The sequence below is a fragment of the Salvelinus alpinus genome, chromosome 17 (assembly GCF_045679555.1).
Source record: "Salvelinus alpinus chromosome 17, SLU_Salpinus.1, whole genome shotgun sequence".
NCBI lineage: Eukaryota > Metazoa > Chordata > Actinopteri > Salmoniformes > Salmonidae > Salvelinus > Salvelinus alpinus.
Genome location: NC_092102.1, coordinates 4,511,864 through 4,583,952, shown reverse-complemented (window position 1 = coordinate 4,583,952; position 72,089 = coordinate 4,511,864). Strand labels below are relative to the sequence as shown.

Below are 72,089 nucleotides of genomic sequence, written 5' to 3'. Positions count from 1 at the left end.
CGCCAGCTGGACAAGGTATTGAATGAGAAAATAAAAAACATGATACAAAATAAGACACGTCAACTAACAAAACCAATCCCAATTCTTCAATCACAGTCCACTCCAAAATACATCCCTACACAGGCTCAGGGGCCTGTGATGGCGGGTCATTCACAGACAGGATTTCTTGCACGTCCTAAGCTGTGAAATCACAAAGACCCCAAAAAACGTTCAGCTGCATTCACAATGATTCAAATTTTCTTAGACTTCTTCTCTGCTTGTGCTGTACAGTTAATGATCATTGCATTAAATAATACAAAGTCCACCTTTTAAACATGTAGCATTTCACTATCCCTCGGATGATGATGAGAAACCTTCACTAGTCGTGGTGGCTCTACTACCATTGTTTCTTCCCCGCTACTCGTTCCTTCCCATCTTCTCACAGCCACCAGATAGGAGACATGCTGGACATTCCTTGCCCTTGCCACCTCGGTCTCCTTCACCTCGGTCTAACATTGCACTCCGGGAATTCAGGCGCATGTTCGCTTCCACAATTGGAGCATTTCACTTGATCTGGCATATGATACTCTTCCCTCCTGCACACACTTGACACATGACCAAATATTTTATATTTATGACACTGAAGGGGCTTTGTGCACAAAAACTCTGACAGGGTATCTCATGAATCCTAACTTTATATGAGAAGAGAGAGACTCTTCATAAAAGAACAGTAGCATGGATCCAGTAAAATAATTTTCTCCATCCACCATACAGGTCAGTCTAGGTGCCCTGACCACTCCATCTGTCTTCAGTTATATCCTCTGCCTTTACTTCTAGTGCCACCCCAGAAATAACCCCCTTTATAGGCGCCCTGCTAAAAAAATCCATACAGGAAACATTCCACTTCGATATCTTTTTTAGTCTTAATACACGCTTCTTCTCCTCTGCAGAAGGACAAAAAAAATCTATATAAGACCACTTCTTGTGACTATCGCCGATTTCACACTTTCCTCCAACACATTCCAGATTTTCCTCGAGACGTTAAACGGATTTCCCAGGTAGCATTAATCCAAAACCAACTACAAAGCAAACTAAAAATGAATCTAGTGGTTTCCTATTTTCCACCACAGCTTTACTTCTCTTGTTTCCCTTTTTCTTTGCCACTGTCACCCACTCATTCTCACTCTCCGTGTTACTATCTTCACCCGACTCACTAGCAGTTTGAAACAAAACCTCAGTTTCCGCCATCTTCCCGTTCCTCTCAGGACACAAAAACTTCCCCTTTCAGGTCTCTGATGGCTCGGAGCGGAAAGATGACGGTAGGTGAACATGCTCGGACTTGAGGTTTGCGTGAGCAGAGCCTCGGAGTGCGTCCAAGCGCCCTGATTGGTTGGAATTGAGATAGGCGATTGACAGGTCTGGTCAGGTTAAGAGGGTCTGCCTTTTAAAAAAAGAAGATAAATCATTATTTAAATAAGTAATCCCACTTTCATTCATGTACAATTTCTTAATTTCTTTCTTTCTGTATTTCATCCTCCAATATGATAATGAGGGTTGTCAAGCAAACGTATGTGGGTAACACACATACGTTTGGTAACACACCATTGGTTGATAAATGTCACGGCACGTTGCTCAATTTAATTTGCCTGGGCTGCATTCAGTACGACAGAACTGTGTTCAACGTTTAATTAAACAGAAACGGTAATATACTGAACGAACAGTTGAAAAACTGTGCGATTATGGTTACCAGAGGGCAATTGTCTATGGTGTGCTGCACTAGGACTCTCTTATCACCTGCACTCTGGTGAAGTCGGAGGGCAAATTTCTTGAAATTGTTAAGAACTAACCGGGTCCACTTCTGTGTTCGTTGTAGCAGCTAGCTGACCCACATTTTTGATAAATGGATCCACATGGAAAAGCAGGTAATCTGGAGAGGCATCATTTTCAGCAGCATTAGCCAGCACTGCCAAGTCTCCGGCAACCGTTCACCTGATTACAGCCATACTACTTGCCATAATAACTGGGCTAATATAGCTATTTACTGGTTATAAATCTCTCAAGTGTATGTAGTTTGATTGTTTACTTTTCAGGCCATCAAAGCCAGGCAAAAAGCAACGCAGTGACATTCAAATCAAATGTATTTGCCACATGATTCATAAACAACAGGTGTAGACTAACAGTTAAACACTTTCATTGATCAACCAATGGTGTGTTAGATACCACATTGATTGACAACCCCCTCATTATCATATTAAGGAAATATAGAAATAAATAAATGCATAAATATACTGAACAAAAACATAAGCACAGTGTTGGTCCCATGTTTCATGAGCTGAAATAAAAGATCCCAGAAATGTTCCATACATTTTTTACATTTGAGTCATTTAGCAGACGTTGTTATCCAGAGTGACTTCCAGGAGCAATTAGGGTTACGTGCCTTGCTCAAGGGCACATTGACAGATCTTTCACCTAGTCGGCTTGAGGATTCAAAACAGCAACCTTTTGGTTACTCGCCCAATGCTCTTAACTAGGCTGCCACAAAAAGCTGACTTCTCAAACATGTTGTGCACAAATTTGATTACGTCCCTGTTAGTGAGCATTTCTCCTTTGCCAAGATAATCCATCCACCTGACAGGTGTGGCATATCAAGAAGCTGATTAAACAGCATGATCATTATACTGGGGACAATAAAAGGCCACTAAAATGTGCAGTTTTGTCACAACACAATACCACAGATGTCTCAAGTTTTGAGGGAGCGTGCAATTAGCATACCAGAGCTGTTGTGAGAGAATTGAATGTTAATTTCTCTACCATAAGCCGCCTCCAACGTCATTTTAGAAAATTTGGCGGTACGTTCTACCGGCCTCACAACCGCAGACCACGTGTAACCACGCCAGCCCAGGACCTCCACATCCGCTTTCTTCACCTGTGGGATCGTCTGAGACCAGCCACCTGAACAGCTGATGAAACTGTGGGTTTACACAACCAAAGAATTTCTGCACAAACTGTCAGAAACCGTCTCAAGGAAGCTTATCTGCGTGCTTGTGATCCTAACCAGGGTCTTGACCTGACTGCAGTTCGGCGTCGTAACCGACTTCAGTGGGCAAATGCTCACCTTCTATGGCCACTGGCTCGCTGGAGAAGTGTGCTCTTCACAGATGAATCCCAGTTTTATCTGTACTGGGCAGATGGCAGATAGTGTGTATGGCGTTGTGTGGGCGAGCGGATACTGGTGTCAACACTGTTAACAGAGTGCCCTAGGGTAGCGGTAGGGTTATGGTATGGGCAGGCATAAGCTACGGACAACAAACACAATGCATTTTATTGATGGCAATTTGAATGCACAGATATCGTGACGAGGTCCTGAGGCCCATTGTTGTGCAATTCATCCACCGCCATCACCTCATGTTTCAGCATGATAATTCACAGCCCCATGTCGCAAGGATCTGTACACCATTTCTGGAAGCTGAAAATGGCCCAGTTCTTCCATGGCCTACATACTCACCAGACATGTCACCCATTGAGCACGTTTACGACGTCTACGACACCGTGTTCCAGTTCCCGCCAATATCCAGCAAGTTTGCACAGCCATTGAAGAGGAGTGGGAAAACATTTCAGAGGCCACAATCATCAGCCAAATCAACTCTATGCGAAGGAGATGTGTCGCGCAACATGAGGCAAATGGTGGTCACACCAGATACTGACTGGTTTTCTGATCCACGCCCCTACCTTTTTAAGGTACCTTAACTTTTTTTGTGACCAACATACGCATATCTGAATTCCCAGTCATGTGAAATCCATAGATTACGGCCTAATGAATTTATTTAAATTGACTGATTTCCTTATATGAACTGCTACTCAGTAAAATCTCTGAAATTGTTGCATGTTGCATTTATATTTTTGTTCAGTGTATATAAATGAATAAAATGGACGAAATTGTGAATAATTAGATAAATAATTGAATACATACAGTCATGGCCAAAAGTTTTGAGAATGACACAAATATTATTTTTCACAAAGTCTGCTGCCTCAGTGTCTTTAGATATTTTTGTCAGATGTTACTATGGAATACTTAAGTATAATTACAAGCATTTCATAAGTGTCAAAGGCTTTTATTGACAATTACATGAAGTTGATGCAAAGAGACAATATTTGCAGTGTTGACGCTTCTTTTTCAAGACCTCTGCAATCCGCCCTGGCATACTGTCAATTAACCTCTGGGCCACATCCTGACTGATGGCAGCCCATTCTTGCATAATCAATGCTTGGAGTTTGTCAGAATTTGTGGGTTTTTGTTTGTCCACCCACCTCTTGAGGATTGACCACAAGTTCTCAATGGGATTAAGGTCTGAGGAGTTTCCTGGCCATGGACCCAAAATATCGATGTTTTGTTCCCCGAGCCACTTAGTTATCACTTTTGCCTTATTGCAAGGTGCTCCATCATGCTGGAAATTGCATTGTTCGTCACCAAACTGTTCCTGGATGGTTGGGAGAAGTTGCTCTCGGAGGATGTGTGGGTTGACCATTGCATGAGTCAGGTCGGGGACCTGAGCCAACTCCTCGTGCTTACTGTGGGGAGCGTGTTACTGGTCAGGCACCGTGTTATGCGGTGGAGCGCACGGTGTCTCCAGTGCGCAATTCTAGCCCGGTGCGCTCTATTCCAGCTCCTCGCATTGGCCGGGCTAGAATGGGCATCCAGCCAGGAAGGAGGGTGCCGGCTCAGCGCTACTGGTCTCCAGTGTACCTCCTTGGACCAGGATACCCTGCATTTGCAGGGCGAAAATAAACATCCAGCCAGGACGGGTTGTGTCAGCTCTACACTCCAGACCTCCAGTACGCCTCCACAGTCCAGTACGTCCTGATCCTGCTCCCCGCACTCGCCCTGAGGTGTGTGTCACCAGCCCAGTACCACCAGTGCCGACACCACGCACCAGGCTTCCAGTGCGCCACCAGAGTCCAGTACGTCCTATTCCTGCTCCTCACACTGAGGTGCGTGTCCTCAGCCCGGTACCACCAGTTCCGGCACCACGCACCAGGCCTACAGTGCGCCTCGGCAGTCCAGAGCGTCCGGTGACAGTACCCAGTCCAGAGCGTCCGGCGACAGTACCCAGTCCAGAGTGTACGGCGACAGTACCCAGTCCAGAGCTTCCGGCGACAGTTCACAGACCGGAACCTCCAACGACGGGCCACAGACCGGAACCTCCAACGACGGGCCACATTCCGGAACCTCCAACGACGGGCCACAGTCCGGAACCTCCAACGACGGGCCACAGTCCGGAACCTCCAACGACGGGCCACAGTCCGGAGCCTCCAGCGACGATCCCCAGTCCGGAGCATCCAGCGACGATCCCCAGTCCGGAGCCTCCAGCGACGATCCCCAGTCCGGAGCCTCCAGCGACGATCCCCAGTACGGGGTCTCCAGCGACGGTCCCCAGCCCGGGGTCTTCAGCGACGGTCCCCAGTCCGGAGCCTCCAGCGAAGGTCCCCAGCCCGGGGCCTCCAGCGAAGGTCCCCAGCCCGGGGTCTCCAGCGACGGTCCCCAGCCCGGGGTCTCCAGCGAAGGTCTCCAGCCCGGGGTCTCCAGCGACGATCCCCAGTCCGGAGCCTCCAGCGACGATCCCCAGTCCGGAGCCTCCAGCGACGATCCCCAGTCCGGGGTCTCCAGCGACGGTCCCCAGCCCGGGGTCTTCAGCGACGGTCCCCAGTCCGGAGCCTCCAGCGAAGGTCCCCAGCCCGGGGCCTCCAGCGACGGTCCCCAGCCCGGGGTCTCCAGCGGCGGTCCCCAGCCCAGGGTCTCCAGCGACGGTCCCCAGCCCGGGGTCTCCAGCGACGGTCCCCAGCCCGGGGTCTCCAGCGACGGTCCCCAGCCCGGGGTCTCCGGCGACGGTCCCTAGCCCGGGTCTCCGGCGATGATCCACAGTCCAGAGCCTCCGGCAATGAGCCACGGTTCAGCTCAACAAAGGCGGAGGGTCCAGGGTAAAGATGGGGGGCGGCGTCCAGAACCAGAGCCGCCACCGAGGTTAGATGCCCACCCAGACCCTCCCATATAGGTTTAGGTGTGCGGCCGGGAGTCCGCTCCTTTGGGGGGGGGTGGGGGTACTGTCACGCCCTGACCTTAGTTATCTTTGTTTTCTTTATAATTTGGTTAGGTCAGGTTGTGACAAGGGTGGTTTGTTTAGTTTTTGTATTGTCTAGGGGGTTTTGTATGTCTCAGTGTTTTTCTAGTCTAGGTGTTTATATGTCTATGGTTGCCTAGATTGGTTCTTAATCAGAGGCAGCTGTTTATCGTTGTCTCTGATTGGGGACCATATTTAGGTAGCCATATTCCTTGGGTATTTTGTGGGTTGTTATTCTACGTTTAGTTGCCTGTTCTGCACTAGCCATATAGCTTCACGTTCGTTTTGTTGTTTTGTTAGTTTGTTTAGTGTTTATTTCGTTTATTAAAGAAGAATGTATTCAAATCACGCTGCGCCTTGGTCATCGTTATGACGAATGTGACACATGGGCAGCGTCCCATGTCTCCTCCGAGTGCCGAAACCATTCATCCACCGCAGGAGCCTCAATCTGGCTCTGATGCCATGGTGCCAGGACCGGCTGATAAGGTAGCACACACTGAAAAGGTGATAGGTTAGTGGAAGAGTGGCGGAGGGAGTTTTGGACCACCTCCGCCCAGGGGATGAACACCGCCCACTCCCCCGGCCGGTCCTGGCAATAGGACCGCAGAAACCTACCCACATCCTGGTTAACTCTCTCCACCTGCCCGTTACTCTCGGGGTGAAAACCTGAGGTGAGGCTGACCGAGACCCCCAGGCGTTCCATAAACACCCTGGGGACCCCGATCAGAAACTATATCCTCAGGCACCTCGTAGTGCCGGAAGACGTGGGTGAACAGGGCCTCCGCAGTCTGTAGAGCCGTAGGGAGACCGGGCAAAAGAAGGAGACGGCAGGACTTAGAAAACCAATCCACAACAACCAGGATCGTGGTGTTACCCCGTGACGGGGAAGATCTGTCACGAAATCCACCGATAGGTGTGACCACGGCCGTTGTGGAACGGAAAGGGGTTGTAATTTCCCTCTGGGCAGGTGTCTGGGTGCCTTGCACTGGGCGCACACCGAGCAGGAGGAAACATAAACCCTCATGTCCTTAGCTAACGTGGGCCATCAGTACTTCCCAGTAAGACAGCGCACTGTCCGACTGATGCCAGGATGACCAGAGGAGGGTGATGTGTGGGCCCAACAGATCAAACGACATCAGACGGAACGTACAGACGCCCAACTGGACACTGTGCGGGAGTCGGCTCTGTGAAGTCCGCTCGATGTCCGCGTCCACCTCCATACCACCGGTGCCACCAGGCAAGAAACCGGAATTATGGGAGTGGGATCCGCGAACCGCTCCTCTGTGTCATACATCTGGAACAGCGCGTCTGCCTTCACGTTCTGGGAACCTGGTCTGTATGATAGGGTGAAAACCAAGCGGGTGAAAAACATGGCCCACCTCGCCTGGCGAGGGTTCAGTCTCCCCGCCGCCCAGATGTACTCCAGATTGCGTTGGCCCATTCCAGTGCTTTACCCGTCAGACAGCAGATGAGGGCGTTCACACTCTCGCGTCCCGAAGGAGCCGGCTGAACGGTTGCCAGGTAGAGCTCCAGCTGGAGAAGAAACCCCTGGCACCCGGCAGCCGTTCCGTCATATACCCCCGGGAGCGCTAGCCGAATTCCACTGGATGCTGGTGAAGGAGGGGTGGACGTCGAGAGAGGTTGTTGTGGGAGCGGGGTTGATGATGATGGGGTTGCCGGAAAACCCCCTCTCTCCCATCTCTCCATAGTTTACAGCACCCGATCCATGGCAGTACAGAGACTCTGCAACATAGTCGCATGCTGCTGGACGCGCTCCACACCTGACTCCATTCTTTTGGTGCGTGATTCTGTCAGTGTTCCAGGTGAATTCAATGAAGCGGAGTCAGGCGCAGGACACAGGTATGAGTAAAGCCACGATCTTTACTCAATATCAACAATAATCCAACAAGGATAAACATAAACAATCCAGAACACGTACACGGAACCACTTGACAAACACAATCACGCACAAAACAAAAGGGGAAGCCAGAGGGTTAAATAAGGAACATGATTATGGAATGGAAACCAGATGTGTACAATGCAGACAAAACAAAACGAAAATGAAACATGGATCGGTGGTGACTAGAAAGCCGGTGACGGCGACCGCCGAACGCCGAACAAGGAGAGGGACCAACTTCGGCGGAAGTCGTGACAGGGAAAGGTTGGAAAGTATTTTGTTTTATTGTCAGGTAGGGTGTGTGTGTGTAACAGGTAATAATGATTATTAATAATACACAGTCTAGTTATATTGCCACCTATGTAGATAAACATATATCATTTAAAAAAAACTTGTGTGAACCTTTTAAAAGGTCTGACCCCACTAAAAAAGGAATGTGACATATCCAAATGAAGCATCATTGGTTCACACGAACATTATTAATCCTTCTGGATTGCAATTGTCATCTTGAAAATAACACTATTGTTTATGTTTATTTGTTGGATTTTTAAATGAAAACGTTAGGTGAATTTTCTAGGGATTTCAAGATGATGATTTTTGCTACTGAGCCCTCACACACTCTAGCATGAAGAACAAAATGAAGTTCAAATCTTAGATGACATTCTCACAGTGCATTCCCATCATTGCAAGGTGCGAGCCACTTGTCAGTGAATTTGTGGTGCAAGTTGAGCTAGGTTTTAAGGCCAAGGGATGGCAACCATTTGTTGCGTAGGCCTCCACTCACAAGGCCCTTATTCATTAGAGGTCACCTTAGCAAAACCTTTTAGTATTTGGTATTCAGATTTACCATATGCAGGTGCATAATGATCTCTTTGGGTGTGGCTCCCTTCTGTGCACAGAAAACATTTCATTCAACTGTGGAAAACCCTGTTGGTCAACAGATTTTGTCATGGAGTTTTCATTTAATAGAGGTTTCAATCCATTTATCTCAAGCCATCTTTTTAAATACTGTGTAACTTTAATAAAGAAATTCTCGACAGACTCACTAATATATCAAGAGGATGATTTTGAATATTAGGGATCAATGAAAGAAAGACATTAAAATATACATTTGTCTTTGTTTGGTAGATTGAAAAACAGTCTGATCTTGTATATTATTGTTTCGCAAAGTATTTATGAATCTACCTACTTCATAAAAAAATAGGTTTGGAGAGCAATTAGGCACAAAATATATTGGTGAATCAAAAATACAGTGGTTTGATTCATCCTGAAAGTTGCCATATTCAGTTGTTCAATCTATGAAATCCTGGAGGTGTAGAAAAGTGTACTATAGTGTTTGAACAATTGTCCTGTAACCTAATCTGATCATGGAACTATGATGACAACGGTCCAGTCGTCATGAACCGTGCGCCTGGCTCCAGGTTTAAATTACCGTAATGATTCATATAGGCTACATGTCCCAAATTATTGCACAACTTGTAATTAAATATTATCCGCTATTGCTAGCGACCCTCAGAAACAAACACACGGACATGAAACTAACGATATATTGGAGTGATGCCAAATGTAGGCTACAAAATGAAGGGAACTAACACGTCAAAAATCTGAGGGAGAACAAAGTATGTGAGGATGGCTGGGGCGTGGCCTGGAGGGGACTAGGTCCCCGGTCTTTAAGTGGAGAATTTTTACTTTTTTTAAACACCTGAAACAGCATTTTCCTTGCGATCTAGAGCCATAATCATTTAGCTTATTCTATGTTTAAAAAAAAGCTATCTGTTTCCTCCTGACTGGTGGTTCTTTTTTTGAAGAAACAACATATGCTTATCTGCATCTCTGCTAAAATCTGGGCAAAATATTTAAATTAATGTGGGTCTTATTCAGTAAATGTAGTTATTGCTTGCTTTTCTAAAGTCTATCAACCTTGCTAGCAGGCATGCCAGCTAAGATAGTTAGAAAAGCTAGCTACTCTAACTTGATTGATAGCCTGAAATGGCTTCTTGGTAGCTATTTATGAGGTTGGGAGCTGAGTTAGCAACTTAATAAAGTTGGCTTTAGCTAAGTGGCTAGTAGTGTTACAGCAACAAAACAATTACATAATATTATTTTTTTTTAAGTTGTAAAAAGAACAGGACAAATCTGCCCTTGTATCCCCTATGTGTTGGTATTACTGACAGTGGCTACTAATAGTAGGTAATATTTAACATAATACAAATTGTCTGGGCTGAAATTATAACATGGTAGAGCTCACAAAGGTTACATTTTGCCTGACTGTCACTCTGCATGGATTTGACTTGTCATCTTATTGAATGTCTCCAACATTCATCTCTGCAAGGTAGGCCATACAATAAAAATTCTGCATAATGGCACAGCATTTCACAATACTTCCCGGTAGGAAAAGGGGTACACATAGCCTACTTTCATGTTGATACGCTTCAGTTTGCTGCCATATGACTGGTTTCATATTTGTCTCCACCGATCATAAGGTAACATAGATCTAAAACAATTGTATTTTGTATTTACAATCCCCTCATCCAACTAGATTACTCTTTTACCTATCTCTTATCAATGGTAAATTACAGTGCATGGAGAATGGTGTTATTTCTATCGGGAAAAACTCAATTAAATGTTTTCCACTTGGCACCAACAGGCTCCACCTGATTCATTGTTTCCTTGCGTGTAAAGGTGATGGAATTATGAGGGGAATCAAGTCTAGGTTAGAGTAAGGCTTAAGACACACGTCCGCCACACCTCCATTCTTTGATCTCCACCCCAAATGCTTACCTTGCTGGCACGGGCTTCTCCCCATGTTTGAGTTCAAGGTCAGAATAGGCGGAGAGAAGAGTGTATAAAAAGGGAATGTAGTTCCATTTACGTGCTTTTAACTCAGGTCTGAATTCCCCCTAGTGAATATGACCCATGGCTGGTAACTCAGCAGGTTCCAGACAATAAAGACAAATCAGAATTTCATGTGAGTAGTGTCACGTTTGAGGACCAGACAGGACTGGCAAAAAGTGCTCTTCACTGACGAGTCGCGGTTTTGTCTCACCAGGGGTGATGGTCAGATTTACGTTTATCGTCGAAGGAATGAGCGTTACACCGAGGCCTGTACTCTGGAGCGGGATCGATTTGGAGGTGGAGGGTCCATCATGGTCTGGGGCGGTGTGTCACAGCGTCGTCGGACTGAGCTTGTTGTCATTGCAGGCAATCTCAACGCTGTGCGCTACAGGGAAGACATCCTCCTCCCTCATGTGGTACCCTTCCTGCAGGCTCATCCTGACATGACAATGCCACCAGCCATACTGCTTAGTCTGTGCATGATTTCCTGCAAGACAGGAATGTCAGTGTTCTGCCATGGCCAGCAAAGAGCCTTGATCTTAATCCCATTGAGCAGGTCTGCGACCTGTTGGATTGGAGGGTGAGGGCTAGGGCCATTCCCCCCAGAAACTTGCAGGTGCCTTGGTGGAAGAGTGGGGTAACATCTCACAGCAAGAACTGGCTAATCTGGTGCGGTCCATGAGGAGGAGATGCACTGCAGTACTTAATGCAGCTGGTGGCCACACCAGATACTTTTACTTTTGATTTTATTTTGACCCCCCCTTTGTTCAGGGACACATTTTTCCATTTCTGTTAGTCACATGTCTGTGGAACTTGTTCAGTTTATGTCTCAGTTGTTGAATCTTTTGTTCATACAAATATTTACACACGTTAAGTTTGCTGAAAATAAACACAGTTGACAATGAGAGGACGTTTCTTTTTTTGCTGAGTTTACATTCCGTTAAAGTCACCATCACCAAAACGTGAGGGTAGTGCTGTGGAACAGGGTAGAAAAATATAGTAATCTGCATTGTACCAGGTAGGAAGGTAAGACCCAGATGCAGACCACGTAGAATAAACAATAGTTTAATATTCCAACAGGGTCAGGCAATAGACAGGTCAAGGCAGGCAGGGGTCAGTAACCAGAGGTGGGGCAACGGTACCGGACGGCACGCAGGGTCAGGCAATAGACAGGTCAAGGCAGGCAGGGGTCAGTAAACCAGAGGTGGGGCAACGGTACCGGGTGGCAGGCAGGCTCAGGGTCAGGGTAAGGGAGAGATCGGTAATCCAGAGGGGGACAAAGGTACAGTTCGGCAGGCAGGCTCAGGAGCAGGCAGAGTGGTCAGGCAGGTGGGCTCGGAGTCATTACAGGCAAGGGTCAAAACCAGGAGTGAGAAAGAGACTGAAAAAGCAGGAGCTGAGACACAAATCGCTGGTTGACTTGAACAAACAAGACAAACTGGCAACAGACAAACAGAAAACACAGGTATAAATACACAGGGGATAATGGGGAAGATGGGCGACACCTGGAGAAGGGTGGAGACAATCACAAAGACCGGTGAAACAGATCAGGGTGTGACAATTGTACTTGCTCAAGCTCCTTCTCTAGCTCTTTGGTGCAGCTGACAAGTTGAACATTCACCATACTCCAGCACAGCATACTAGAATACATGAGCCCTTGTAATATTGTTATATTATTCTTATAATCCATATACTGTATATCAGCACCAGGTCAAATTCCTGGTACATGTAAATGTTCTTGGTGAAGTTTATTCTGAAAAAGTAAAGTCACCATGTCAATAACAACATAACACAGTAACATAACAATAGTGTACCGCATCAGCCAACATTTCATGGAAACAACCTCACTACTAAGTCCTAGCAATAATCAGTGGAGTAGGTTTTTAGTGTAAAGGGGGTATAAAGGGGGTACCGGTACCGAGTCAATGTGCACCCCCGCACATTGACTCGGTACCGGTACCCCCTTTATATAGCCTCGTTATCGTTTTTTAATTGTTACTTTTTTTAAACTTTATTTAGTAAATGCATTTTCTTAACTCTATTTTCTTAACTGCATTGTTGTATAAGGGCTTGTAAGTAAGTATTTCATGGGCAAGTTTACACCTGTTGTATTCGGCGCATGTGACAAATACAATTTGATTTGACTCTACAATGTGTCGAAGCGTTCCACAGTGATGCTGGCCCAGGTTGACTCCAATGCTTCCCACAGTTGAGTGAAGTTGTACAGGTCCATTACCCGACGATTTGAGGCTGTTCTGAGGGCAAAAGGGGGGCTGGGGGGGGGGTGCAACTCAATATTAGGAAGGTGTTCCTAATGTTAGAAATACTCAGTGTATAGTTTGCCCTATAAAACTCACGCATAGACAGACATTCATTCCTCAACCACTTTCATCCTCTGAATCACTGTCCTCCGATTCACTGTCCTCTTTTACATCTGAGCTGACTAAGCCATCAACAGCCAACCTTGAAAATGCTTGCTAGAGCTTTAATATGTTCTGCATTTAATATGTTCTGCATCTTTAAAAAGCCCCAGCTCTTGCTGGCAATACAAAAAGCCCATTGTGTAGGTCTGCCTGTATTGTGTGCGTCTCCTAAGGCACATGTTATGCAGCATCACTGCACGCTGCTTTGCCCGGAGCAGACTGTCCCCCAAGCTGTTGGACACCTGGGACCAGACTGGATGGTCTTGCTGGAGAACATCCACGTACTCCAGTTCCTCCCATTGTCTGCCGTTTAATTCTCTCCGATGTCCGCTCGATTCTTCTGGAGAGCCGCACAGCAATGGTTTGTCCATCTAAAGATCTATTTTTAGAAATGGTAATGAAAATCTTGAAGTTTGAAATCTTTCATATAGTTCAAAACACCTGGGTGAATGAGACGTAGATAACAACAGCAGTGATATGCCAGGGTTTGATGCAGTGTTCAACAACACTGAATTGGCTGCAGTACCTGGCCACAATAGAAAGAGCGCTACAGGACCAGCCTATGGATTGTAGCCAGCAGACAGTGAGTCTTCTTAGTCTGCAGGCTTTCCAAAATTGCTGCACAGTGTTGAAGAGACCAGCTTCTCTTCTCCATGGCCTTCAACCTTTTCTCCAGGCTGAAACGTGAACATTTATGTTAAAAGGTTTAAAACCTATGTCGACTAGCCCCAATACAGTGGGACAAATATGAAGACAACATCCTAAAGAAGCAGTTGACTTCTTAAGCCGAGTAGTCAACTGAGCGTTCCTTTCATCGGTGATTGCCGGGGACATCATGTCAGACCTTGAAAATATTATACAGATATACAAGTGAAAATATAAACAGTATGAAAGCATCTCAACATAAAACTAACCAGTTAGGAAGGCAAAATCCATTTGGAGTGCAGAGTGGATTATGCAGAGTGAAGTGTTGGTATTTCATGTACAATAGATTAAAGCAGGGGGGTACTCATGTTTCTGGGATATGTAGTGGAAAGGGTGAAAGCAGGAGGTGGTTATAAGAGTATAAAGAGTATAAAGTAACAGGAAGTAGCTATGCAGATCCAAGAGATGGGGAGACTAGGACACAGAACATGGCAGTCATGACTGGTAGGGCTAAGCCAGACAGAAAGGGGTGTTTAGAGATGGGATAAAACCTTAGGTCAGAGATGTAGCAACTGCTTACGCGACTTACTCTTGTTCTGCCAGAGTTTCCACGCATCTCTCCTGCCAGGTAAGGAACAACGTCCTCTTGTCCGTGAGGGTCTCCTTTATCTGACGGGTCCCAAACTTCCACGTCCAACTGGGTGCTGCCTACAACATAATCAAGGGCTTAATTAAATCTATTGCAGAACATAATAAACCACACTGGCATTTGTGCTGAGTTCTACATTTGCAATGCTCACAGGTTAGAGAGAAATATCTTATGGACAATGTTAGGAATTTTACTAAAATATCAAATTGTCAGTGAAACCACAGCAAGGATTTCATCATCAAATCAAATGTATTTTATAAAGCCCTTTTTACATCAGCAATTGTAAAACAGCATCACATGGTGCTTTACATATACCCTGCCTGAAAACACCAAAGAGCAAGCAATGCAGAGTCAGAAGCACAACACAAGCAGTTCTTGGTGTGCATGCTTGTCAGACAGATGGATAATCAGAACGGCATAGGGCACACAAAAACACGCTCAAACGTTCATACTGTAGATGACCGGCAGGGTCAGGCAAAGACCGCAATGGCTATAGAGGGTGCAAAACACTCTAGGGTCAGATGGCTTTCATGTTTTAGGATCTCGAGGTTCATGGGTGGGGTGGGTTGTGGGGGCTAGTACCTTTCCGTTCACCTTCCCACCCACGGGCCAGACTACACTCGATCATAGGACTGACAGAAGAGAGAGAGGTCTTTAGTCTAGACTTGAAGGTTGAGACCGAGTCAGATTCTTTCACATCGGCAAACCATTCCATAAAGAGGAGCTCTGAAGGAGAAAGCCTCCAGCTACTGAAGCCCTGCTTCCAATTCATCTGATTGAGTTTGCAGAAAAGGATCATTGAATATAAATAAAAGTTATGAACAAAACACATGGAATTTAACCTAGAATGCTGTTTAGCAGCACCACCAACTCCTCCTTTGCCTCGGCTTCCTCCTTCAGGACCTTCTGCCGACAGAGTTGTATTGCCGGTGCTGTAACATCTGCGTTTTTTTTGTTGCAAAATGATATCAACACAATCCTGAACAATGGGTCATCTCAATACTTAACTGATTTCCAGTTATACATCTACAATGAAATAAGTCGATAACTACAGTAAATTAAGTACAGTAGTTGCCATAGCAGCAAAGAGTCAGTTCAGTTTTCATCAACAGTCTTATGGCTTGGCGGGAGAAACTGTCTCTGAGCATGGTGCTGCTACAGTTGATGCTCAGAGACACTTTGCAAAATGGTGAAGGACGCAGATGTCTTAGTTTCCAAATGTAATATAAGTCCTACCTCTAATGTTAACAGTCAGAATACAGTTGTACTGGCTGTGACAGTCATGGTCATCTTGTCTCCTCCACTCCCATCGTAGGGCCACAGGAACACATGGGATGAACTGCCCTGACTAAGACAGACAGGCAGACACAAAGTTGTTGTAGAACAGACTACAGTAGCTGCAGATTTGAAACTCCACTATCAGGGGGATATTTCATTGCACAAGTTATTAGAAAACTCTAAATCAACTCTGTGCTTGGCACGAGAGATTTTGTCACATTTACCTTACCACTGCAGAGAACTGTAACTTTTATAGAAAATGAACTGTATGTACTCTTCACCAGAGCCTGCTGATACTGAATCAGACTGAGGGATAGTTCTCCTCACCAGGGCCTGGGCCTGCTGATACTGAATCAGACTGAGGGAGAATTCTCCTCACCAGGGCCTGGGCCTGCTGATACGGAATCAGACTGAGGGATAGTTCTCCTCACCAGGGCCTGGGCCTGCTTATACTGAATCAGACTGAGGGATAGTTCTCCTCACCAGAGCCTGGGCCTGCTGATACTGAATCAGACTCACGGATAGTTATCCTCACCAGAGCCTGGGCCTGTTTATACTGAATCAGACTGACAGATAGTTCTCCTCACCAGAGCCTGGGCCTGCTGATACTGAATCAGACTGACAGATAGTTCTCCTCACCAGGGCCTGCTGATACTGAATCAGATGTTGGAAGTTATGCATCCTTTTCAGTACTCTAAATGTCCTGTTTCTACTCCTCACAGCTGCCACACACTCCTCCGTCCACCATGGGACTTCTTTCCTCCTCCTCCCTGAACTCTTAGGTATATCCTCAGTAGCTGCCCCCACTAACTCTGTTCTCATCCAGTTATTCATACTATCCACATCCCCTCTCATATCCACCCGAGCCATCACCTGCTCACTCAGCTCCTGAAACTGATCCCACTTTGCCCTTCCAAACACCCACCTGCCTACTCCATCCACTGACACCTCCTCCTCCCTCCGGCCTACTGTGCATAGTAGTGATCACTCCCTACTGTCGACTCCTCGCATACCTGTGGGCATACCTCCCACTCACAGATTCCTGCCATCGCACTAGATACCAGAGTGAGGTCCAAGGCAGACTCTTTTCCTGGTCCCTCTGCCATCATTCAGGCACACCAGATCTGTCATTTCTATCGGATTGTCCATCACTTGGCCATTTCCCCCCTCAGAGTGTGTTATGGGCATTCAAATCCCCACACCACATTACCTTACTTCTATCCTGGCCCTCCACCCTCTCCAGCACTTCCAGGTCCAATATCTGACACAGATTATAGTAGTTCACTACCATTAACACCCCTCCTCTCAACCACACCTCCACCACTACATATTCCTGTTCAATACCTTTGCCTAGCATCCTATAAGAAAGTCCTTGCTTTATGAAGGTGCCCCCTGTCCCTACGAACCACTACATATTCCTGTATGATAAACTCCACAGTTGATTTGAGCCATGTTCCCTGCACACAAATCACATCAGGCTTAGGAGCCTAATTGCTATTATAAACTGGTTACCAGTGTAATTAGAGCAGTAAAACGAAATGTTTTGTCATACCAGTGGTATACGGTCTGATATATGGCCTTCAGCCAATCAGAATTCAGGGCTCAAACCACAGTTCATAATAACTAATTTATCCTATGGTTACTTTATTTGGCAGTACCCGGTCCTTGAAGTGTAACAGAATAAACGGGCTATCCACCCTAACACCACCCCTTGTTGCTTGCACTCTTTGAACATTCACTAGAACGCCTCCTCTCAAGTTGTCTTAAATGTTGTCGCTTTCTTGTTTATTGCTAACACTCACAGGCACTCCTGTTATCACCCCTTTAATCCACTGTTTTCCTGCTTGATCAGTCCAGCTGCTCGACACCACCTTACATTTCCCTATTTGCTTCACTCAGAGCTTTTTCCCTCTGCGCATTGTCCTTGCAGAACACCAACAAGCTCCCATCTCGTAACACTTTAGCGTTGACTATTTCCCCAATCAACTCTTTTATCACAGTCGTCAACCTTATCGGACTCGTCGCCTAACTCCCCCTTCCTCCCTAAAGTTCATAATCACGTTACGCTCCTCCTCACCTCCATGCTCCCCTCGCGATGTATCTTTGCCCTTCCTCTGCACTTTCTACTCCCGAACTGCCGCTGGCGTTGGAAACTATGTTGCTCTCTTCAAACTTCCTTTTCTGCCTCCATACCTCTGGCTCCCCTTCAAACCCCTACTCACATTCTCTACCCCTTTATTTGTACCACTATGCTCCATACTTGCTTCACTTTCTTCTCCACCACCTAACATCTCTGACTCAGTCACAGCAAAGCACAGCCGTTCTGAAACGAGTCAAGTTGTTTGTTTATCAACGATTGATCGCGCCTCTCCCTCACTTCTGTCATGACACCATGCCACGGCTCCCCGGAAATTTAAGCTGAAAAGACTGCTAATGCAAAATTGCACATCTTTTTAAAATTGATTATATATTCTAATCGAATTGTACTAAAGAAATGTTCTTCTCTACTTATATATTCAGATCGAATTGTTCTCAAGAAATGTCCTTCCCTACTATGGGTCATATTAGCGGGCTATCACGGGGTAAAATCACTTTTTAAAATCCATTACATTAGCTTTGTAAATCACAGTAAAAAAAAAAACGCTAATACGTACCTTTGACGAAGGGAAAGGACGTCAGATCTCCTAGTTTTAGTTACAGCACAATAAAAATGGTCATTACCGCCACCAACGTAAACGGGGTGTAATAACAGTTGTGGTTGACGCTGTTTGCCTTCTTGGAAATTATGACATAAATCGCTGATTTGACCCTTCTGACCAACGAGTCGGACAGGCACCGCCCCACTGTCTGACTCACATCGCGTGATTTCTGATGATACTTGTACATTATATCGACTGATTGGTTCTGTATGGAGTGTTTTGTAAGAGCCCAAAGCAATATATATATATATATGTTAAACACTATCATTCTACTATACTGCAGATATATTATAATGCAACAATTCGACATAATGCTTCTTTAACACAGGTTTAGGAGATCTTATATGTTGTGTTCTATGAGATAATAGCAGTCAGTTTACATTAACTTTATGAGATGTATGTGGTTTTTATTATTACCAAAAAACGTCCAACGTAAACTAAAAATGACGTTAGCTAATGAAGTTGATCTAATAGAACAAATATGATATCCTATATCTGTGTTTCCCACAGACCTTATTTTCGGCGTTTATCCAAAACCCTACAAATACGCCATTCATTTTCCTCATAGGCTTTGTCCAACGAACATGGCGGAGTTAGGGCCTACAAAAAGACTCCATTAATATTTCTCTCTTTAGCAACGGCCGAGATCTATTTATGATGGTCTGAAAAATACTGTAGTGCAATATCTGTCGGCCGAAATCCCGAGTAGGAGGGGGCAGAAAGGATATGCTCCAATGAGGGAGAGGGGAATTAAAGAGGGCGCCCAACGAATATAAATTATATCCCTTTAAGAGCAACTGGGACATAGCGGCGCAAGAAAAGGAGAGGAGGGGGAGAAGAAAGAGGATTTAAAAAGAAAAGGAAGAAAGATACATGGAGGGAGGAGGGAGAGCGAGCAATAAAAAAAGAAAGATGACATCCTCGCAATTGAACAGCCGAGGTGGAGCGATAGGCTGCGTCCCGGCGCGATCGCTCTTAGCTAGGGTCAGGGCTTGAATCCAACAGCGAGGCTTCGACAAACAAGCGATTGGCCTGTTGGGGGAAATCGGAAGAATAGATTCATAAATTAAATAATGAACTGCTACTCTTTCAAATGCATTTATTGTAACACTGATAGTAGTTGTCATTGTGCGTAATGCATTACTTTTAATTTTAAGATCGAGCTATTACTATATGACTACGGCTATATAAATAACATTGATTTTGTGCGCACAGATATTTGGTTTCAAAGTCATCAATGCCAAGAGATATGCGTTCCTTATGCTTTGATAAAATTAAAGTTAGAAACCAAAGAAAGATAAATAGGCCACTATTGGAGCTGGCAATTCTACTCAGGCAGTCAGCCTAGTCGAAACGCCTGTGTGAATTTGAATAGCTTGAATACTCCTGTTAGATAAATATTTTGACAAAGTACATTTTTGATAGTTGCATGTCCCTTTCGGATGATCAATAGCATAATTTTCTTCCTGCATTTGAATACTGTCAACATAGATCTTCTCGCCACAATCATTAACAGTGCGATTAAATATTATGCCAACGGTTTAGTCGAATCGCCATCAGGATTACTTAGCTGATTTTATACTCTTCATCGCTTTGGTGCAAAATGGATGCTGCTTGGAGCAATTTTCTCTTCCAGGTAAGTTTTAATTGACCTTCTTTCTAGTCGTGTGTGCGCTTTTCTGATGAATGGCTGTTGAATATTTTTTTGTCTGCAGCCCCAGGGGCCTGGCCATTTAGGTAAACGAAGTAGCATTTACTCTAAACCAGTGGTTCCCAAACTTTTTATCGTCCCGTTACCCCTTCAAACATTCAACCTCCAGCTGTGTACCCCGTCTAGCACCAGGGTCAGCGCACTCTCAAATGTTGTTTTTTGCACTCCTTGTAAGCCTGCCACACACACTACGTGTAAAAACGTATTTCTTTTCCCAACGCAGTTAAGCCAAAACCACGCCCCGTTATTCAGAGAGGCGTTCCTACAACGCTTTGAGTGATCTCCAAGTCCGGAAGTGAATATCACTTAGCGCGAAATTTCAGTCACTGATTAATAACGTTTGCCCTTGTATTTCAAGATTGAAAAATATAATAACATAATGTGGACAGAGCTATCCATTAACGTCCTTTAACGCGCAAATACAGATTCAATGCCTGTAGCATAGCGTAATTCGACTGAATGATTAGCTAAAATATTTGAGAAATTATGAATAATAAGCATATGCTTTTACCTGATAATAGACTACTAATGATAATATAACAACTTCAAATACCAACCTAGTAACGTTAAGTAGCCTAGGTAAACTTAGCTGACCTTCAATTGAGGGAATTCAGCAGAGTTCTGAGCTATTTTTTACAAGTCATTGAAACTAAAAATAAATACATGGGCAAATGTTACCAAACATGATAATAATAGGCCTGCATTGTGGTAGGCAGCTAATTGTTAAATTACACTTTCCATCCTTACCTTGAAAGGTCACTGTCTCTGCGCTGAACGCCTGTGAGTGAGACAACGTTAGCTGGCCAATGGGAGCGTAGTAGAACGCCCCTCTAAATAATGGAGCGTAGTTTTGGCTTAACTGCATTGGGAAAAGAATGACACATACGATACATTTATTAAACATAAGAATTAGTGTGAGTTTTTGTCACAACCCGGCTTGTGGGAAGTGACAAAGAGCTCTTATAGGACCAGGGCACAAATAATAATATTATAATAATCAATAATTTTTCTCTTTATTTAGCCATCTTACATATACAACTTTTTGTTCCTTGAAAATTGTGAATAATTCACCACAGGTTAATGAGAAGGGTGTGTTTGAAAGGTTGCACATAACTCTGCAATGTTGGGTTGTATTGGAGAGAGTCTCAGTCTTAAATAATTTTCCACACACAGTCTGTGCCTGTATTTAGTTTTCATGCTAGTGAGGGCCGAGAATCCACTCTCACATAGGTCTGTGGTTGGAAAGGGCGTCAGTGTCTTAACAGCGCGATTTGCCAAGGTAAGAAACTCTGAGCGCAGCCCAATCCAGAGATCTGGCACTGGCTTCTGATTAAATTAAATTTTCACAGAACCGCTTGTTGCAATTTCGATGAGGCTCTCTTGTTCAGATATCGGTAAGTGGACTGGAGACAGGGCATGAAATGGATAACGAATCCAGTTGTTTGTGCCATCTGTTTCGGGAAAGTACCTGCGTAATTGCGCACCCAGCTCACTCAGGTTCTTCGCTATATCACATATGACATTGTCCGTAAGCTTGAGTTCATTTGCACACAAAAAATCCTACAATGATGGAAAGACCTGTGTGTTGACCTTTTAATGCAGACATTTACATTTACATTGACATTTTAGTCATTTAGCAGACGCTCTTATCCAGAGCGACTTACAGTAGAGTGCATACATTTTATTACATTTTTTACATACTGAGACAAGGATATCCCTACCGGCCAAACCCTCCCTACCGGCCAAACCCTCCCTAACCCGGACGACGCTATGCCAATTGTGCGTCGCCCCACGGATCTCCCGGTTGCCGCCGGCTGCGACAGAGCCTGGGCGCGAACCCAGAGACTCTGGTGGCGCAGCTAGCACTGCGATGCAGTGCCCTAGACCACTGCGCCACCCGGGAGACAAAGAAGAGCTCCAACTTCTTAATCATAGCCTCTATTTTGTCCCGCACATTGAATATAGTTGCGGAGAGTCCCTGTAATCCTAGATTCAGATCATTCAGGTGAGAAAAACATCACCCAGGTAGGCCAGTCTTGTGAGGAACTCGTCATCATGCAAGCGGTCAGACAAGGGAAAATTATGGTCAGTGAAGAAAACAAAGCTCTTCTCTCAATAAAAAAAAACCACGTGTCAATACTTTGCCCCTTGATAACCAGTGCACTTCTGTATGTTGTAAAAGCGTAACATTCCCATATCATTGCATAGTGCAGAAAATACACAAGAGTTCAGGGACTTTGCTTTAACAAAGTTAACCATTTTCACTGTAGTGTCCAAAACGTCTTTCAAGCTGTCAGGCATTCCTTTGGCAGCAAGAGTCTCTTGGTGGATGCTGCAGTGTACCCAAGTGGCGTCAGGAGCAACTGCTTGCACGTACGTTACCACTCCACTATGTCTCCCTGTCATGGCTTTTGCGCCATCAGTACAGTTACCAACACATCTTGACCACCAAAGTCCATTTGATGTCACAAAGCTGTCCAGTACTTAAAAAAGATCCTCTCCTGTTGTTCTGGTTTCCTGTGGTTTGCAGAAGAGGATGTCTTCCTTAATTGACCCCCCATAAACGTGACGGACATATACCAGGAGCTGTGCCAGGCCCGCCACGTCTGTTGACTCATCCAGCTGTAACGCATAGAATTCACTGGCTTGTATGCGAAGCAGTAATTGTTTCAAAACATCTGCCATGTCACTGATGCATCGTGAAACAGTGTTGTTTGATGGAGATATTGTCTGTATAGTTTTTTTTGCCTTTTCCCCCAGCACCGTCCCAGCCATATCCGCAGTAGCGGGAATAATTAAGTCCTCCACAATAGTATGGGGCTTGCCTGTCCTAGCCACTTGGTAGCTCACCATATAAGATGCTTCTAGCTCCTTATTAATGGTATCTGTTGCTTTTATACATGTCTTACTACTCGAAAGTTGTCTTAATTCTCGCTCAAAAAACTCCTGTGGCTTATTTTTCATATTGGTCTGTTTTGTTTCTAAATGTCTGCTTAAGAGTGAAGGTTTCATTGAGTTGTGACATAGTACTTTTGCACATATAACACACTGTGGCTGAGGAAAGGTACTACTCCCAATATAAGTGAACCATAAATCAATGTAGTTCTCATCATATTTGTGCCTCTTCGATGGTCCAACGTCCCTGTCTGTTGTTTGGTGCTTTCCCGGGTAAGGGGGCAGTAGCTCTTCGGTTGCATCAGATTCACAACTGTCAGTGTCCATGCTAGTTGGGCTAACAACAAATGTAGAATTACTGATGCTAGCATTGGATGTGCTCGTGGAAGCAGAACAACTTGTGTTGTCGACAGGTACAGGTGTAGTACTGCTGGTAGTAGCAGTACTACCAGTAGAGCTGGTATGTGTTTCTATGGCCTTACTTGTTTTAACCATTTATCAATTTTCGAGCAAACGGAATGAGCAGCAGCTACGTACTGACCGTTAGTGGAATTCCCACAAGAGTAACGGTTAATGTGATTGGATGTTAATTATTTGACTAGGCTACCTGTATTTGACATTGTGTTGTGTTTCGCTGAACACTATATGGTTTAATTTGATTTTTGCAGTGAAACGAGGCTACTCAGGCGAGGGAAAAAAACTCACCCAAATGTATAGCCCCGTTGGAAAATATAAATGTTTTGAAAATGTGAAGAATGTTTTTTTTAATATATATATATATTTTTTAATATATATATATTTTAAAATTATTTTTCTTTTTTAAAATGTGAATCACATTTTTATTTGGTGTACCCCGACGGCATTGCGCGTACCCAGTTTGGGAATAGCTGCCCTAGACAATGCAGTGACTTTTTGCTGATGGCTATGTTTATTTCTCCAGACTACTCCCACCCAAAACCAAGTGGAGGGGACCCTCCAATCCGAACTCTTACCAGTCCATATGGCCTCTCCTCAGACCCCTCCCACAGAGCACATAATCCATCCTCCTTCCACGGTGGACACTGCTGCCCTCAATGAAGAACCCTTACCTGGTGAGAGAATCATGGGTTGTGAAATACCATTGCTTCTTCAGCCGTTATCAGCAATTAAGTTGAAAAGGAAGTAATGTAGATTGTCAAACAAGTGGTCTGTTATCCTGTTATAAGCATAACGTGTTAGTCTTCATACTATTATATTTAGAATTGATAGGGATATTATTATTAATGTGCATTTCCTCTCCCTGTCTTCCTCTCTCATTCCCTCTCTTCTTCCTGTCTTCCGTCCTGCAGTGAAGACGGTGTCCCGGCCTGCCCGTGTGCCCCACATCTGTGCCATATGCAGCAAGCAGTTCAAGAACAACTACAACCTGCGGCGGCACCAGTCGGTCCACACCGGGGTACGCATGAAGCGAGCAGGGGAGCAGGAGGAGGGGGCAAAGGAGGGTGGCAATGGTGCCGGCCCAGCGCAGGTGGTGTCGGGAGGTAGGACGGAGAGGTACACGGTCCCCCTCACCCTGCTCCACCTCTCCGTTCCTCCCCCTCTCCCCCCTCCCAGACTGCTGGCGTCCCAGCAGCCAACTGTGGGTAGTCAGGATGGCGAAGAGGTTGCCATGGCAAGCGTAGTGGCTAGCGTTAACCCCCATGCTCCTCCTGCAGCTGTTGACATGGGGGCGGGGGCGACAGTACAGGTGGGTCAGGGTGCTTCTGGAGGTTGTTGTTGTCGTCGTCCGTGAAAAGGAAAACTAGACTTTAGGTTTCTCTTGCATGGTCTTTATGGAGATTGTGGAAAAGCCTTATTTTCAATAGAGGGAATTCAGCGTTTTATGCAAACGGTCCAGAGAAATGATCTAGGTGTAGCGAGCCATGTGTGTGCGTGGTTCGGAAAGACACAGAGAATCGACAATATGATATGTAAATAATCAACAAGGCATGTGTAATAGTCATGTCCGACAATACATAAAAAATTATGTTTGTACTCCTCACAAACAATGTTTGTTCTCCTCACCCCCCCCCCCCCCCCCCCAGAGGCCATCGAACCCAAACCCTGTGCGGAAGAATCACGCTTGTGAAACGTGCGGGAAGGCCTTCCGAGATGTGTATCACCTTAACCGACACCGTCTCTCCCACTCGGATGAGAAACCCTTCTCCTGCCCCATCTGCCAGCAGAGGTTCAAGAGGAAGGACCGCATGAGCCACCACGTGCGCTCTCACCAAGGTGGTGTGGAGAAACCCTACGTGTGCCCCCACTGTGCCAAGGCTTTCTCCAGGTGAGAATGGCACGCTATAGGCCAGAGAGCAGTGTTGTGTTCATTAGGGCAGGCAACAGAGTTTTTTTTCATATATTGCCTCTCCCTCTGTCTGTATTTCAAGCCGCTTTCTTACGCTTTGTGTCTGTGGTACACTCCAAAGAGTTTGTCAGATGTTTTAGACCTCAAAAGTAGTCAAGAAGAGTCCACATCCCATGCCATTAGTTGTGTAGATGCAGCTGTAAGGCTCAACCCAAAATGAATGGAAGATTTAAGCACCACAAATCTTTTATCTTTTTCATTCATATTGGTTTGTGGCATTTAGCTGTATCTACACAACACACGCCCTGGGACTTGAACTTATCTCAAAAGACATCTGACAAAGTTTGAATTTGGAAGTTCACATTTTCAGCTGGAGAAAGTGTATAACAAGGTATTGTGGTCTCAACCCTTCCTTTCTCACTTCTTTCAGGCCCGACCATCTCAACAGTCACGTCAGACAAGTCCACTCTTCTGAACGACCCTTCAAGTGTCCGGTACTTGATGTTTGTGCTACTTTATATATTTTTTACACCTCTCAAATCTCAATACAGTCATTGTTAACCATGATTTTGCTTCTCTGTACCTTAAATCCTTTGTACCATAATTATCCATTGTAATAAAATTGGGGTTGGGATCGATTCCATTTAAATTCAGTCAATTCAGGAAGTGAACTGAAATTCCAATTTTCTTTGGAGTTGGAATTTGAGTTTACTTCCTTAATTGACTGAATTGAAATGGAATTGATCCCAACCCCAATTAACCCTGAAAACTTCCCTGTGGAAATCTAATTATCACAATACAAAAATCCCCATCAAAATCCATCTGTTTGAGCTAAAGATTTTTTTTTGCATGGGCCGTGCATCCGCTGATTATCGCCCTTCTGCATCTGCGGTGGTGGCAGAGCTAGAGCGGTGTTTGTCAGACCATGAGACATCCCGAAAATGGCTGTTCTCATAAAAACGGCTGTAGCGTCCGACTGGTTTGGCCTACAAAGTATTAAGACCAATCTGTTGAAAGATGACTCTCACGAACGTGGTGGTGTTCTCCGTCATTATGGGGTATTGTGTATAGATTGATGATGATTTTTTTGTTATTGTATACATTTTAGAATAAGGCTGTAACGTAACAAAATGTGGGAAAAGTGGAGGGGTCTGAATACTTTCTTAATGCACTGTATATATTGAGATAGTTTAGTGCCTAAAATAAGGGGTTAAATACATGTCTAAAAATTAAAAAGTTTCCTGATCTTCCTTATCTCTCAGATATAGGAGAGACACTTCAGAACAAACTTCCTTTAGATTTTTTTGTGAGGACTATCTGTTGATTCCAGTGAATCTGTTATTCAATGCTAATAGCAGTAATGCCAAATGAATCCAATAATGTTTTTATACATTTCTTGGATACATTAAGCGGTCTTAAAATAAAAAATGTAGTAAAAACCGGCTGAGACAGAGCTTGAACTCTAGAGGGTTAAACTACTGCTTTCTCTGTATCTTTAATGATAACCTCATAACTCTCGATGTGTTTAGACGTGTGAATCCAGCTTCGCCACGAGGGACCGGCTACGTGCCCATATGATCCGCCACGAGGAGAAGGTCCCGTGCCACATCTGCGGCAAGCTCCTGTCTGCTGCCTACATCACCGATCACATGAGGGTGCACAACCAATCGCAGCACCACGCCTGCCATCTCTGTAACCGCAGTGAGTGTCTGTCAACACCCCAGATTGTTTGATGGGTTCACGAAAAGTGACGATGACAGTTTTGCACACTCTTGGCATTCTCTCAACCAGCCTCATGAGGTAGTCACCTGGAATACCTTTAAATGAACAGGTGTGTCTTAAGTTAATTTTGGGAATTTCTTTCCTTCATAATGCCTTTGAGCCAATCAATGACAAGGTAGGGGTGGTGTACAGAAGATGGCTCCATTTGGTAAAAGACCAAGGCCATATTATGGCAATTACAGGTCAAACAAGCAAAGATAAATTTAAGACATGAAGGTCAGTCAATCTGGAACAAGTGCAGTCACAATTAACATCAAGCACTATGATGAAACTGACTCTCATAAGGACCACAACAGGAAAGGAAGACCCAGAGTTACCTCTGCTGCAGAGGATAAGTTCATTAGAATTACCAGCCTCAGACATTGCAGCCCAAATAAATGCTTCACAGAGTTCAAATAACAGACACATCTCAACATCAACTGTTCAGAGGAGACTGTGTGAATCAGGCCTTCATGGTCAAATTGCTGCAAAGAAACCATTACTTAAGGACACCAATAAGAAGAAATGACATGCTTGGGCCAAGAAACTCGAGCAATGGACATTAGACCGGTGGAAATCTGTCCTTTGGTCTGACGAGTCCAAATTTGAGATTTTCCAACCGCCGTGTCTTTGTGAGACGCAGAGTAGGTGAACCGATGATCTCTGCTTGTGTGTTTCCCACTGTGAAGCATGGAGGAGGAGGTGTGATGGTGTGGGGGTGCTTTGCTGGTGACACTGTCAGTGATTTATTTAGAATTCAAGGCACACTTAACCAGCATGGCTACCACAGCATTCTTCAGCGATACGCCATCCCATCTAGTTTGCGTTTAGTGGGACTATCATTTGTTTTTCAACTGGACAGTGACCCAACACACCTCCAGGCTGTGTAAGGGCTATTTTTACCAAGGAGAGTGATGCAGTGCTGCATCAGATGACCTATTATCCACAATCACCTAACCTCAACCCAATTGAGATGGGTTGGGATGAGTTGGACCGCAGAGTGAAGGAAAAGCAGTCAACATGTGCTCGGCATATGTGGGAACTCCTTCAAGACTGTTGGAAAAGCATTCCAGGTGAAGCTGGTTGAGAGAATGCCAAAAGTGTGCAAAGCCGTCATTAAGGCAAAGGGTGGCTACTTTGAAGAATCTAAAATATATTTTGATTTATTTAACACTTTTTTGGTTACTACATGATTCCATATGTGTTATTTCATAGTTTTGATGTCTTCAATATTATTCTACAGTGTAGAAAATAGTAAAAAAATAAAGAAAAACCCTTGAATGAGTAGGTGTGTCCAAACCTTTGACTGTACTGTATATCTCTTTATCATGCGTGGGAATCATTTGGAACAGATTTCTAAAATCAAAATCCCTTGGAGCAGATTTGCTGTTGTTTTTACAGTCTTAGTCCAACAATGTTTATTTTTTTGCTCAGAAAACTTGGGGGGCCAAATAAAATCACCTGCCTTTTGGGGACCCGCGCTATAAAGCATTACTTGTAAAGCCTTGAAATGATACTAACTGCTAACTCTCTGCGTCTCCTCCAGGCTTCACCACTCTGACCTACCTGCGCGTCCACGCCCAGAAGCACCATGGCCAGGAGTGGAAGGAGAGCGCTGGCGTCTTCGGCGGCACGAGCTCCGGCGGTGTCCTTGTGTGCCAGCTGTGCGGGGTGCACTGCAAGACCCCCACCCAGCTGCAGGGCCACATGGGCACCCACAGCACAGGGGGCCAAGGGGGATCTCCCGGCCCTGTCACCTCTAGTGGGGCATCCAGCTCCTCCGTGTCCCTTGGCAACATGGTGTCCGCCCCAAACTTCTACGTCAGCGGCAACACGGTGGTGGACCTGCTAGTGTCGGATTGCTCCAGCATCCAGCCTCAGTCCCACAGTTAGCAGAGTGGAGCCTCATTTGAACCACAGCCCCTTGAGTCCCTAAGTCCTATAGTGAGAGGTTAGGAGGACAAAGGGGGCTTGCTTAGGGGAGAGCCACAGTAAAGAATGTAGCTACTCGAAATCCCATAGCTAGTGGAAAAGGTCGAAAGGGACAGAGCGGGCTGGCTAAGGGGAGAGAAAGAGGCAGAGAGAAAGTATGCGAGAACAGTGAGGAGAATGTGGCGAGAGGGGGGGGGGGCATATGTCCTGTACGCTGCTGATTCGATGACGCTAGATAACGACAAATACGAAAGTGAGTGTCCCCAACGTGGCTGAACTTTCTTGCACTTTCAGGACTCCTGTGACACTGTGGTCTTGTGTGCATCTACTCTATCCCTCTCCCTCCCTCCTTCCACCCTTTGCCTCCCACGGGCCCAGCAACTACTCCCCTCTGCTAGTAATGTACCGTCTTTTGTAACTGTATGTCAGAAACACTTTCCTTTTGCCTCCATTTTGTCGCTCTCTTTTCCCGAGCCTTCAAAAGAAAGGCTTGTAGTAAGAAGTTGGGGGATGATATAAAAGAGTAACAGGGAAATTATATTATAAAAGGGTGCGTGTAAGAGGATATTCTGAAAGAGAATGAAAGGTTGAGGGGGAGAATAGCACATAAGTCAGGGGCTGCTACCTTCCAGAAATGGAGTGGAGTAGACACTGTGTATAAATTGTGTTATCATAGAGTATATGGATGTAGTCTGTTTTAAATAGGGCCAACACTGTATCTGGAGGTTAGCCCATACTGTAATGGTGATTATGAACAGTGTACTTTATCTATTTGTTTCAAGTACAGTAGAGAGAAAAAAAAACATTGGCAAAGTTGAGTTAAGGAGTATCAAGCACCTTACAAATGTTGACGTTTTAATTTCGCCGAAGGTTCAGACAGGTATTTGCTCTGCGTCCTCCTCTCTGGGACGGCCACATTTTTAATACACAATGGAGATGCTCATGACTGCTACTGTACAGCCAGGCTCATGACACAGTTCACTTGCACCTAAAACACAATTTGCATGAAAGTGAAACTAAGACAACTTTACTTTTCCTAAAAGCAAAAAGTGATCATGCTACAAGAACGTTAGCAGCGGTCCCCCTTACACTACAGATCGAGTGGCCATTGATTCAGTCAAATGAATTGTACCCATGTCTGCCATTTTCTTTGTTTGTAACTGTCATTGCCATAGTCTCCTTTGTTTTGTTCCTTGTACGAGTTTACCGTATTAAAACTCATTCATTTGAATTCTAGACACCACCATGTATGGTTGTTAAGACTTTTTCAGTGGTTAAGGTGTGATGTCATGGAAGGGCTTTAAAGGTCAAAGGTCAGGTTGAGATAAGTATATCCAGGTACTACTAGTGTTCTATGCCCCACCCCTAGTATGCTTTCAACAAGTCCTGGTTTTGTACTGAAGTGCTTCATTTCATCTCTTTAGTGTTGGCATGTTAGCTTGAGAGAAAAAAAAAAAGTAGAATGTTTAATTTTGAGACTTGTTCTTCCTGTTGAGAGAAGTAGTGATTTAATCAAAGTTATTTTAGGGTTCCCGCATTAAGCAAAACAAATTATATTTTTTAACTATATTCTATGAAACTGTACAGCTCTTGCGATACATCTTAATGCCTTATTGTACTCAACTGCGTTTTAATTATTTTATTCTGAACTATTTAAAATCTTAGTCATGGATTTATTAAGGACATTAATGGGATGTATTTATATTTTTATATTTCAACAATATGCATGTCTATGAACAGTTGTTGGAGCCAAACAATTTTTGACGCTCACCACGATCATGAATATTAAGTTATTATTTTGTAGATGAAGTAGAGATAATGTTATTTTGTAATTTTTACTATTAAAAGTGAAACGACTAAACAGATGAGTGTGAGGGGTGTCCATTGTTTATTTGGTGTTTGTGTGTGTCACACACATGCTTGAGATTGACAAAAAAATCCTTACACTTTCTATGTCAGATAAGGTGTAATGAGAATGGTAGGCGGTGGCATGCAACTGGTAACAAAATGTGTATGCTGGTATCTCTGACTAGGAAAATATATTAATTGTGAGATGAGCGTTTTTTTATTTGCACCAAAGGAAACAAGTGATAGACAACAATACAGATTTTTTTTTAAATGTTTTTTTAAACGTGTGCAGGTGTGGTTGGAAACCCAAGGGCTTGTATAAAAAAAAAACACCACAAAAAAAAACACAATACATAAGTACAAAAATAAAAAAGGTTTGTTAAAACAGATAACAAAACCTACTAATTATAAATGAATTGATCAGTAATAAAGAAAATATATATTTGTTTTCTTTAAATGTACAGTTGAAGTCGGAAGTTTACATACACTTAGGTTGAAGTCATTAAAACTCGTTTTTTAACCACTCCACACATTTCTTGTTAACAAACTAGTTTTGGTAAGTCGGTTAGGACATCTACTAGGACTTTTTCCAACAACTGTTTACAGACAGATTATTTCACTTATATTTCACCGTATCACAATTCCAGTGGGTCAGAAGTTTACATACGCTAAGTTGACTGACTTTAAACAGCTTGGAAAATTCCAGAAAATTATGTCATGGCTTTAGAAGCTTCTGATAGGCTAATTGACATCATTTGAGTCAATTGGAGGTGTACCTGGGGATGTATTTCAAGGCCTACCTTCAAACTCAGTGCCACTTTTCCTGACATCATGGACAAATCAAAAGAAATCAGCCAAGACCTCAGAAAAAACATTGTAGACCTCCACAAGTCTAGTTCATCAATGGGAGCAATATCCAAACGCCTGAAGGTACCACGTTCATCTGTACAAACAATAGTACGCAAGTATAAACACCATGGGGCCACGCAGCCGTCATACCGCTCAGGAAGAAGATGCGTTCTGTCTCCTAGAGATGAACGTACTTTGGTGCGAAAAGTGCAAATTAATTTCAGAACAACAGCAAAGGACCTTGTGAAGATGCTGGAGGAAACAGGTACAAAAGTATCTATATCCACAGTAAAACGAGTCCTATATCAACATAACCTGAAAGGCTATAGACGAAGCCACTGCTCCAAAACTGCCATAAAAAAGCCAGACTACGGTTTGTAACTGCACATGGGGGCAAAGATCGTACTTTTTGGAGAAATGTCCTCTGGTCTGATGAAACAAAAATAGAACTGTTTGGCCATAATGACCATCATTATGTTTGGAGGAAAAAGGGGGAGGCTTGCAAGCCGAAGAACACCATCCCAACCGTGAAGCACGGGGGTGGCAGCATCATGTTGTGGGGATGCTTTGCTGCAGGAGGGACAGGGGGACTTCACAAAATAGATGGCATCATGAGGCAGGAAAATTATGTGGATATATTGAAGCAACATCTCAAGACATCAGTCAGGAAGTTAAAGCTTGGTCGCAAATGGGTCTTCCAAATGGACAATGACCCCAAGCATACTTCCAAAGTTGTGGCAAAATGGCTTAAGGACAAAGTCAAGGTATTGGAGTGGCCATCACAAAGCCCTGACCTGAATCCTATAGAAAATTTGTGGGCAGAACTGAAAAAGCGTGTGTGAGCAAGGAGGCCTACAAACCTGACTCAGTTACACCAGCTCTGTCAGGAGGAATGGGCCAAAATTCACCCGTTTTGTGGGAATTTAAAATAAAGTGATCGTAACTGACCTAAAACAGGGAATTTTTACTAGGATTAAATGTCAGGAATTGTGAAAAACTGAGTTTAAATGTATTTGGCTAAGGTGTATGTAAACTTCCGACTTCAACTGAATGTGTGCATGTGAGTTTGAGAGAGATAGGCTATATGGAAAATATTACTGGGTAGTTTGGTTCATCAGGCTGACCCTCAGTCTTCGCTTGAAGTTATTGAGGGATGATGATGTTTTGGCATTATGAAGATAAGAATTCCAGAATATGATACCTGTAAATCTGATAGAGAATTTACTATGTGAGGTGCGAGAGTGGGGATTGTGAATGTTATCGCAGTGTCTTGTGTTATAAAGTTGGATTTCGGAATTAACGTGGCAGAATCCATTGAAGGGTTTAAGTAAACTGATGAAAGCACATAATTGGCGCACATTAATGTCGTAATTAGACAAGATATTGAGTTTCTTAAACAAAGATGCAGATGGAGCCAGGTAATTAGAGGTGGCTAGTCTTGCTAGTGTCTTTTGTATGATGAGTAATTTGTGTAGGTAGGAGGCATACAGTATATACTGGCCCAGACAACATTACAGTGAATGAGATATGGGTAAATTCAGCTTTAGTATAGAGTTAGGAAGCAAGCTCGATGAACCAAACCACTAAACTTTCTGATGATACCAACAGATTTCATCACTATCCTGCAGACAAATGAAGTATGATGTTTCCAGGATAACTTTTCATTAGTTAGAACTCAGAGGAATCTACTGGATGTTCCATTTCATTACCACCAATTAAGATTATGGCTCTTTTGTTTTCTTTTTATTAACAATACGTATTTTTATTACGAATGAATACAATAAAGTTACATTTGTTAACATTTAAAGATAATTGTTTATCTGGAACCATTCAGATAATTTGGCCATGCCTGAGTTGGCTTCATTAATTAGTGAATACAAATTATTGTGTGATAAAATCAAATTGGTGTAATCAGCAAAGAGAATGGCAAGTATGGTAGAATACACAGCAGCAAGGTCATTGATATAGATTAGGAATAAAATAAAAAAAATTATCGAAAACTGTGGCAGGATAGCTTGGCCCTGGTAGGTGCACAGATGTTTGTATAAACAAATTGTTCTCTATCACAAACATAAAGTTATAGCCAATTATATGTATAATCATGAAAACCGTAATAATGCAATTCAATCAATAATATTTCATGATCAAACGCTTTTGATAAATCAAAAAAATGCCAAGTGCGTATTCATTGTTGTTCAGGGCTGTAAAGATGTTATCCACAAGTTGCAAAAGAGACATATCTGTGGAGTAGTTTTTACGAAAACCATATTGGTGCTCATATAGAATAAAGTGTTGATTTAAATGTTTCAACATTCTCTTATACACCAATTTTTCTAGGATTTTAGTAAAACGTGTTTGTACAGATATTAGGTGATAATGTGTAAAAGATCTGGGATCCCCAGATTTATAGAGGGGGATAACTTTGGCAATTTTCAAATCTTCAGGAACAATACCAGTTTGCATTGATTTGGTGAAGTTTCTTCAAAGTTACCTCTGCTGCAGAGGATAAGTTCATTAGAGTTACCAGCCTCAGAAATTGCAGTTATGAAAGCTTAGGACACTAAAGACGCCTTTCTACTGACTCTGAAAAACACCAAAAGAAAGATTCCCGGGGTCCCTGCTCATCTGCGTGAACATGCCTTAGGCATGCTGCAAGAAGACATGAGGACTGCAGATGGGGCCAGGGCAATAAATTGCAATGTCCGTACTGTGAGATGCCTAAGACAGCGCTACAGGGAGACAGGATGGACAGCTGATCGCCCTCGCAGTGGCAGACCACGTGTAACAACACCTGCACAGGATCGGTACATCCGAACATCACACCTGCAGGACAGGTACAGGATGGCAACAACAACTGCCCGAGTGACACCAGGAACACACAATCTCTCCACCAGTGCTCAGACTGTCCGCAATAGGCTGAGATAGGCTGGACTGAGGGCTTGTAGGCCTGTTTTAAGGCAGGTCCTCACCAGACATCACCGCCAACATCGTCGCCTATGGGCACAAACACACCGTCGCTGGACCAGACAGGACTGGCAAAAAAGTGCTCTTCACTGACGAATCACGGTTTTGTCTCACCAGGGGTAATGGTCGGATTCGCTTTCATCGTCGAATGAATGAGCGTTACACCGAGGCCTGTACTCTGGAGCGGGATTGATTTGGAGGTGGAGGGTCCGTCATGGTCTGGGGCGGTGTGTCACAGCATCATCGGACTGAGCACGTCTGGGACCTGTTCGATCGGAGGGTGAGGGCTAGGGCCATTCCCCCAGAAATGTCCAGGAACTTGTAGGTGCCTTGATGGAAGAGTGGGGTAACATCTGACAGCAAGAACTGGCAAATCTGGTGCAGTCCATGAAGAGGAGATGCACTGCAGTACCTGATGCAGCCCACACCAGATACTGACTGTTATTTTTGATTTTGACCCCCCTTTTGTTTAGGGACACATTATTCCAGTTCTGTTAGACACATGTCTGTGGAACTTGTTCAGTTTATGTCTCAGTTGTTGAATCGTGTTATATTCATACAAATATTTACACCTGTTAAGTTTGCTGAAAGTAAACGCAGTTGACAGTGAGAGGACGTTTCTTTTGTTGCTGAGTTCGTGAAACAAAAAGCATTTACATTGAAACACACTGTAAAAGCTTATTTTTATAACGACAAAACATATGAAAATACCCAAACCGCATGACACACACACAGTGAAGGGAGAAAATAACAGAAAATAGCAGTAGTCTAAATATCAGTATAGGCTCCAAGCGTTCTTGTGAATAGGGGAAATCAGCACAAAAGCAATAATGGCATTATAATGAATATAAGTGTCAATATGACAGGGGTGAAGAATAGTCTATTATTGTCACTTATTGGACACATTATTTGTGGCATCGCTCATGCTTAAAGTATGGTGTGTGTCTTCAACAACTGGATCTCATTTAGCTGTTACCCCTAACATACCCCCTTCGGCACTTACACTTGATTGCAACACCTCCCACAAAACAAATCGCTTGCAGCAAAAACAGGTGTCCGGGTTCTGTTCCGAGTGCATCTGCCCGTCTTGCAGCTTCCCCTCCCTGGGAGCTGTGCGCAATTTGGCGCGCTCAATGGCTCGCATGGAATCTTTGCTGCTGCTTTGGCTCTCATATGTTTCTCTCGTAGCCCATGTGCCAGACTCACGATGAAGTCTCTTCTGCTCATGCAGAAGGGTGTTGTTCATGCACTGTTTAAACAACACGTGTGTGTTGATAGCAGCCAAGTCAAGCATTTTGTAGAACACAGTAACAGGCCAGCGGCGAGTTCCTCCTTTCACCTAGTACAGCCGTGCCACCCGATCCAAACCATTATACGACACTCGCTTACCTGCTGCCCGATATGGATCCTTTCCCATGCATATGAAAAACCACGAATCAGAATAATCATCATCAGATATGTCATGACCCATTTCTTCCATCTGAGTCGTTTTCATTCACATCTTGTAGCAACGCTAATGCAGCATGTGCACCCATTCATCTTGGTCTTGCCATTGTAAATTATGCAAGCTCTCACTGTGTAGCCCACTCCAAGTAGGCCTAGAGTAGACTAATAAAACTGCTTGGATTCGGTGGACTGATATGATGTACACCGTTGTGAGATTATAATTAGAATAGATGAATACAATAGAATGGCCCTTCCTGTTATTTATTCACAATTGGTGATTGCCTAATTATCAAATCACATTTATTCATAAAGCCCTTTTTACATCAGCAGATGTCACAGAGCGCTATACAGAAACTCAGCCTAAAACCCCAAACAGCAAGCAATGCAGATGTAGAAGCACGGTGGCTTAGAAAAACTCCCTAGAAAGGCCAGAACCTAGGAAGAAACATAAAGAGGATCCAGGCTCTGAGCGGTGGCCAGTCCTCTCCTGGAGAGAAATTAAACATTTACATTTATTTTGAGACATTTATGACGCTCTCTGCCTTTCAGATGTTAATTTACACAGTCACAAATAAATCCATTAATATTTCGTTTAGGAAGGTCATAAAAAAACATGATACAAGGCAATTTATTTAAAAACAACAGAATATCTGTGCTTAGTAATCAAGGCTATGGATGCTCCATGCCAATTAAATGAACTTGTTCATTAAGTAGACATCACAGGCCCTACCACAGTCAACAGACATATTTTACAGTAAGAATATAATGGAAAATCCCAAATGGCTATTGCTGATTGTCACCAGTAGCCTACTGACATGAGAAATTCTAGGAAAATGTAATATTTTGAAACAGAGACCATCCGCGCAATTTGTACAGTTGTTTGGCAAAGATAGGTTCATTAGAAACGTTGGAATCTGCTATTTCTGATAGGGTATAGCAATCAAAACAACTGGCCTGCATGGGCCTCTAGCATGAAATGGAAGAAGTGCTATTTGTCAATGCAAGCTGTCAATGTACGCTGCACAGGTCATTAGTCTCTTCATTCTTTTGATAATAATATCGTCACACATCAGACTATTCTCGATGTAATATTGTCTTTAGGCCACATATTATTATTATGATTATTATGATGATTATTATTATTATGTGATATTAGTTTCAATATACTGTAGGGTGTGACAAACAGAGTAAAAAACTAACGGACAACTAGTCAAAGCTCAAACCAGGTTTATTCACCCACTGGGTAAAACGGCTGAAAAGACAAAGACATGTTTACACAAGCACATATATGTGAACCTGTCAGATGGTGAGTGTAGCTGGTGCATGAAGTCAGGCGCAGGAGAGCAAAATGAGTGAGCAATGTACTTTACTCATTAATCAAGGCACAAGGTAACAAATACACTTGACCAAATACAAACGGTAAATATTACGCACGGGTGAAAAAACAGCTCCCGTCAAAAAAAACAGCCATCATAAACCGACATGAACATAGAAACAATCACACACAAAAAACATGGGGGAAACAGAGGGTTAAATACATGAACATGTAATTGGGGAATGAAGGCTAGAAGACCGGTGACGTCGACCGCCGAACGCCGCCCGAACAAAGAGAGGGACCGACTTCTGCGGAAGTCGTGACAAAACCCTCTTTCTTGGCGGAGGCTCCTCCTTGCACATCTGGACAGCCAATACATCTCTGTTGCTAGGCAGGAACTCGCGACTGTTCCTTCTCAATTCATCTGACCTGACCTCGGCCCCCATTCTTCACTGCTCCCTAACTCACGGCTGTTCTACCTTATCAGCGACAGAACCCAGACTGCTGCCCTTCTCCTCTCCATAGGATACATGAGATTTAACAATAACATGTTCTGACAGAATGTAAACTTTCTGCACCCCCTTTCTCACTCAGTAGATTTCCATACACTCAGTTATAACATGGTAACATGAATAAGGATATTTCAAGTTAGAAGTTAGAATCCAACAAATCTCCCTTTTAACAGTAACTCCATGCTATTTAAAATTATATTAACTTGGAAATTACTTATAAATGGAAGAAAAAATAAAACATGATTAACATTCATAGTTGATTTGAATATTTACACCTCAGAGATATATGGCCTCTGCTGTATAACCACGCTATGCACACTCTTACAACTGATAATGACATTTCAGCTGGAACGTTTTGCCTTCCTCCATTTCAGCTGGAACTTTTTGACTTCCTCCATTTCAGCTGGAACTTTTTGACTTCCTCCATTTCAGCTGGAACTTTTTACTTTCTCCATTTCCTCCTTCGGGTTCTTAAGAGAGTGATAGCACAAGACTTGAAAAGCAAAAAGAAACACAAGAAGTATTAATAATGTGTGAAGCTATGCATAATTATATATGCAAAGAAAAACCGAAGTTTGATAACATGACGATTCCCACTCTCTTAGCCTGACTGTACCTTTGGGATACTTTTCTGCTGGGTTCCACAAAAATGAAGGCCCTAAAAAAACCTCATGCTTTCACCCAGTCTTCCCCCGTTAGTCACAGGTTACAAAAAGGTGTTCCCATGCCAGATAATTACTTCGGCCCCCGTCTTTCATCCTCCAGGGCCACCCGATATACCCGTGCGGTAACCTTAATCAACTTTACCTCATCTTGAGGCAAATTAGCGCTGTATATACGTTTCAACATCAATGCCCTCAGGTGATATCCCCACAATGCTGACAACGTAACCTCTGATACCACTAACATTGCCCATGATGCACTTCAAAATCCCCTCATTTGCACCGTAGTCCAGTTCCATGCTGTTACTATAGCATCCTTCACAACAACTACTGCTTCTTCTGTTACTGTCCCTACCGCTCCTTCAGTTACTGTCCCTACAGCTCCTTCAGTTACTGTCCCTACAGCTCCTTCAGTTACTGTCCCTACAGCTCCTCCTGTTACTGTCCCTACAGCTCCTTCAGTCAGTTACTGTCCCTACAGCTCCTTCAGTTACTGTCCCTACTGCTTCTTCTGTTACTGTCCCTACAGCTCCTTCAGTTACTGTCCCTACTGCTCCTTCAGTTACTGTCCCTACTTCTTCTTCAGTTACTGTCCCTACTGCTTCTTCAGTTGCTGTCCCTAAGGCTTCTTCAGTTACTGTCCCTACAGCTCCTTCAGTTACTGTCCCTACTGCTTCTTCAGTTGCTGTCCCTACAGCTCCTTCAGTTACTGTCCCTACAGCTCCTTCTGTTACTGTCCCTAAAGCTCCTTCAGTTACTGTCCCTACAGCTCCTTCTGTTACTGTCCCTACAGCTCCTTCAGTTACTGTCCCTACAGCTCCTTCAGTTACTGTCCCTACAGCTCCTTCAGTTACTGTCCCTACTGCTTCTTCTGTTACTGTCCCTACAGCACCTTCTGTTACTGTCCCTACTGCTTCTTCAGTTGCTGTCCCTACAGCTCCTTCAGTTACTGTCCCTACTGCTTCTTCAGTTGCTGTCCCTACAGCTCCTTCTGTTACTGTCCCTACAGCTCCTTCTGTTGCTGTCCCTACAGCTCCTTCAGTTACTGTCCCTACAGCTCCTTCTGTTACTGTCCCTACAGCTCCTTCAGTTACTGTCCCTACAGCTTTTGGTTTGGTCAGGGTGTGATTTGGGTGGGCATTCTATGTTCATTTTCTATGTTTTGTATTTCTTTGGTTTTGGCCGGGTGTGGTTCTCAATCAGAGGCAGCTGTCCATCGTTGTCTCTGATTGAGAACCATACTTAGGTAGCTTTTCCCCACCGATGCTTTGTGGGTAGTTGTTTTCTGTTTTGTGTTTCTGCACCTGACAGAACTGTTTGGGTTTCCTTCGTTCTCTTTATTGTTTTGTTATTTCGTGTTCAGTTTTATTAATAAATAACGAACACTTACCACGCTGCGCTTTGGTCCACTCCTTCTTCAACAGACGATCGTTACAGAGGGAGAGATTAGTGGCGTTGGAAGAGTATCCAACCGTACAAAACTCTGAGTCACATGTTTCTTAATCCCACTCTGCAGGAGATGTGATGCTATTATTACATTGAACTTCCCTTCCAGTGAGCTGGCCTCCTGTACACAGGAATCTGTAGCTAGTCTTTCATGAGTTGTATGCTCTTTGATGAACTTCTCACTGAAAGTTGCCAATAGTGTCTGAAATGTTAACACTATCTCTGCTACTCCCACCATGATGTGTGTGACGTTGAACTTGTCTTCATAGTAGTCTCTATATTGTGCACAATTAGCTGTCCTTCCTCTCCTACGAGCTATCCCCTGGTATTACTATACACAGAGGAGTGGTATCGTTCCCCAGAGACTCTGTTACCCATTTCTTACATTTTTGAGCCACACAGATCTCCTGCCCAGTCACATTCCATTCCTCTCTCCCAATTCCCTGTAACTTACAGCCTTAGTATTTGGGACTCCATAGAACACTCTGATAAAACTCTTCCGGCGCCGAACAGGATGGCTGCCTCGCTTCGCGTTCCTTGGAAAATATGCAGTATTTTGTTTTTCTATGTGTTATTTCTTACATTGGTACCCCGGGTGATCTTAAGTTTCATTACATACAGCCGGGAGGAACTACTGAATATACGATTAACGTCAACTAACCACCCTTCCTACCAGGAATATGACTTTCCCGAAACGGATCCAGTGTCTTGCCTTCCACCCAATACAATGGACCTTATCCCAGCCGGCGAAGCTACACGACGCCGAAAAAGGGGCAAACGTAGCGGTCTCCTGGTCAGGCTTCGGAGACGAGCACATCGCGCTCCACTCCCTAGCATACTACTCGCCAATGTCCAGTCTCTTGAGAATAAGGTCGATGAAATCCGAGCACGGGTAACATTCGAGAGAGACATCAGGGATTGCAACGTGCTCTGCTTCACGGAAACATGGCTAACTGAAAAGACGCTAACGGAGTCGGTGCAGCCAGCTGGTTTCTTCACGCATCGCGCAGACAGAAACATACATCTTTCTGGTAAGAAGAGGGGCGGGGGGGTATGCCTCATGATTAACGAGACGTGGTGTGACCATCATAACAACACTCAGGAACTAAAGTCATTCTGTTCACCTGATCTAGAACTCCTCACAATCAAATGTAGACCGCATTATCTACCAAGGGAATTCACTTCGGTCATAATCACAGCCGTATATATTCCCCCCCAAGCAGACACATCGATGGCCCTGAACGAACTCTATCTGACTCTCTGTAAACTGGAAACCACACACCCTGAGGCTGCATTCATCGTAGCTGGGGATTTTAACAAGGCTAATCTAAAAACAAAACTCCCTAAATTCTATCAGCACATCGATTGTCCGACCAGGGCTGGCAGAACTCTGGACCATTGTTATACTAACTTCCGCGACGCATATAAGGCCCTCCCCCGCCCTCCTTTCGGAAAAGCTGACCACGACTCCATTTTGTTGATTCCAGCCTACAAACAGAAATTAAAACTACAAGCTCCCGCGCTCAGGTCTGTTCAACGCTGGTCCGACCAATCTGAATCCACGCTTCAAGACTGCTTTGATCACGCGGATTGGAATATGTTCCGCACGGCGTCCAACAACAACAATGATGAATATGCAGATTCGGTGAGCGAGTTCATTAGGAAGTGCATTGACGATGTCGTACCCAGAGCAACGATTAAAACATTCCCAAACCAGAAACCGTGGATTAACGGCAGCATTCGCGTGAAACTGAAAGCGCGAACCACTGCTTTTAACCAGGGCAAGGTGACCGGAAACATGACCGAATACACACAGTGTAGCTATTCTCTCCGCAAGGCTATCAAACAGGCTAAGTCCCAGTACAGAGACAAAATTGAATCGCAATTCAACAGCTCAGACACAAGGGGTATGTGGCAGGGTCTACAGTCTATCACGGATTACAAAAAGAAAAGCAGCCCCGTCGCGGATCAGGATGTCTTGCTCCCAGACAGGCTAAATACCTTTTTTGCCCGCTTTGAGGATAATACAGTGCCACTGACACGGCCCACTACCAAAACCTGCGGGCTCTCCTTCACTGCAGCCGAGGTGAGTAAAACATTTAAACGTGTTAACCCTCGCAAGGCTGCAGGCCCAGACGGCATTCCCAGCCGCGTCCTCAGAGCATGCGCAGACCAGCTGGCTGGTGTGTTTACGGACATATTCAATCAATCCTTAGCCCAGTCTGCTGTTCCCACATGCTTCAAGAGGGCCACCATTGTTCCTGTTCCCAAGAAAGCTAAGGTAACTGAGCTAAACGACTACCGCCCCGTAGCACTCACTTCCGTCATCATGAAGTGCTTTGAGAGACTAGTCAAGGACCATATCACCTCCACCCTACCGGACACCCTAGACCCACTCCAATTTGCTTACCGACCCAATAGGTCCACAGACGACGCAATCGCAACCACACTGCACACTGCCCTAACCCATCTGGACAAGAGGAATACCTATGTGAGAATGCTGTTCATCGACTACAGCTCAGCATTCAACACCATAGTACCCTCCAAACTCGTCATCAAGCTCGAGACCCTGGGCCTCGACCCCGCCCTGTGCAACTGGGTCCTGGACTTCCTGACGGGCCGCCCCCAGGTGGTGAGGGTAGGTAACAACATCTCCACCCCGCTGATCCTCAACACTGGGGCCCCACAAGGGTGCGTTCTGAGCCCTCTCCTGTACTCCCTGTTCACCCACGACTGCGTGGCCATGCACGCCTCCAACTCAATCATCAAGTTTGCGGACGACACTACAGTGGTAGGCTTGATTACCAACAACGACGAGACGGCCTACAGGGAGGAGGTGAGGGCCCTCGGAGTGTGGTGTCAGGAAAATAACCTCACACTCAACGTCAACAAAACAAAGGAGATGATTGTGGACTTCAGGAAACAGCAGAGGGAGCTCCCCCCTATCCACATCGACGGGTCAGTAGTGGAGAAGGTGGAAAGTTTTAAGTTCCTCGGTGTACACATCACGGACAAACTGAATTGGTCCACCCACACAGACAGCGTTGTGAAGAAGGCGCAGCAGCGCCTCTTCAACCTCAGGAGGCTGAAGAAATTCGGCTTGTCACCAAAAGCACTCACAAACTTCTACAGATGCACAATCGAGAGCATCCTGTCGGGCTGTATCACCGCCTGGTACGGCAACTGCTCCGCACACAACCGTAAGGCTCTCCAGAGGGTAGTGAGGTCGGCAGAACGCATCACCCGGGGCAAACTACCTGCCCTCCAGGACACCTACACCACCCGATGTCACAGGAAGGCCATAAAGATCATCAAGGACAACAACCACCCAAGCCACTACCTGTTCACCCCGCTATCATCCAGAAGGCGAGGTCAGTACAGGTGCATCCAAGCAGGGACCGAGAGACTGAAAAACAGCTTCTATCTCAAGGCCATCAGACTGTTAAACAGCCACCACTAACATTTAGCGGCCGCTGCCAACAAACTGACTCAGCTCCAGCCACCTTAAAAATGGGAATTGATGGAAATTATGTAAAAATGTACCACCAGCCACTTTAAACAATGCCACCTAATATAATGTTTACATACCCTACATTACACATCTCTTATGTATATGTATATACTGTACTCTATATCATCTACTGCATCTTGCCATCTTATGTAATACATGGACCACTAGCCACTTTAAACTATGCCACTTTATGTTTACATACCCTACAGTACTCATCTCATAGGTATATACCGTACTCTATACCATCTACTGCACCTTGCCTATGCCGTCTGTACCATCACTCATTCATATATCTTTATGTACATATTCTTTATCCCTTTACACTTGCGTGTATAAGGTAGTAGTTGCGGAATTGTTAGGTTAGATTACTTGTTGTTATTACTGCATTGTCGGAACTAGAAGCACAAGCATTTCGCTACACTCGCATTAACATCTGCTAACCATGTGTATGTGACTAATAAATTTGATTTGATTTGATTTGATTTTTATATCGGTCCTGCTAGAATCTGCAACACCCGTATGCAAACATTCTGTCTCAAACACAGGCCCCCTATATACAATTGCACATACAGCTCAAGTCGGAAGTTTACATACACTTAGGTTGGAGTCATTAAAACTCGTTTTTGAACCACTCCACACATTTCTTGTTAACAAACTATAGTTTTGGCAAGTCGGTTAGGACATCTACTTTGTGCATGACACAAGTAATTTTTCCAACAGTTGTTTACAGACAGATTATTTCACTTATAACTCACTGTATCACAATTCCAGTGGGTCAGAAGTTTACATACACTAAGTTGACTGTGCCTTTAAACAGCTTGGAAAATTCTAGAAAATGATGTCATGGCTTTAGAAGCTTCTGATCGGCTAATTGACATCATTTGAGTCAATTGGAGGTGTACCTGTGGATCTATTTCAAGGCCTACCTTCAAACTCAGTGCCTTTTCGCTTGACATCATATGAAAATCAAAAGAAATCAGTCAAGACCTCAGAAAAAAAATTGTAGACCTCCTCAAGTCTGGTTCATCCTTGGGAGCAATTTCCAAATGCCTGACGGTACCACGTTCATCTGTATAAACAATAGTACGCAAGTATAAACACGGTACCACGCAGCCGTCATACCGCTCAGGAAGGTGACACGTTCTGTCTCCTAGAGATGAACGTACTTTGGTGCGAAAAGTGCAAATCAATCCCAGAACAACAGCAAAGGACCTTGTGAAGATGCTGGAGGAAACAGGTGCAGAAGTATCTATATCCACAGTAAAACGAGTCCTATATTGACATAACCTGAAAGACCGCTCAGCAAGGAAGAAGCCACTGCTCCAAAACCGCCATAAAAAAGCCAGACTTTGGTTTGCAACTGCACATGGGGACAAAGATTGCACTTTTTGGAGAAATGTCCTCTGGTCTGATGAAACAAAAATAGAACTGTTTGGCCATAATGACCATCATTATGTTTGGAGGAAAAAGGGGGAGGCTTGCAAGCCGAAGAACACCATCCCAACCGTGAAGCACGGGGGTGGCAGCATCATGTTGTGGGGGTGCTTTGCTGCAGGAGGGACTGGTGCACTTCACAAAATATATGGCATCATGAGGATGGAAAATTATATATTATATATTATCATATATTGTATATTATATATTGTAGCAACATCTCAAGACATCAGTCAGGAAGTTAAAGATTGGTCGCAAATGGGTCTTCCAAATGGACAATGACCCCAAGCATACTTCCAAAGTTGTGGCAAAATGGCTTAAGGACCACAAAGTCAAGGTATTGGAGTGGCCATCACAAAGCTCTGACCTGAATCCTATAGAAAATGTGTGGGCAGAACTGAAAAAGTGTGTGCAGGCAAGGAGGCCTACAAACCTGACTCAGTTACACCAGCTCTGTCAGGAAGAGTAGACCAAAATTCACCCAACTTATTGTGGGAAGCTTGTGGAAGGCTACCTGAAACGTTTGACCTAAATTAAACAATTTAAAGGCAATGCTACCAAATGTTAATTGAGTGTATGTAAACTTATAACCCACTGGGAATGTGATGAAATAAATAAAAGCTGAAATAAATCAATCTCTCTACTATTCTGACATTTCACATTCTTAAAATAAAGTGGTGATCCTAACTGACCTAAGACAAGGAATTTTTACTAGGATTAAATGTCAGGAATTGTGAAAAACTGAGTTGAAATGTATTTGGCTAAGGTGTATGTAATCTTCTGACTTCAGCTGTAAGTCATTCCATCTAACCCATAACGCGTTAGTCACTACTGCTAGTCCACTTACAGTATATAGTCAATTTAGTCAATTAGTCCATTTCCAACAATCCCTCATCTGGAACAATGATCACTCCATGTTCCAGAAAACATATCGACTTGACCAGGGAGGAGAGAAAACACATGTTTAATAATTTCACACCACCCTTGATGAGAATGAGATTGGGGCAAGAATCGACCATCCGTTCTGTTCTATGCCAAAAGGATGCTCGTCTCCATGCCAGCTCCTTTATCCTCGTCCTCAGGTGTCAAAGCAAGACACAGACTATAAACTTGTATTTAATTAATTGTACTGTATCATCCAGAAAGCTATATGTATTGATACACTTTAACTTTAGGATTCTGATGACATGGTAAAACAAAACCCCTACTATCAATGACCCATCATGGTTAGCCCAAGATACCATCTAGTGGGTTCTCTAATAACCTCCCTCTCAGAGGACACGAAAAGTTAAGCTTTCCTGGGAGGATTCCCAGCACCTCTCCAGGGTGCTGTTGAAGACACAGCGCTGCAGAGCTCCATCAACACACCATTAAATTAATTTAACATAAATGATGTAACCTACGGTAGAAAGAGTAGTTTCCTACGTGTTTTTTCTGTTTCCCATAGACTGGAGACCAAATGTTTTACAAAGACAGACACTTTTTCAATCATTAACTCATTAATGAGGAGAGAGAGTTCAGGAGAAAGAAAAGGCAAGCGGGCAGACAGCTTTCGAGTGGCTGCGGCATAAACAGAGCTGGACAGCAAATGGTGCTGACAGTAATTCATTTCAACAATTGTCTTCATTTTAATTAGACTTCACAAACAACAAGAGGGCTTTGTTGGTGCCTATTTCCTCCTATTTAAAAATAAATAAGAGGTAAGCCTGTTTGGCAGATGCAATTATGCTATCCATAGATTTGTCGGTATAGCCAAATCCAATATTGTCACCATGGACTCCTTAAATACCGCCGTGTCTGGGAAGGGCTTGGTGTGTTCGGTTGAAACCATTTGTTAAGGAAAAGGGCAAAAGGATACCTATTCTTAGCTTTACATTTTGAAATAAACAAAAAGTATGCAGATAATATAAAAAGTTCTATAACAATGCTTAACTCTGTGATGCCTTATGCTATACACAGCAAATTGGCCAGACAAGTGTTCATTTTCTTGGTATTACATTTTTTTTGTGTTAAGAGGTGTTGATTTTAAAGTTGTTTTTACACCCTCTGTGCTAATATAACTCCCAGGTGAGAGTTACTGTACAGAGGTTAAGAAGCACTGAGCAGTGTTGATTGAGCTTCCGGTTTTAACTGGACACGTATTTTTCATCTAATTGCCGATGGTGCAAGGGTGAAGAGTGAAGAGGTGACTCGGGGATGCTGGCCTTCTAGGCAGAGTTGCAAAGAAAAAGCCATATCTCAGACTGGCCAATTAAAAGAAAAGATTAAGATGGGCTAAAGAGCACAGATACTGGACAGAGGAACTCTGCCTACAAGGCCAGCATCCCGGGGTCGCCTCTCCACTGTTGACGTTGAGACTGGTGTTTTGCCGGTACTATTTAATGAAGCTGCCAGTTGAGGACTTGTGAGACATCTGTTTCTCAAACTAGACACTCTAATGTACTTGTCCTCTTGCTCAGTTGTGCACTGGGGCCTCCCACTCCTCTTCTCTATTCTGGTTAAAGCCAATTTGTACTGTTCTGTGAAGGGAGTAGTACACACCGTTGTACGAGGTCTTCAGTTTCTTGGCAGTTTCTTGCATGAAATAGCCTTCACGTCAGAACAAGAATAGACTGACGAGTTTCAGAAGAAAGTTATTTGTTTCTGGCCATTTTTAACCTGTAATTGAACCTACAAATGCTGATGCTCCAGATACTCAAGTAGTCGAAAGAAGCACAGTTTTATTGCTTCTTTAATCAGGACAACAGTTTTCAGCTGTGCTAACATAATTGCAAAAGGGTTTTCTAATGATCAATTATCCTTTTAAAATGATACACTTGGATTAGCTAACACAATGTGCCATTGGAACACAGGAGTGATGGTTGCTTATAATGGGTCTCTGTACGCCGATGTAGCTATTCCATAAAACATCTGCCATTTCCAGCGACAATAGTCATTTACAACATTAACAGTGTCTACACTGTATTTCTGATCAATTTGATGTTATTTTAATGGACAAAAAAATTGCTTTTCTTTCAAAAACAAGGACATTTCTAAGTGACCCCAAACTTTTGAACGCTAGTGTATATTTAGCTGGTGGCCACACTTGTTATACTGGCTATGTGAATGGTCGAGATCTTTGTTTGTAGATATAGCAAATCTGCAAAGTTTAGATTTAGAAGTTTGCTAGCTATCTAACGTGGTTAGTTAGCGCTAGATTAAATAGCTATCAAGCTAAATGTTAGCAGGAACTTTGTCTCAGCTTCATTAGTTCGCTAAAATTAGCAAACTGTTCGATTTGAGGAAATGAATGAAAATCCTAAAGAATCAGACTTAGGCTTTACCGTTAGGTGATTTCAACCATGTGCGTGTTGAGTTCAAAAGGCCAACTAACATTAGTGGTGCAGCAGATGCATGGTATTAATTGGGGTGTGACCTAGTGTGATCAATTTGAGCCTTCTTTGGTGCAGCATGTAGCTAGCCAGGAAGTGACATTAACAACATGGCTAATATCTACAAATTTGTTCTTCAAAACGCATATATTTGTCTGGCCAAAAATTGTTAGATAGATAGCTATATAGCTAGCTACAACACCGACCTCAACATCTTGTAACTGAGCTCTAACATTAGCTAGCTAGGGCACGTGGCCAGACGTGATAGGGTTGTCCTCGGTCGTTTAGATTAGCATGTCTATGGTGTGTGCTTGTTGTTGATCACAGATCAGACATTGTGTTCAAGCCAGTACGTCTTGAAATGTATTGCCCAATTTCTTTCCTATAGATTTGAGTGGTTGTGGTAACTGTTCGTAGCTAGTTATATAGCAAGCTAGATAGGTTGGTTGATTGATTTCACTGGAATATTGCCTTGCCAAGCTCCAGATCCGCAGGCAGGCATACACCTTTTACATCATTAAAGTGGAATTTGGAACAAATGGTTGATCCACTGCAGGGAAGACAAAGGGGAGAGGGTATAAAGGGGCATTTTGTGTGATGTACAGCTACACCATAAAATGTTTGCAACCAAATTTAACTTCAATATGACACTGTGTGTAATTGCGTTTTGCAGGAGTGCAGTGTAACATGTTGGGTGAAGGTCCAATACCAAAAATGCAAGAGGTTCATCTCTTATGGAGATCAAGGTGAATATATGAACTGTCTGATGTGTTTTCTTTATTGAACCCTTGGGCTTGATTTGTGTCAGACCCATTCTGTTTCCCCCTAGGTGGCTTATCTCCCTGTGTTCTGATTAGTCTCTCTTTTGATGATTCCCAAACTGAGGTGGAAGAGGATGTCCTGCTGGACCTGATTGAGGCCAATCCAGACCTGTGCCTCACAATCAAAGATCTTGATGAAGGTATCTTTCTACAGTCTCACATAATGATATCAAATAACATGAATGTATAGATTGATTGCTTTGATCCATTGTTTCTGCTCAGCCTTTTCTCCTGCAGGCTGTTCGACACCTAGTTCACGCGCAGACACATTATCCCTCTCGTCAAGTGATTTAGACCTGAAATCTCCAGAAAGACCACCTGAAAAGGTCAAACACAACTTTAGGAGATGAGGCCATCGACTCCGCAGTAGCAAAAGAGGTTTAATTATAACTGATATTGGATGTTGATAATCCCATTTCTGTGTTTGCTCTTCATGGAGATTCCGACAGCATAAACCGACCCTAATTTGTTAAACCTTTCTCTTGTCTTAACAGATGATCCGAGATGCCTGACTAGTAGACCTGGTGTGCAAGACGTATTAGAAGAGTACCAGAGAACCAAAACATTGGACCACAGAACCAGGAGAGAGATGATTGCCATTTTAGTCAGCCACATGAAATAGATGCATGGGTAAGCTTCTCATTAGCCAATCTGGCCACAAACAATGGATCAAAACAATCAAACTATACATTGATTTTATTTGGCATCATTATGAGACTGTAGAAACATATTTGGCGTGTGTATGCTTTACTGTTTTTGAGCAGGAGGCTTCCAACTCGTCAACAGAGAGAACGTTAGGCACTTGGAATTGTGACCCTCTTTCCTTCGTTGAGAGATCCTTTTCCCCCCAAAGGCTATGTAAGTGCTGGTAGAGCTTGCTTGCTTTAATATTTTGACACTTGTTCTGTGGACTGAACGGGACAACAAACAGTCATAGAATCAAGTCTAAAAAGAATAACCATTTGACTACCATGTTGGTCACCTTTTCCCACATCTAAGGAACACTTCTATGATCCTGACACAGGCAAAGGATATCTGAATTATCGCCTGAAGACGGTATCAAGGAAGACTCATCAAGAAGAGTATTTCACCCCAGTCGGGAGGCCCGACCCATAGGAGGAAGACTGACCTGGAACACCAGCTTGTTGGTGATGCATGCAAGGAGGCCATATCATTCCTTGTCCACTCGGCCAATGAAAAACACATATATCAGAAGATGAAGGAGGTGGTCCAGGATCGCCAGGAGCTAGTTTATAGTCCAGACAGAAGCGCAGATGTCCTCACAGTCTTTTCCAGGTTTCTGCACATGAAAGGATCGGTGAGTGATGTAGTGTGTCTTGGAATCAGAACTACAGGCTATTTGTCTGATTGAGAACATGATTTTGTGTTGGTCATGAAGTTCAGTTGATCCACTTTGTTTTAGGTGAATCAGGACTTTTTGCCGATGTTCGACGATGAAACATCCTCTAAGCTCCTTGAAAAGTGGGACACAATATTGAAGCCGAAAGTCATCAAACTGGCAAAATCCCTGACTACGACCACCGTTTTGCGTCGCCTCCTGAAGTCTGCAGAAAAACCACCGGAGAATGACTGCGAAACCAGTAAGTGGATTCTCTCGTGGGTAGTGCAATGTTTCAAACTCAGCGATATTGTTTTTTGTGATTTGGGGTGTTTGCCTTTTTTTGCCCTCAGATTGGGACAACGATATGTCCTCCCTGCTGCTGCTTCATCTCATCCCACCACCAGCAGGAGGTAAGAGAACCAAGATTATTGCCAGTGATGCTGTGGGCAGACTAGTGCACTTTCATAAGGTAAGATGATACAGTAATTGTTGTGTAATTTATTTTTTGGGTTGTTTCTTCATTGTCTTAACATGTGGAGAGTGACTTAGAAAGACCCTTTGTGTGTTGCAGTCATGCTGCAGCATTGAAGAACATCATGATGGTCGACAGCCGTACCTCCTTGCCGTTGGAAGAAGACAGAGCCAGATTGACAACATCGTGGTGGACAAGAGGCTTGTTCCCTGCCAGGCAACTAGTAGTCTGCGTGCGTTTGATTAACTACTGTTCAAAGCCCACTTTGTCTTTAACTTGACATATGATGATGCTCTTGTCAACTTCTACAGAAGAACTTCTGCAGACATCCATCTACAACATTGATGTAGGCAAAACAAGAGACATCTGGCGTGATAGAGTTGAAGACAAAACTTCTTAACTAGATAAATGTATCTTACGGTGCTTTTGTTGTCAAGCGTTGCACAGAAACAGCCAGTCATTGATATCTAATTTGAGAATTGAGCATAGCTTCCATCCCTCCACCAAGTTTAGATTGGTCTGTGCGCCAGATGGTTGCAGACGGCAGTTTTCAACATACTCAGGTTTCAGAAAACATTTGAATAGTATTCATAAGGATATTGGTCAAGTAATTGATGCATTAAGCTTAGAAGGGCCCTCTCATATTGATGATTCGCCAGTCAGAAGCTCCACAAATGGGTGGCGACATTGGTGTCCCACATGATAACACTCAAAGTGATTGTTTTGGGTAGAATGGACAGAGTCTTGCTCAAGATATGTGTGCCTCCATTATTGCCAAGTTGCAAGCTAGTGGTGTTGCAGATAGTGTTGTGTCAACAGTAGTGTGTGATTTAGAAGAGCTTAGTACTGGGCTACACTCCCAAAATAAACCGGATGTTCAGTCAGTTTTGCCTATGGATAACCCCTCGACATCTGCTGGAAAGGATCGTTTTTGAAAACCCATTTGCCAGTTTTAACACAGAAACCAAGAGAACAAAGTACTTCAACCAGAAATGCGGTGTTGTGGAGCCAGTAGAAGTAGTGTTGGGAGTTAGATATGATAGCAGACGAAATAAACAAACAGGCTTGAATAATCAAGTCCTCGTGAAAGACACTTTTGTATATATTCCTATACTGGGAACATTAACATTCATGTGTCGCAATTCTGAAATCTGTAAGTTATTGGAAAAGGCACCTAGGGATACATCTGTGGAAGACACTTATTAAGACTTTTGTGATGGAAGTTACTTTAAGACTCATCCCTTGTTCTCAGAACAAATAAATGCTTTTCAGATATAATTGTACTATGATGACTTTGAAACTGCCAACCCACTTGAATCCATGTGTGGTGTTCACAAGATAGGTGCCATATAGTTTGTATTCAGTGATCTGCCACCCAAGGGTGGCTCAGTTTGAGTTAAAATTGTTGTTTGAATATGTTCCTGAAAAAAAATCCAAAACGTGTCCTTCTGTCTAGAATCTACTCGTTTGACTATGGGTACTTGGAGCGCAAAAACTGTCCAACTAAAGTCAACCTAGAGAACAGTGGAAATAGCATCTATCAATAGCATAATTCTATTCAAACTCTGTGTCTTGTGAGAAATGTTCCCTTGATTTTGGGTGATGTTGTTCCACCAGGAAATGAGAACTGCAATTTTCTGCTCATCTTACTGCAAATAATCCGTTTTTTTCCCGCCATAAAACCGCCATAAAAAAAAACACTACGGTTTGCAACTGCACATGAGGACAAAGATTGTACATTTGGAGAAATGTCCTCTGGTCGGATTAAACAAAAATAGAACTGTTTGGCCATAATGACCATCGTTATGTAGCAGCAGCAGCTGAAAAGATGAGCTCCTACAAATATTGAAATTTAAATGTTTTTTTAGAGTAAAGTACATCGAAAAAAAATCAAAAGAAAACTGCAAACTGAATAGGAGACCAAACAAGCAGCAAACAAAGAAGAAAGGCTTTTGAAAAAGTAACAATTTTTCATAAAATTATACCGTTTTCTTAGCTAGCTAAGTTGTTTACCTGTTGCTAGGCAGTTGCTAGGGACATTCCTGAAAGAAGCTAGCTAGCTAACAAGGAGTGTCTAGTTGGCAGAAGAGAAGAAGGGACAAAGAAGGGACAAAGTGGGACAAAATAAGGACAGAAGAAAAGGGAAAGGGGACATTAAGGTGAAGCAGTCCTCTAAAGACACAAAAGACAATAATACAAGAAACAACACTTCTATTGCCTCTCCCTCTACGATACGCACTTCCGGTTTGGTTTGGAGCGAGTAGTTGCATTCCGCTTTGCTCCACAGGTAGTATTACAGGTAGTATTACATTTCATTTCATTACAGTACAACAGTTTGATTTGTTTGATCTTAGCTGGCTACATAGCCGTCTTTGTATCCAAGATAATTGTGTAGTCTAGAGTAATTGTCGAGGTTACCTAGCCAGTTGAGGTTACCTAGCCAGCTACACTTTCAAACAAAGTCAACAACGCAGCCACTGCTAGCTAGCCTATTTCACCAGCCAGCAGTACTATATCATTTTAGTCAATAAGATTTTTTGCAACGTAAGCTTAACTTTCTGAACATTCGAGACGTGTAGTCCACTTGTCATTCCAATCTCCTTTGCATTAGCGTAGCCTCTTCTGTAGCCTGTCAACTATGTGTCTGTCTATCCCTGTTCTCTCCTCTCTGCACAGACCATACAAACGCTTCACACCGCGTGGCCGCTGCTACTCTAACCTGGTGGTCCCAGCGCGCACGACCCACGTGGAGTTCCAGGTCTCAGGCAGCCTCTGGAACTGCCGATCTGCGGCCAACAAGGCAGAGTTCATCTCAGCCTATGCTTCCCTCCAGTCCCTCGACTTCTTGGCACTGACGGAAACATGGATTACCACTGATAACACTGCTACTCCTACTGCTCTCTCCTCGTCTGCCCACGTGTTCTCGCACACCCCGAGAGCTTCTGGTCAGCGGGGTGGTGGCACTGGGATCCTCATCTCTCCCAAGTGGACATTCTCTCTTTCTCCCCTGACCCATCTGTCTATCGCCTCCTTTGAATTCCATGCTGTCACAGTTACCAGCCCTTTCAAGCTTAACATCCTTATCATTTATCGCCCTCCAGGTTCCCTTGGAGAGTTCATCAATGAGCTTGACGCCCTGATAAGTTCCTTTCCTGAGGATGGCTCACCTCTCACAGTTCTGGGTGACTTTAACCTCCCCACGTCTACCTTTGACTCATTCCTCTCTGCCTCCTTCTTTCCACTCCTCTCCTCTTTTGACCTCACCCTCTCACCTTCCCCCCCTACTCACAAGGCAGGCAATACGCTTGACCTCATCTTTACTAGATGCTGTTCTTCCACTAATCTCATTGCAACTCCCCTCCAAGTCTCCGACCACTACCTTGTATCCTTTTCCCTCTCGCTCTCATCCAACACTTCCCACACTGCCCCTACTCGGATGGTATCGCGCCGTCCCAACCTTCGCTCTCTCTCCCCCGCTACTCTCTCCTCTTCCATCCTATCATCTCTTCCCTCTGCTCAAACCTTCTCCAACCTATCTCCTGATTCTGCCTCCTCAACCCTCCTCTCCTCCCTTTCTGCATCCTTTGACTCTCTATGTCCCCTATCCTCCAGGCCGGCTCGGTCCTCCCCTCCTGCTCCGTGGCTCGACGACTCATTGCGAGCTCACAGAACAGGGCTCCGGGCAGCCGAGCGGAAATGGAGGAAAACTCGCCTCCCTGCGGACCTGGCATCCTTTCACTCCCTCCTCTCTACATTCTCCTCTTCTGTCTCTGCTGCTAAAGCCAATTTCTACCACTCTAAATTCCAAGCATCTGCCTCTAACCCTAGGAAGCTCTTTGCCACCTTCTCCTCCCTCCTGAATCCTCCTCCCCCTCCTCCCCCCTCCTCCCTCTCTGCTGATGACTTCGTCAACCATTTTGAAAAGAAGGTCGACGACATCCGATCCTCGTTTGCTAAGTCAAACGACACCGCTGGTTCTGCTCACACTGCCCTACCCTGTGCTTTGACCTCTTTCTCCCCTCTCTCTCCAGATGAAATCTCGCGTCTTGTGACGGCCGGCCGCCCAACAACCTGCCCGCTTGACCCTATCCCCTCCTCTCTTCTCCAGACCATTTCCGGAGACCTTCTCCCTTACCTCACCTCGCTCATCAACTCATCCTTGACCGCTGGCTACGTCCCTTCCGTCTTCAAGAGAGCGAGAGTTGCACCCCTTCTGAAAAAACCTACACTCGATCCCTCCGATGTCAACAACTACAGACCAGTATCCCTTCTTTCTTTTCTCTCCAAAACTCTTGAACGTGCCGTCCTTGGCCAGCTCTCCTGCTATCTCTCTCAGAATGACCTTCTTGATCCAAATCAGTCAGGTTTCAAGACTAGTCATTCAACTGAGACTGCTCTTCTCTGTGTCACGGAGGCGCTCCGCACTGCTAAAGCTAACTCTCTCTCCTCTGCTCTCATCCTTCTAGACCTATCGGCTGCCTTTGATACTGTGAACCATCAGATCCTCCTCTCCACCCTCTCCGAGCTGGGCATCTCCGGCGCGGCCCACGCTTGGATTGCGTCCTACCTGACAGGTCGCTCCTACCAGGTGGCGTGGCGAGAATCTGTCTCCGCACCACGTGCTCTCACCACTGGTGTCCCCCAGGGCTCTGTTCTAGGCCCTCTCCTATTCTCGCTATACACCAAGTCACTTGGCTCTGTCATATCCTCACATGGTCTCTCCTATCATTGCTATGCAGACGACACACAATTAATCTTCTCCTTTCCCCCCTCTGATAACCAGGTGGTGAATCGCATCTCTGCATGTCTGGCAGACATATCAGTGTGGATGACGGATCACCACCTCAAGCTGAACCTCGGCAAGACGGAGCTGCTCTTCCTCCCGGGGAAGGACTGCCCGTTCCATGATCTCGCCATCACGGTTGACAACTCCATTGTGTCCTCCTCCCAGAGTGCTAAGAACCTTGGCGTGATCCTGGACAACACCCTGTCGTTCTCAACTAACATCAAGGCGGTGACCCGTTCCTGTAGGTTCATGCTCTACAACATTCGCAGAGTACGACCCTGCCTCACGCAGGAAGCGGCGCAGGTCCTAATCCAGGCACTTGTCATCTCCCGTCTGGATTACTGCAACTCGCTGTTGGCTGGGCTCCCTGCCTGTGCCATTAAACCCCTACAACTCATCCAGAACGCCGCAGCCCGTCTGGTGTTCAACTTTCCCAAGTTCTCTCACGTCACCCCGCTCCTCCGCTCTCTCCACTGGCTTCCAGTTGAAGCTCGCATCCGCTACAAGACCATGGTGCTTGCCTACGGAGCTGTGAGGGGAACGGCACCTCCGTACCTTCAGGCTCTGATCAGGCCCTACACCCAAACAAGGGCACTGCGTTCATCCACCTCTGGCCTGCTCGCCTCCCTACCTCTGAGGAAGTACAGTTCCCGCTCAGCCCAGTCAAAACTGTTCGCTGCTCTGGCACCCCAATGGTGGAACAAACTCCCTCACGACGCCAGGTCAGCGGAGTCAATCACCACCTTCCGGAGACACCTGAAACCCCACCTCTTTAAGGAATACCTAGGATAGGATAAAGTAATCCTTCTAACCCCCCCCCTTAAAAGAGTTAGATGCACTATTGTAAAGTGGTTGTTCCACTGGATATCATAAGGTGAATGCACCAATTTGTAAGTCGCTCTGGATAAGAGCGTCTGCTAAATGACTTAAATGTAAATGTAATGTTTGGAGGAAAAAGAGGGACGCTTGCAAGCGTGAAGTCCTATGAGTGTCATCTGATGAAGATCATCAAAGGTTAGTGATTAATTATATTTCTGATTTTTGTGACTCCTCTCTTTGGCTGGAAAATGGCTGTGTCTTTCTGTGAATAGGTGCTGACCTAACATAATCGTTTGTGGTGCTTTCGCCGAAAAGCCCATTTGAAATCGGACACTGTGGTGGGATTAACAAGAAGTGTATCTTTAAATGGTGTAAAATACTTGTATGTCTGAGGAATTTTAATTATGAGATTTCTGTTGTTTTGAATTTGGCTCCCTGCACTTTTACTGGCTGTTGTCATATCGATCCCGTTAATGGCAGCCGTAAGAATTAAAGAAGAAAGGGTCAAACCATCTGACACAGATGTTTTTTTGGGGTTAAGTTTAAGGAACTCCTTTAGCACCTCAGACTCAGTGACCGCCTGCAGGGGGAAACTTTGTAGCAGGGCAGGGGAAAAAGAGGGAGGAACATCCGGGCTAGTCGCATTAGAAGGGGTGGGAGATGAGGAAATGTTGGACGGGCAAGGAGACACGGCTGAGTCAAATAGGAATCTTGACTTAATGAAGTAGTCATTAAAGAGCTCCGCCATGTGCTCCTTGTCAGTAACAACCACAACATCAACAATAAGGGACATGGGCAGCTGTGAGGAGGAGGGTTTATTCTCCAGGTCTTTAAGCCCCGCACTGTGTCACTCCATCCTTGGTGTGTGTGTGTTGGCCACAGGGAAGGTGGACCACCTGGCGGAAGAGAGAAAGATCAAACCAGACTGCTTGACTATAACCTCAAAATGGGGGTAGTGGATAAGGCAGACATGATAAACAGCTTTGTGGAATGCGCTCAGAAAACTACCAAGTGGTATAAGATACTTTTCCATTTGATCAACACTGCTGCCCTCAATGGCCACATATATTCTGCCAACTAACAGGTGAGATGATTACTGAACAAGGTATTTTTTCTAATTGGACGTACAGTAGGCATACAAATCACATACAGTTCCGTTATGCAATTATAGTGACAATATCTCACCTAACTACCCACTGCCTCATCATCCTCTCCCTTCCCTCATCCTCCCCACCTCCCCACATAAGTAATTACCTACCAAAAGTACAGAGAGAACCTCATGAGAGAGCTGCCGGAGGAGCACCACACCCTTCAACGCCCATCCACTGGGGGCCGTCCTGCTGCAGACAATGCCCTACGTCTCACTGCATGGCATTTTCCCTGCGAAGTCCCTCAATTTGCTGCTCAAGGTAGTCACACACGGAGGCACTGCAAAGTCTGCTTTTCTGGCACCAGGACAAGGAGGCAGAGGAGCAAGGCAAAGTCACCATTGTTAGCAATTTATGTTATTCTTCAATAACAAACTCCAAAGAAAATCAGGCGGAGAAAAATAGGTTTATTTGAGAAGGACAAATCAAGATGTTATGCAGGGAGGTAGATGTTCAGTCTCCCCTGTCCTAAGCATTTCGCCACTGAACAAAGGAACAGGATGCCATTTATAACCACCCCCCCCCCCCCCCCAGCCTGGGATTGACCAATCAGAAGTCCTGGCAGTACAACTTGGCCAATGGCCAAATAACAAGTATCCTGCTCCCGACTCAATGTACAAACCGTAGCACATGTAGCACTGAGTTCAGGAGTGACATTCCACAGATTCTAAACAGATGTTGAACTGAAACCCAACTCCTATTTACAATTCCATATTGACCATTAGGACTCTGTTTTTAGTACTCTCATCCTCTGCGTTGTGTATTCATCTTCAAAATATTCTTATACCATGCTTTGTGGAGTACCACATGCTCAAGCCCTATTGAGCACATCTGCAGAAATTACTGACTGACTGCCCTGACAGGTGATTTGACAGGTGACCTGCCATGATACTGTGCCTTTAGAGGTGGGGGGTGGAAATACAGTTGTTGTTCAGTCACTGCATGAATATGAAATATGGGTTATGCATATTGCATTTTTTCCCCTCTAGTACAAGTTCCTGTTGTTGTTCAACCATCACCAATACTTCAATAAAATAGAATAAAATAAATAAAATAGACAACTATTACATATTGGCCTATGTGTTTTCGTCCAGTAAAACTGTTAAGGAGACGCTGGTAGGAGACGCTGTCCTCAATCTGCAGCTCCAAAGATGTCCAGCTCCAGTTTTGATATTGTCAAATACTGTTTGTGTGTTTGGCTTCTGAAAGTACAGGAATTAGAATACAAAATCAGGATAAAGCTATTTCAAAGTAGTAACACAATAATAATGCTATAAAAATACATTGCATTGACAAATGTGAGCTCCACAAGGGGGCAGGGCAGAACAGAGCTATGCTAAATATAAACTCTGCAAAAAAAATGAACGTCCTCTCACTGTCAAATGCGTTTATTTTCAGCAAACTTAACATGTGTAAATATTTGTATGAACATAAGATTCAACAACTGAGACAAACTGAACAAGTTCCACAGACATGTGACTAACAGAAGTTGAATAATGTGTCCCTGAACAAAAGAGGGTGGTCAAAATCATGTTATATTTTTTGTGGAGTCAAAATCAAAAGTTAGTCAATATCTGGTCAATAATATCTAGTCAATATATTAAGTAATGCAGTGCATCTCCTCCTTATGGACTGCACCAGATTTGCCAGTTCTTGCTGTGAGATGTTACCCCACTCTTTCACCAAGGCACGTGCAAGTTCCCGGACATTTCTGGGGAGAATGGCCCTAGCCCTCACCCTCCGATCCAACAGGTCCCAGACGTGCTCAATGGGATTGAGATCCGGGCTCTTCGCTGGCCATGGCAGAACACTGACATTCCTGTCTTGCAGGAAATCATGCACAAAACGAGCAGTACGGCTGGTGACATTGTCATGCTGGAGGGTCATGTCAGGATGAGCCTGCAGGAAGGGTACTACATGAGGGAGGAGGATGTCTTCCCTGTAACGCACAGCGTTGAGATTGCCTGCAATGACAACAAGCTCAGTCCAATGGTCTGGGGCAATGTGCCACAGCATCGTGTAACGCACATTCCTTCGACGATAAACGCGAATCCGACCATCACCCCTGGTGAGACAAAACCGCCACTCCTCAGTGAAGAGCACTTTTTGCCAGTCCTGTCTGGTCCAGCGACAGTGGGTTTGTGCCCATAGGTGATCTTGTTGCCGGTGATGTCTGGTGAGGACCTGCCTTACAACAGGCCTACAAGCCCTCAGTCCAGCCTCTCTCAGCCTATTGCGGACAGTTTGAGCACTGATGGAGGGATTGTGCGTTCCTGGTGTAACTCGGGCAGTTGTTGTTGCCATCCTGTACCTGTCCCGCAGGTGTGATGTTCGGATGTACCGATCCTGTGCAGGTGTTGTTACATGTGGTCTGCCACTGCGAGGACGATCAGCTGTCCGTCTTGTCTCCCTGTAGCGTTGTCTTAGGCGTCTCACAGTACGGACATTGCAATTTATTGCCCTGGCCACATCTGCAGTCCTCATGCCTCCTTGCAGCATGCCTAAGGCACGTTCACTCAGATGAGCAGGGACCCTGGGCATCTTCTTTTTTTTCTTTTTTTTTCTCGAGTCAGTAGAAAGGCCCCTTTCCTGTCCTAAGCTTTCATAACTGTGACCTTAATTGCCTACCATCTGTAAGCTGTTAGTGTCTTAACGACCGTTCCACAGGCGCATGTTCATTAATTGTTTGTGGTTCATTGAACAAGCATAGGAAACAGTGTTTAAACCCTTTACAATGAAAATCTGAAGTCATTTGGATTTTTACGAATTATCTTTGAAGACAGGGTCCTGAAAAAGGAACATTTCTTTTTTTGCTGAGTTTATTATGCTCCATATATACAGTGAGTGTCACGACTTCCGCCGAAGTCGGTCCCTCTCCTTGTTCGGGCGGCGTTCGGCGGTCGACGTCACCGGCCTTCTAGCCATCGCCAATCCACTTTTCATTTTCCATTTGTTTTGTCTTTGTCTTACACACCATCCCCCAATTACTTGTTCATTATTTAACCCTCTGTTCCCCCATGTTTGTTTGTGAGTAATTGTTTATTGTATTGCGGTCCGTATTGTGTGGCCTTGTATTTACGACGTGTATTGCAATATATTTTGAGTAAAATTGCTTTCTTTACTCTTATCTGCTGTCCTGCGCCTGACTCATCTCACCAGCTACACACAGACGCTTTACAGAATTACTCACCATTATATTTTCAGGGCTCAAATACATTCATACATTGCATTGATATAACAAAGGAGGTAAAACAACCATGTATCTGTATTACTATAGGTACTGTATGTAATAATAACAGCATAAACCTCACTGACACAACTGCTATCATGTTTAAATGGATTCAAGTTAAATTAAATAGGATATTCTCCCCTGTCTTTTTCCTGGTATGTCATAAAGTCAACTGTAGGTGGTGCTGTGTTCTAATAGATTATATTGTATTTCCTCACTGACAAACCTCATCTCTCAAAACTAAAGTGCAATTTCAAAACAAAAAAACAGTATTTGTGACATTATGTCATGTATGGTTCAGGTATAAATTAGCTTACATATGACTGGGGAAGAAATGTGACACTGTCAACTCAAAAAGGTTCAATATATGTATCTAGTACACAGTGCATCTTCTTGTCTGACTGTCTCATTAGAAGTGTTTGTCACAACCACATCCTTCAAAACGTAGGAGCTGGGCTAATAAAGAATACTAATAAAGAACAGAAAGGCCTGCACACTATTCATGCTCCCAAGACTCCCAGACAGTCTCATCCTCAATCATGAATAGTAGTACTGTATCTTGCAAGTCGCCATGCATTTAATATGAACTTTGTCATACAATTAGAAATACTATAATATTCTAAAGATGGATTAGTAGTCTGGTGGAGCCATTTTAGACTTGTTAGTGGATCTCATCTCTTGAGGAACTGGGCTCTTCTGCAACCAGACTCTAAATACCAACAGCGCTCCGATGCTCAATAAAAATCCTCTGTCAGCTAAAGTACATAAGTATAGCAATCACAGACGGACATTTACACACTTTCCCCAAAAGCGCCCTGCTCGTCTGCTGTGGTTGCTGCTTGCCTGTAACCTTTTTTTATTTTGAAGCATGACACTGCCGTTGATGACTAAAATGGAAACGATTAGGAACACTGGAATGCCAACCGCCCACGGGGATGTCCTCTTGTCATCCTCTCGCCACTCTCTCCAGGGAGAATAGGAAGCAGGACCCGCTCGTGTCTCTGTGTCCCCATCCCATTGTTTACGATACAGTCCACGTATCCCTCAGAACCTGGCAACAGTTGGTGGGTGATGTTGCTAATGGCTGTGACAATTTGGTCTTTGTTAACGACAGTCCGGTTGTTAGGTGTCTTTATGAGTGCTGCTGCAGAAATGTTCCATTGGATCCAAGGTGCTGGTTTACCTGTGGCAGAGCAGCTGACCACAACTTCCATGTCTGCTTTTGTCACGATCGTCTTGAGTGGAAGAAGTGAAATACATTCTTTTTTATTTGAGAATAAAGAAAAACACGAAACGAACACTATTATAAACCTAAACAAAACAACAAACGATCGTGAAGCTATACACGTAAGTGCACACACAAGCTACAAACGTACAACATAGACAATTCCCCACAAAACCCAAATGCCTATGGCTGCCTTAAATATGGCTCTCAATCAGAGACAATAAACCACAGCTGCCTCTAATTGAGAACCAATCTAGGCAGCCATAGACATACAAACACCTAGACAAGGGACTGACCCATTAACCGTACAAACCCCTAGACAAACCAAAACACATACATTCCCCATGTCACACCCTGACCTAACTAAAATAATAATGAAAACAAAGATAACTAAGGCCAGGGTGTGACAGCTTTAGGTTCAGTGCTGGGGACTTTGTGCATTGTGGCTCTCACTTCAGATACACCTTGAACGGTAAGACAAGTCGGCTTGCGTGTTGAACCACTTGGGTAAACATTGAAGGAACAAATGAAGCAGGCGTCGTCCGCCCATGTTACATTCTTCGCGGTAATAGACGAATAGACGTGAACACCTTGCCTCGGTGCGGGTCTATGATTTGAGCGACAAACTGCTTTCTGTAGGTGGCCAGATTCTCCACCGAGTCGTCTTTGAACAGCCTCTACCAGGTGACTTGCAGCACACCTGTCGGGTCTGCAAGGGTGCAGGTGTATGATGCGTCGGCATTGAAGTCAACCCTGGTGTCTCCTCTAGCTACGACGTTGACAGAGACGGCTTCAGACAGCACGCATAAGAGAATTAGGTAAGTGTTCATTCTCAGCTGGTGAATGTTGACAAGATCATTACAGTGAGCTAGAGTAGAAACATACAGAAACTATTATAAGGCACTCACTATGATAGAAACGCACACGTCCAAAGTTATCATGTAGTAATGAAAACAATTAAGGCGATGTGGGCACCAGCCGGAAGATATGAAAGCGTTTGTGCCGGTCCTGTTCTGACTGGAGATGCACAAATGTCTGCATACTTGATCTGTGGAGACAATGGGGAAGTAGTCCGGCTCAGTAATGGCAAAAGAAATTGGTAGCGTAGACACTAGAAGTCGAGAAGCAGGTGTTAAGTTTAATAACCTAGAACAAGACACCATAGGAGTATAGTCTTGACATGAAACACAGAAACAATCTGCCTGGGGGGAAAGAACCCAAGAGGCTGCCAGACAAAGGGGATTTAATAAGTGAGGTAATGGAGTCCAGATGTGCCCCATGATGAAACGCAGGTGCGCCTAATGATTGATGTCAGGTGTGCGTAATTGTCACGGAATCCCCCAGTACTGCTGCTCATTCCGTGCACCAGTTTCGGAGGTCTATGTCACTGGTTCTCAATCCTGGTCCTGGGGACTCAAAGGGGTGCACATTTTTGTTTTTGCCCTAGCACTACACAGCTGATTCAAATGATCAACTCATCAAAAGGCTTTGATGATTTGAATCAGGTGTGTGGTGCTAGGGCAAAAACAACAATGTGCACCCCTTTGGGTCCCCAAGAACAGGATTGAGAACCACTGGTCAACGTCATTGGCCTCTAGGCAACACTGCACTGTCTCATTACGCACACCTGATTCCAATTCCCCTGATTAGTAATTGTATATACGTGGCCTCTGTTCACCCTTGTCTGGTTGGTTATTGTTCCCATGTCCGTTGGTCTGTGAACACCTGTGCTATGTAATTTTGGCTTTTGTGCTGTGTGTATTGTGCACTTGTTATTACGGGTCTTGTCCCGTGTATTGTTGTGCATTTGTTATTACAGGTCTCGCCCTGTGTAGTGTATTGTGGGTCTTGTCCCGTGTATTTATTAGAGGTTTAACCTCGTCTTTTGTTTGGGTTACATCCCTGTGTTTTTGTATACGTGTTTGCTTTGGGCTTTGTCCCTGTGCCTTTTCATGACATGTTATATTTTTTGTGGAGTATTAAAATCAACTATTACGTATTCCTGCGGCTGTCTCCAATCATTTATACAACGTGACAGAATAACCGACCCTAAATGGAGACAGCGGGAATGGCCCTTCCAACGCCACTGCAACTGGCCCGTCCGACGCCGCCGCAACTTCAGCAGCTGCAACTAGCACGTCCGCCTCCGGAGTAACTGGCCCGTTTGATGAAACCGTAACTTCGTCAGCTGCAACTTTCCTGTCTGCCGCAGCTTCGGCAGCTGCAACTGGCCCTGACCGACCTGCACCGCGTTCCTGTGGTCGTCCTCGAGGCCGGTATCGTTCCGCTGCTAGTGCAGCGCGTCGGGGGGTACTGTCACGGATTCCCCTGGTACTACTACTCATTCTGTGAGTGTGAAGCAAATAAGGAATATCCAACGGAGATTGGTGATAGTATATACAGTAAATGTTGGGAGGGATGTAAACACAAATGATTAATGAGTGAAAGGAGGACAGTGGACTCCCTGTGAACCGAAGATAACATGTTTTGTCTGTAAATAAAACCTTTTTGTTTCTGATTTAAGATTTAGCATAGTGAAAACTAATGAAATGTAAATGTTTTCTTCCAGGAGAGAATGAGGTGTCCCTATCGCTCCCTTTAAAATGTTTCCTGAGGCTGTTTTCTTTATAAAGTATAAGGGTATCTGGATCCGGCCGTAAAGGGAGCTCCCAATTAAGTAAGGCCTGGCCATTTGTTTGTTTTTGCCCTACATTTTACCACACACACAGCACACGCACACACAACCCACCAGTTATGAGTATTTGTTAGTGGTGTTAATAAATCTGATTTATTTATTTTTTAAATTGGGGGGTAGAGGCTTTAGTAGGTTCTTCATGGGTTAGAAAGGATGCACCTTAAAGGGCACACAAATTACATTTTCTGAAGTATCTATTGTCCGGATGTTGGTTGCACACATTTCTTATCCAGATAAGAAATGTACTGAGGATCCCAATGTAAACCTGATACACAGAATGTTTGAAATGTCTTTAAATAAGTAGATTGAAGTACAGGGAAAGAAAAGGGAAAGAACAGACTCACTTAATGGTGTTGAATGTCCTCTGTTCTGTCTTTCTGGTGAGGCCTGATCACCACCCTCGCCAGAAAGGCTACATACATTGGGTGAGATTTAAATATAATATTGTGTATTGCTGCTGTTTTGGTTGTTTTGTATTTGGCTTTGCTCCAGTACACATTTCACCAGATTGGGTATGCTGTATTGTCGGGATTTCTACCTAAGGGTTTGCCCTCTAACTCCCCTGACCCTGAAACTTTGCGGTGAAGTCGCCAAGATGATATGGGAGTATAAGCAAATTTGCAAAAATGGTGTGTTATTCTTTTGACATTTGTTTTAGAAATGTTGTATTAAGAAAATTGGGGATGTAATAATTAGTCATACGGTGACTAGTTTGTCTGGATTTCCTAAATCAGAAATGATCTAAACTGTTGTTCTGGTGCGTCCTCTCTCAAAGTTATGGCGATAGTGACCACAGATGGTATCTAGACGCATGGAAGGAATAATTTGTAGGTGAATGGATGATCTCCGCATGTATGGTTCCCATCGTGAGTCATGGAGGAGGAGGTGTGCAACTATAGGGGGTGTGCAACTATAGGGGGTGCTGTTCTGCATTAGCATATTTGGGTCTCCAAATTAAACTGCCTCGTGCTAAATTCTTGATCGTACAATATGCATATTATTGTTATTATTGGATAGAAAACACCTTCTAGTTTCTATAGAAGTTGGAATTTTGTCTCTGAGTGGTACAGAACAATATCTACAGCACTTTTCATGACAGGGGTCAGATTTCAGAATTTTTTACCCCTGATCTGGAGTCTGTTTTTAAGGCGACAGTGAATGCTATGAAGAAACCGACACTGCCTACGTCTTCCTCTGGGTGTCTGTACGTCATCACGTTTTGAATGGAGTCTATTGCACAATCCCAGCCCATATAAAACCACAAAACGTGGGACTACCTTTCTCTCTCTCCGAGCGCCACAAGCAAGATAGGCATCGGACCTGCCTCATTCCAAATCGTTGTTTAACTAGTTAGATTTCTCCGGTCATGTTTTCAGTCGTTATAGTTGTTAAAAACATCATAATGTAGTTAATTTGAACCGTTTTATAGCAATTTATATCCGTTTAGTGCGATTTTGAGGAATTTCTTTGTCGTGCCCTTTTTAGCTTTGGAAACGTTTCGGGGTGTCGGTCGTTGGTGGTGGACATTTCGAAGGACAGAGGACATCTATCGACCAAAAGACGTTTATAACATAGAAAGGATACATTGCCCAAGAATATGATGGAAGAACAGCTCAAAGTAAGCAATATTTAATATGATAAATTGTTGTTCTGTCGAAATATTTTAAACGCATATTTCGCCATTTTGTTTGTTATCGCGTCACTTGGCGAACCCTGTATTGAAAAGTAAGGATAATTTTAAAAATGTAAGTCAGCGGTTGCATTAAGAACTAATTTGTCTTTCGATTCCTGTCAACCCTGTATTTTTTAGTCAAGTATATGATTAGCTTTCAATTAAACTAGATCACTCTGATAGATGACGTCAGACATATTGAGGCTTGATTTCCTAGTATTTTTATTGTGTAACCACGGTTTTGTATGGCTAAATATGCACCTTTTCGAACAAACTGTATATGTATGTTGTAAAATGATGTTACAGGAGTGTCATCTGAAGAATTCTGAGAAGGTTAGTGAAAAAATTAATATATTTTGGCGGTGATTACGTTATAGCGCTCTTTGGCTGGAATCGATGCTCTGGTAACGTTTGCACATGTGGTATGCTAACTTATCGATTTATTGTGTTTTCGCTGAAAAACGCTTAGAAAATCTGAAATATGGTCTGAAATCACAAGAACTGGGTCTTTCCATTGCTATGCTTTGTCTATTTTTATGAAATGTTTTATGATGAGTAAATTGGTCATACACGTTGCTCTATCTAGTAATTCTAGTCGATTTGTGATGGTCGGTGCAATTGTAAACTGTGATTTCTACCTGAAATATGCACTTTTTTCTAACAACACCTATCCTATACCATAAATATGTTATCAGACTGTCATCTGAAGAGTTTTTTTATAGGTTATTGGCTATCAATATCTTAGTTTAGCCGAATTGGTGATAGCACCTGAAGGAGTAAGAAACTGATGGAGTTAGAAAAGTGGTGTATTTTGCTAACGTGTTTAGCTAATAGATTTACATATTGTGTCTTCCCTGTAAAACATTTGAAAAATCTGAAATGGTGGCTTTATTCACAAGATCTGTATCTTTCATCTGGTGTCTTGGACTTGTGATTTAATGATATTTAGATGCTACTATCTACTTGTGAAGCTATGCTAGCTATGCTAATCAGTGTGTGGGGGGGGGTGGGGGGTGATCCCGGACCCGGGGTAGAGGCTCGTGAAAGGTTAAAGTAATGATGGACTGTCATTTCTCTTTGCTTATTTGAGCTGTTCTTGCTATAATAAGGACTTGGTCTTTTACCAAATAGGGCTATCTCTGTATACTACCCCTACCTTGTCACAACACAACCGATTGGCTCAAACGCATTAAGAAGGAAAGAAATTCCACAAATTAACTTTTAACAAGGCACAGCTGTTAATTACATTTACATTTACATTTAAGTCATTTAGCAGACGCTCTTATCCAGAGCGACTTACAAATTGGTGCATTCACCTTATGATATCCAGTGGAACAACCACTTTACAATAGTGCATCTAACTCTTTTAAGGGGGGGGGGTTAGAAGGATTACTTTATCCTATCCTAGGTATTCCTTAAAGAGGTGGGGTTTCAGGTGTCTCCGGAAGGTGGTGATTGACTCCGCTGACCTGGCGTCGTGAGGGAGTTTGTTCCACCATTGGGGTGCCAGAGCAGCGAACAGTTTTGACTGGGCTGAGCGGGAACTGTACTTCCTCAGAGGTAGGGAGGCGAGCAGGCCAGAGGTGGATGAACGCAGTGCCCTTGTTTGGGTGTAGGGCCTGATCAGAGCCTGAAGGTACGGAGGTGCCGTTCCCCTCACAGCTCCGTAGGCAAGCACCATGGTCTTGTAGCGGATGCGAGCTTCAACTGGAAGCCAGTGGAGAGAGCGGAGGAGCGGGGTGACGTGAGAGAACTTGGGAAAGTTGAACACCAGACGGGCTGCGGCGTTCTGGATGAGTTGTAGGGGTTTAATGGCACAGGCAGGGAGCCCAGCCAACAGCGAGTTGCAGTAATCCAGACGGGAGATGACAAGTGCCTGGATTAGGACCTGCGCCGCTTCCTGCGTGAGGCAGGATCGTACTCTGCGAATGTTGTAGAGCATGAACCTACAGGAACGGGTCACCTGTCATGTTTTGTCTTTGATCATCATGTCTTGTCCCTGTGCTTCCCTCTGCTGGTCTTATTAGGTTCTTTCCCTCTTTCTATCCCTCTCTCTCCTCCTCCCTCTCTCCCTCTCCCGCTCTCTCTATCGTTCCGTTCCTGCTCCCAGCTGTTTCTCATTCTCCTAACGACCTCATTTACTCTTTCACACCTGTCCCCTATTTTGCCCTCTGATTAGAGTCCCTATTTCTCCCTCTGTTTTCCGCTTCTGTCCTTGTCGGATTCTTGTTTGATGTTTGCTGTTCTGTGTCCTTGTTCCGCCCTGTCGTGTTTTTGCCTTCTTCAGATGCTGCGTGTGAGCAGGTGTCTATGTCAGCTACGGCCTGTGCCTTCCTGAAGCGACCTGCAGTTTGTGGTCGCGTCTCCAGTCGTTCCTCTCTACTGACGAGAGGATTTCAGTTTCCTGTTTTGGATTTACCTTTGATAATATCCAGGAGAATCATTGTTTGTTTAATACTGGAATAAAGACTCTGTTTCTATTACGTCGCTTTTGGGTCCTCATTCACCAGCATAACAGAAGAATCCGACCAAGAATGGACCCAGCGACTACGGATTCTCGCAACACTGCCGTCGAGATCCAGGGAGCAATGCTCGGCAGACACGAGCAGGAATTGTCTGCTGCTCGTCATGCCGTTGAGACCCTGGCCGCTCACGTCTCCGATCTCTCAGGACAGTTTCAGAGTCTTCGTCTCGTGCCACCAGCTACTTCCTGGTCTTCCGAGTCTCCGGAACCTAGGGTTAATAACCCACCATGTTACTCTGGGCAGCCCACTGAGTGTCGCTCCTTTCTCACCCAGTGTGATATTGTGTTCTCTCTCCAGCCCAACACATACTCAAGAGAGAGAGCTCGGATCGCTTACGTCATTTCACTCCTTACTGGTCGGGCTCGGGAGTGGGGCACAGCTATCTGGGAGGCAAGGGCTGAGTGTTCTAACGTTTATCAGAACTTTAAAGAGGAGATGATACGGGTTTTTGATCGTTCAGTTTTTGGGAAGGAGGCTTCCAGGGCCCTGGCTTCCCTATGTCAAGGTGATCGATCCATAACGGATTACTCTATAGAGTTTCGCACTCTTGCTGCATCCAGTGACTGGAACGAGCCGGCGTTTCTCGCTCGTTTTCTGGAGGGACTCCACGCTGAGGTTAAGGATGAGATTCTCTCCCGGGAGGTTCCTTCCAGCGTGGACTCTTTGATTGCACTCGCCATCCGCATAGAACGACGGGTAGATCTTCGTCACCGAGCTCGTGGAAGAGAGCTCGCGTTAACGGTGTTTCCCCTCTCCGCATCTCAACCATCTCCTCCCATCGGCTCAGAGACTGAGCCCATGCAGCTGGGAGGTATTCGCATCTCGACTAAGGAGAGGGAACGGAGAATCACCAACCGCCTTTGCCTCTATTGCGGTTCTGCTGGACATTTTGTCATGTCATGTCCAGTAAAAGCCAGAGCTCATCAGTAAGCGGAGGGCTACTGGTGAGCGCTACTACTCAGGTCTCTCCATCAAGATCCTGTACTACCTTGTCGGTCCATCTACGCTGGACCGGTTCGGCTGCTTCCTGCAGTGCCTTGATAGACTCTGGGGCTGAGGGTTGTTTTATGGACGAAGCATGGGCTCGGAAACATGACATTCCTCTCAGACAGTTAGGGAAGCCCACGCCCATGTTCGCCTTAGATGGTAGTCCTCTCCCCAGTATCAGATGTGAGACACTACCTTTAACCCTCACAGTATCTGGTAACCACAGTGAGACCATTTCCTTTTTGATTTTTCGTTCACCTTTTACACCTGTTGTTTTGGGTCATCCCTGGCTAGTATGTCATAATCCTTCTATTAATTGGTCTAGTAATTCTATCCTATCCTGGAACGTTTCTTGTCATGTGAAGTGTTTAATGTCTGCTATCCCTCCTGTTTCTTCTGTCCCCTCTACTCAGGAGGAACCTGGTGATTTGACAGGAGTGCCGGAGGAATATCATGATCTACGCACGGTCTTCAGTCGGTCCAGAGCTAACTCTCTTCCTCCTCACCGGTCGTATGATTGTTGTATTGATCTCCTTCCGGGGACCACTCCCCCTCGGGGTAGACTATACTCTCTGTCGGCTCCCGAACGTAAGGCTCTCGAGGATTATCTGTCTGTTTCTCTCGACGCCGGTACCGTGGTGCCTTCTTCCTCTCCCGCCGGAGTGGGGTTTTTCTTTGTTAAGAAGAAGGACGGTACTCTGCGCCCCTGCGTGGATTATCGAGGGCTGAATGACATAACGGTTAAGAATCGTTATCCGCTTCCCCTTATGTCGTCAGCCTTCGAGATTCTGCAGGGAGCCAGGTTCTTTACTAAGTTGGACCTTCGTAACGCTTACCATCTCGTACGCATCAGAGAGGGGGACGAGTGGAAAACGGCGTTTAACACTCCGTTAGGGCATTTTGAATACCGGGTTCTGCCGTTCGGTCTCGCTAATGCTCCAGCTGTCTTTCAGGCATTAGTTAATGATGTACTGAGAGACATGCTGAACATCTTTGTTTTCGTTTACCTTGACGATATCCTGATTTTTTCACCGTCACTCGAGATTCATGTTCAGCACGTTCGACGTGTACTCCAGCGCCTTTTAGAGAATTGTCTCTACGTGAAGGCTGAGAAGTGCGCCTTTCATGTCTCCTCTGTCACATTTCTCGGTTCTGTTATTTCCGCTGAAGGCATTCAGATGGATCCCGCTAAGGTCCAGGCTGTCAGCGATTGGCCCATTCCTAAGTCACGTGTCGAGTTGCAGCGCTTTCTCGGTTTCGCTAATTTCTATCGGCGTTTCATTCGTAATTTCGGTCAAGTGGCTGCCCCTCTCACAGCTCTGACTTCTGTCAAGACTTGCTTTAAGTGGTCCGGTTCCGCCCAGGGAGCTTTTGATCTCCTCAAGAAGCGTTTTACATCCGCCCCTATCCTTGTTACTCCTGACGTCACTAAACAATTCATTGTCGAGGTTGACGCTTCAGAGGTGGGCGTGGGAGCCATTCTGTCCCAGCGCTTCCAGTCTGACGATAAGGTCCATCCTTGCGCTTACTTTTCTCATCGCCTGTCGCCATCGGAACGCAACTATGATGTGGGTAACCGCGAACTGCTCGCCATCCGCTTAGCCATAGGCGAATGGCGACAGTGGTTGGAGGGGGCGACCGTCCCTTTTGTCGTTTGGACTGACCATAAGAACCTTGAGTACATCCGTTCTGCCAAACGACTTAATGCACGTCAAGCTCGTTGGGCGTTGTTTTTCGCTCGTTTCGAGTTCGTGATTTCCTATCGCCCGGGAAATAAGAACACCAAGCCTGATGCCTTATCCCGTCTCTTTAGTTCTTCTGTGGCTTCTACCGACCCCGAGGGGATTCTCCCTGAAGGGCGTGT

At 44.4% G+C, this 72,089-nt stretch overlaps 1 protein-coding gene and 1 pseudogene across 2 annotated transcripts; both read left to right on the top strand.

Moving 5' to 3' along the window:
* Positions 1-20,017: 20,017 nt before the first annotated feature.
* On the top strand, positions 20,018-31,011 carry LOC139541991 (myc-associated zinc finger protein-like). Of its 2 annotated transcripts, none has more exons than XM_071346955.1 (7): positions 20,018-20,157; positions 24,068-24,218; positions 24,456-24,853; positions 25,191-25,432; positions 25,884-25,947; positions 26,983-27,154; positions 28,761-31,011. In XM_071346955.1, exons 1-7 carry the CDS (start codon positions 20,125-20,127, stop codon positions 29,105-29,107), a joined length of 1,407 nt encoding a protein of 468 aa, XP_071203056.1. In that variant the 5' UTR covers positions 20,018-20,124; the 3' UTR covers positions 29,108-31,011. The 2 variants fall into 2 exon arrangements, with proteins under 2 accessions (XP_071203056.1, XP_071203055.1); XM_071346954.1 differs by having other exon boundaries at positions 25,884-25,956.
* On the top strand, positions 29,372-52,328 carry LOC139543212 (uncharacterized; annotated as a pseudogene).
* The last annotated feature ends 19,761 nt before the right edge of the window (positions 52,329-72,089 follow it).

What these genes read in the sequence shown, in the direction of transcription:
- LOC139541991 (XM_071346954.1), top strand. Translation starts at nt 20,125, where the DNA reads ATGGATGCTGCTTGGAGCAATTTTCTCTTCCAG. An exon ending in GGGCGGGGGCGACAGTACAG is followed by an intron (nt 24,854 to 25,190) that starts GTGGGTCAGGGT and finishes CCCCCCCCCCAG; the next exon opens with AGGCCATCGAACCCAAACCC. An exon ending in CTGCCATCTCTGTAACCGCA is followed by an intron (nt 27,155 to 28,760) that starts GTGAGTGTCTGT and finishes CGTCTCCTCCAG; the next exon opens with GCTTCACCACTCTGACCTAC.